A 72,089-nucleotide genomic window follows, 5' to 3' on the forward strand; every position below is an offset into this window, starting at 1 on the left:
AGGGCATGCTGGAGGGACAGATTCATAACCCAGAGGCTCCCTTCACTCTGGAATAAAATCCCAGTCCAGGTTAGGCAGGATCCCTCATCGACTCTCTTCAAGAGCAATCTTGATGAGTGGATGGGAGATCGTAGATTTACCCTAGGTATCACTTCTGTGTCACTGTTAGACAGAGGCACAGTATACTAACCTCGAAAAAGGGCATAGCAAAATTAATTTAAAATGGGTGGCGAAAGCCAAACACACTCTGTCTAGGCTTATAAATGCCCTAGGGCAGATAGCCTAGTATGAACCTATGAACCTATAGCTGTGGGCAATACTGTAAATGCATCATGTTGTAGAAAAAAGGAAGCTGACTTTCTTGGCTTTCAGATGCAAAAATAAATAAATAATATGCAGACAGGTCAAGTGACGCAAATATGACGTGGAGAGACTTTTGTGAAGTCTTCAGATATAGCAAGTACCAAAAAAGGGCATGAAATAACCATGGACTTTTTCATGACACAGACAGAAACCAGAAGAACAAGTCACAAGGACATTAAAAATAACATTGGTTGAAAAGAGTATATAAACAGAACAGTATGTTTCATTCAGGGGTGATATTTTAGACTGTGTGTGCCTTAGTCTATTCATCTGTCTAGTTGTGTTATAATAGAATTGAAATGGCTCTGACAGAATTAACTGTTTGGCAAGAATTTGTTCTGAGACAAATAAAGTATAACAGATACAGTAGTACGGAGTTTGTCTGGTCTACTTTTGGACATTTTCTTCAGTGGTGACATTTCTTCAGAGGCAGAATAAAGACCTCTGCTTGACATTTCTTCAGAAAAGAAAGAAATATATTTCTTCAGTGGCGAGCCTTGGCCAGTGACTGTGACCATATATCTGTTACCAGCAGTTAATATTACAGAGGGATCCCTGTCCTGCGTCGGGCCACCTACAATTCATCTGTAGAGAAACACCGTCCTTTTCCTGATTGACTTCAGCCTGATCACCTGCTTGTATTCTGCATAAATTACGGTACTTTCTTCACAGTTATAACATGGATGCAAGTACAGACAGTTAACTTTACAGTGCCCACATATTGTATATATAAATTTGCATGGTTTAAACCTTCTGTGTTAGACATGAAATGTAAATCTGAAATGTTTCATGTTCAGACATTAGATAACAATTGTGTTTGTAAATGTAAAAGTAACTTTCCTAACTTCTGTCTATTTTGTCACAGGAGTCTAGTTACTAGTATATAAGCCATACCATAAGATATATCCTATTCTGATAAACAATGTTTGATTCTAGCGTTGTTAGTTCTTCACATATACAACAGTTAAATGTACCTTCTGCAGTCACCTAAATCTCATACAGTAAAAGTGTATGTAATTATTGTCAGTCATGTAATAAACTACATAAAAATGTTATTTATGGTAAATATTGCAAATGCACAAACATAAAAAGTTCTAACATAGTACAGTGTGCTATCAATATTAACCTTTTAGAGAAAAGGTTTTCACAGCTTTTCAAAATTTCCCTAGAGACAGTAGTAGGGGACAGTAATGCCATTTAGAGAAACAGACTCAGCATAGCATTCAGACTTTACATAATGACATTTCTGGTTTAAAGTAACAATCAGATAGAGCCCAACAACATCTACTAAGGGCACAAACTACAGAAGTTAATCTGACAAAAAAGTTAGAAAAAGCTTATCAAGGTTTACATTGGGCAGGGTTCAGCAGAAATGAAAGTTATTTCTCCTGCTGATATATCTTAGTAGTCTTTGTTTATTACAGACTCTGCCTCAGTGGCAAGACAAAAAAAAAATTGTTTCAATATATTGGCATTTAAACAATGGCTGATGTACACTGTGTGGTCTATTTCAAATAATGCTTTAATTTTTTTTTTTTTTTTTGCATTTACACATGCCAGTTTGGGTCAGAAGGGGAAAGGGGAATCATCAACAGTGTTGGCAAACCCCTAAAACATGCACCAGTATGAGAGTTATGAGCCTTCATTCCCAAAATGATTTACAGGGAAAGTTTAGTATTGTCAAAATCAAAGCACATAAAAAAATATACAGAAAAGGCTACAGTAAATGCTTTGGCAAATGGCAAAGCAAAGCAAGCAGCTAAAACAGGCGAGTGTCTAGACTCATGTAACTGTTTTACAGGCAGTCTAAATAGCTTGACAGAAAAAACAAAATAATGTTGTGGTCAGGCAAGATGCTATGTTAACGCAATTCCGTCAGACAGTTAATGACATTCTGCAAAATGCATATGCAGCTTTAAAATCAGTTTCTGCCTGACAGACAGATACAGACTCAAAGATTAAGCCAGAGTGATGGACAGTTTAAAAAAGTATGCAGTCTTGCAGATGCACATAGCAAATGTACACAAACAGCTTGTAGACTACATGGTGAAAGGAAGGGGATGGAATACATGGTCTGATAAAAAAGTACGCAGTATTGCAGATACACACAGGAAATATGCAAAAACAGTTTGCAGACTACGTGGTGAAGGAAGGGGATGTACTACATGGTCTAATAAAAAACAAACAGGGGGAACACGAGCAGCTTTTGCTCCACCAGGGTTACAGACAGATACACAACCAAGTTCAGATGCTTTTTTAAAACCCAAAAATAGGGAAAGAAATCAAGATAAAGAAAATACATTAAGGGACAATCATTCACAGGAACAAACACAGAGGGATACATAAAAATAAAGTATACCCTATGAAATACCAGATCATGGCAGGCGATAGGCATTAAAGCAATAAATTAACAAAACGCAGGTTATCAGTTGGCAGCAAAGTACAGGGATCTTTTAAAGCAATGAAAGACAATGTTAGTATACAAAACTCAATGTTAATTATATTTTGGACATATTTTGGACATGCAAAATTTGTTTGCAAAGACATGTGACAAGTCAAATTGTTGGGTTTTTAGCCACATTCCTTACAGAGGGAAAACTGCCATTACATGCAGTCCCTGTAGAGGTTACACATACAGGTTTTATGTTAAAAAATCTTATGAAAGTAGAGTTGTAAAGCAATCAGCCATAAAAACATTTACAGTTAATGAAAATAGAAAAAGGGATACTCTGTTTTCATAAAAACTATGGTCATGTAAAAAAGCTTGAGTATAAAATAAAAAACAGCATGGGAATTAACACATAATACTTCTTTTAAAGATTTTAAAACAGCTGGACATAGGAAATGGTGTTATTTCAGAAACTGAATTTTTCACTGGTATAGTGCAACTAAGGCAATATGGAAAGTTAAGTCAGATATAATGGAGCAAATGTGTTATAAAACTGTCAAACAAGTAACTGTTGTTAACAATAAAGAAAGGCTATTAAGTACAGAGGATCACATTTTCCTGTAAATTGCTTTTCTTAAATATTATTTTCCCAAAGCAATAATAAAATTATGCAGTGCAAAAGAAATATGCTAGTTTCTAATACAAGGTTTTGCCTTGTAAAGCAAGGGTTAACTTGACAAGATTTTGAAATGCTTGTGTGTAACTGCAAGACTGACAACTTGCTTAAGTAAGCATAAAAACAGTTAAAAATAAATAAGTAGTAATGGCTATGTGTCTATGATAGGGTACTATAATAAGTAATAATGGCTATGTGTCTATGATAGGGTACTATAATAAGTAATAATGGCTATGTGTCTATGATAGGGTACTATAATAAGTAGTAATGGCTATGTGTCTATGATAGGGTACTATAATAAGTAATAATGGCTATGTGTCTATGATAGGGTACTATAATAAGTAGTAATGACTATGTGTCTATGATGGGGTACTATAATAAGTAGTAATGGCTATGTGTCTATGATAGGGTACTATAATAAGTAGTAATGGCTATGTGTCTATGATGGGGTACTATAATAAGTAGTAATGGCTATGTGTCTATGACAGGGTACTATAATAAGTAATAATGGCTATGTGTCTATGATGGGGTACTATAATAAGTAGTAATGGCTATGTGTCTATGACAGGGTACTATAATTTTCGCATTAATTGCTCTTATTGTCATTATCTGCTTAATCACAACAGTTTGCATGTGTGTTAAAATCTGTGTTAATAAAAGCATTAATCAAGTTACAACTGTTAACACCGGTACAGTGTATGAAGAAATAGAAATAAATGCAAGGGACTCGTATGTAGCAGTGGATAGAGAGATGCAAGGCACTGAAGATTGTATTGTTTTGTAAATTCTGATACAGTATATAAAAAAATAGCATTGAATGCAAGGGATTCGTATGTTGCAACAAACCAAGGGATTCAAAGTACTAGAGATTATATTCTGTTGTAAATTGTCTTACAATTTTCATGGGTCTTAAATAAAAAAGTGGGAATTAATAGATATTAAATTAAAATGCTTTTCCCCAATATACTGTGTGTACAGTGAAAGGAAATGTGCAAGGCCAAACAGCAGTTTTCAAAATAATATGCTTGCTTTGCAAGAACAGTTATGCTCAGTTTAGATATTAATATATAGCTGTGGGCAATACTGTAAATGCATCCTGTTATAGAAAAAAAAGGAAGTTGACTTTCTTGGCTTTCAGATGCAGAATTAAGTAAATAAAATGTAGACAGGTCAAGTGACACAAAGATGACATGGAGAGACTTTTGTGAAGTCTTCAGATACAGCAAGGACCAAAAAAGGGCCTGAAATAACCATGGACTTTTTCATGACACAGACAGAAACCAGAAGAACAAGTCACAAGGACATTAAAAATAACATTGGTTGAAAAGAGTATATAAACTGAACAGCATGTTTCATTCGGGGGTGGCATTTTAGACTAAGTGTGCCTTAGTCTATTCATCTGTCTAGCTGTGTTATAATAGAATTTAAATAGCTCTGACAGAATTAACTGTTTGGCAAGAATTTGTTCTGAGACAAATAAAGTATAACAAATACAGTAGTACGGAGTTTGTCTGGTCTACTTTTGGACATTTTCTTCAGTGGTGACATTTCTTCAAATTGTGTACCACATGATAAGCAAATCACAGTAGCTAGCATATTAGCCTTAAAACTCAATAACTCTTATGCAACTGTTTTCTGTTAAAAAAATTCAAAATATATGTATGTGCATTTGTTATATTACTAAGCATGTTATGGGACATTTAATTTACAGATTAAAAACACATTTTAATAAATTAAACTTTACAGTCCTTAAAATGGTTTTAACTCTGGGACAATTGAGATATCTCTCTGCTTTCATCAGTTATCTTATGTATCTGGGGCATTTAAAGAAGACTTTCTACACTGAACATCTGTTGCTCCTTTTGGGCAGTTCTTGTTGCACTTTAAATTTACTTCAAAAGTGAGCTTCATGGATCTCTCTCTCTGTCTCCAGCTCTTGACCGTTTCAGTTTTAGCAGCGTATTTCTTTGCAGTAGGACTCATTGTGATAACTCTGATTGCTCATAGTCTTGAAACTTAGACATACTTGTTCAAATCTCTGTGATTCTTTGTATACAGCTTTCTGTCTTCCCTACAGGCAATATAGGACCTTTGGCTTCTTTACCCATATCTCTCAACTTCTTAGCGCAAGAAACCTGGACAAAGCCTAAAATAATGGTTGGGAGAGGCAAAGGCCCAAAAACAGGAACTGATTTTTAAATATTGCTCTTATAAACTTACAAAGTTGCTAGAATAACAGAATTGTGATGGCATGTATTTTCTGATGGATATGATGACTGAAACTCAAATGTCTGTCGTCATTTAGTGACTTCAGTCCTCAGTGATTTGCCAGAAACAACACATATTTTATGAGGAACAGGCCAAAAATATGTGGCAAAAATGTGGACATTTGAAAGGTATGGCTTTACCAACTACTTCAGCTTTAGAGTGTGATTTTTTTTCCATGGCTTTTTATTATTGGCATAATGGTTAAGGTCTTTCCCTCTCATGCATAAGGTACAAAGTTCAATCCTGACCTTCGACCAATGCCTGTGTAGAGTATACATGTTCTCCCTGTGTTTCTCTGGGGTTTTCCCCACATCCCAAAAGCATGCCAGGTGTTTCTAGCTCAGTCTCACCCAAAACTGAATGGAGGCGTGAAAAACGGCACAGACTCCACTTGGTGCCTATGATGGAAGAGTTGTGCAAACCAACCACTTCAGGCATTAACTGTGGTTTGCAGTATCTTCTAGATAGGAGAACTTGGACAACAGACTAAGTACTTCATCAAGGCTAACCACTCAGCAGTGTAAAAATTGGCTCTAGGTGATTTGGTCACATTAGGTAATGTTGCCAAAAACGTAGCATGGGTGTTTACCAGTGATTAATGGGTTGAGGACCTGTCCTGCTCTGGCCTATGCCAGGGACCTATGCTACTGGTGGGAGGATTCTATGTGTCTCTACTGGCCAGTGTGTGCCAGCCATTAAAAAAAAAAACATCAGCCCTGGGTCAGTATGCTACTGGCCGGCGATTCTCCAGTTGCCCGCCCTGTGTTACCTGGGATAGCTCTGCTGAGTGAAAGCTGGACATAAAACCAGCCTATCTACCAAACATAAACTAAGGGTTGCTGCACTCAGTATAGGTTTACTGACAGGATGCAGCTTAAAGTGGATGACATGATAGTAAGAAGGAGGTTAGAAAATCCTGTGTAAACAGGAGACAAGATAAAGGGCAGCGCAACAAAGCCACTTGACTTGGGTTCCAGAGTCTACTAATCAAGGGGAGGACAAGCTAAAAATGGTGTGGGAATTGTGGTGAGGGAAAGTCTTTTGAAGCTAGTGAGGGATGTTCATCACAATTAGTGATAAACTCATGACATTCTTACTCCAGTGTAAAGATAAGGCAGCATTCATAATCTCAGTGTGTGCTCCATTGCAAGGTTGTGATAGTGAAGAAATGAGTGCAATCAGGCTGGTCCTACTAGATAAAGCAGGACAGTATGAGATGGTTGATAATGGGGTTCCTGAATGTGTATATTGTGACAGGACAGAACAGGATATGAGGACTGCCTTGGGCCACATGGGTGGGGCAACACAAATAAAGTAGGAGTGGCCATTCTAGACCTTTGTCTGGTAAATGGCTTGATGATGGCCAACACATGGCCAAGACATAGTTCAGCAGAGCCACAAGAATGGCCAACTTGCAGCTCTGGTAGACTTCTTCTTTGTAAGGAAAGGACATTGGAATAGAGTCAGAGATTGCTAAATCATCTTAAATGGAACAGTCACTCCACAACAGAAGCCATTGCAGTCATCCCAGAACATAAGCCACTGGTGTCCATAATGTGCTACAAATAGGGGTCAGCAAAGGTTCTAAGGTTAACAGAAACTATGCTGAACACCTAGAAGTTGACTGGACAAAGGACAACAGTTGAAAAAAACACTCAGGACTCTAGCACCACAGGAATAAGAGGAAACAGGTGGAGCTGAACAAGTATGACAGTGTGATGTACTCGTATCACTTAATCTGCATTCATCCATAACTTTTGATAAGGGTAGGTGTGTCTGCACTAACAAAACCAGAAATTATTCTGAATCTTATTAGAGTGTCATGCTGCTTGCTGAATTTACAGGCCTTGGCTGTATTCTTCAGCTTCATAACCTAATCTATGGTCTTTGTATGACTTCCCTTTGTAAAAAAAAAAAAAAAAAAAGTCTTAGAAATTACACGTTCTTTATGCTGTTTTAAATTTTTCTTCTTTAAGAAAACAACAGGGTTATTCACCAGTGATAAGCATGAATGCAACCTATTGGATCTTTTCAGTCATCCTTGCTAATCCACTTGAAATGATGAATGTTGACTTTCTGGATCCAAAGCTTCCAAATTTCTGCTAAATTTCTTTGCAAGTGCGTTCTAGGGGATTCAGTTGGAGCATATTTTTTTTTGCTGTAAATTATACATTATACATTAGTTCCAATCAGTTTGAAAGAAAATATATTTTGTCAGTTCTGCATAATTTCTTCTGTTCTGATACCATGTAGTATTTGGATGGCAGGTAAAAATATGAAATGTGCAGGATATCTGGTATAGCCTCACTGACCTGAACATCCTGGAAATCTCTAGATAAACCATGTACCACATGACATAATATCACATTAGCTAACTTAGACTAAAAGCTATGTACATCAGAAGGTTAATTTAAGTGAAAGGAAATCTAAGGTGGCTGGTGTGATAAACAGTATTCACATTAATTAGGAAGACTCTTGAAAGACTCAGGAAGAGCCTATAGGCTTCTGTTGCTTTGGACGTTAGGACAGTAAATTGCTAGACCCACATGGTGTATACCTGGGAACATTCTAAGACAAACCAATGAGTTAACCCTTGAGGTTTGGACATTTCCTTAAAGGACAGCTACACCCCAAACACAACATTTCCTTCCCCAGAATATACTTCTCTAGAGAATGATCCCCATAGTTCATATATTAGCTACAATTGACTTAACGGTTTTTCCCTCTCAATGGCATGTATATTGTAGTCAGTTTTCTTAGCATATTTCATGTTGGGGCTGAATGTTATCTAGTGATACGTTAAGAATCTGTTTACTCATTCTTGCATCATGTCAGCTGCCACATTAGAAAGTATTGTGTCTAAGTAAACACTGTAGCTGTTTACTACTTCACATTCGCTGAGGTCATAAAGCTGTTCGGTCTTAAAATTCACTAGTCTGTCATCTTGTGAGGTTATATAAGGATGCATTTTCCCTTTCCTGGGTTCATAAACCTTTTAAGCCTTTTTTAGTGTAAAGGTGAATAAACCTGATAGCCACTGACAGCAACTTCACTAATAAGCTGAGCTTTTCAAACCAGGAAGTACAACATTTTGGTCAACTTAGATGGAAGACAGGACCTGAAACTCACAAACTATCACTTTTAAAAAATACTATGTTATTGTATCATTATTTTTTTTTAAACGTTTTGGAAGAGCTTTTCTCAGATGGTGAAAAACATGTTGAATCCTGTATTTAAGTTGCTGCAAAAAAAGTAACTGGCATGTTTGCTGATGATTTTTAAGACTTGACAGTATTGGTCCCTACTGCCATTCTAAGTGAATGAGACTGTAATCTCTCACCACAGAGAAGTGTACTACATGTGACAACAATCTCCTGCATTCTCCTTATGTCTGGACTATGGGGTAGAGTTGCAAGACGGAAGCCTTTTCTTACACAGAAAAACAACAGGCCCAGCTAAAATTTGCAAAACAATATATTCAGTCTCCTAAAAGCATGTGAGAAAATGTGTTATGGTCTGATGAGACCAAGGTTGAACTTTTTGGCCACAATTCCAAAAGGTACGTTTGGTGCAAACACAACACTTCACATCACCAAAAGAACACCATCTCCAGGGTGAAGCAAGGTGGTGGCAGTATTATGCTTTGGGTTGCTTTTCTTCAGCTGGAACTGGGGCTTTAGTCAAGGTGGAGGGGAGTTATGAACTGTTCCAAGTACCAGTCATTTTTTGGCCCAAAACCTTCAGGCATCTGCTAGAAAGCTGAAGATGAAGAGGAATTTCACCTTTCAACAAGACAATGACCCCAAGCATACATCCAAATCAACAAAAGAATGGCTTCACCAGAAGAAACTTCAAGTTTTGGAATGGCCCAACCAGAGCCCAGACCTAAATCCAATAGAAACTCTGTGGGGTGACCTGAGAGGGCTGTGCACAAGAGATGCCCTCACAATCTGACAGATTTGGAGTGCTTTTGCAAGAAAGAGTGGGCAAATATTGCCAAGTCAAGATGTGCCATGCTGATAGACTCCTACCCAAGAAGACTGAATGCTGTAATTAAATCAAAAGGTGCTTCAACAAAGTATTAGTTTAAGGGTGTGAACACTTATGCAACCAGCTTATTGTACGTTTTTTATTTTTTAAATTTTTCCCCTAACAAATTTGATTTGTTTTTCAATTGAATTGTACAAGTTATAGGTCACATTAAAGATGGGAAAAGTTTTGAAATTATTTATTGTGGTTTCATTTTTTTATATCACAAAAAACCTGGCATTTTAACAGGGGTGTGTAAAGTTTTTATATCTACTGTGTGTGTTTATATATATATATATATATATATATATATATATATATATATATATATATATATATATATATATTTATAATATATATATATATATATATATATATATATTTATACATACATACACACACATACACACACACACACAAAACACACATATATATGTGTGTGTGTGTGTGTGTGTGTGTGTATACTCATTTTCTGCCTGTAGTTATCCTTTAAGGGCCAAAATTAGTAAGTTGTCTCAAACCACTTAGAAAAAGGTCAGGTATGTCATTGTGCGTGCTTGTGCCAGGGCTACTGCTTCAGGATGTGTTCTTATTTATTTGCATTTGTTTACCGGGATAGTCCACTGGGGCAAGGTGAGCCCATTTTCAGTGAAGTTCCGGGGAGAAAAGCTCCAGATAGAGTATAATATAGGACAGACATTATACATAGCTATAGAATCATAGAATCATATGGGACAAACATTATGCAATAATTATACATACACTATAAAGCATTACATTACATTTTCAACAGTAAGTACAAATTCAGTGGGGCCATATACAATGTAGGAATAAGAAACCAAACTCTGTATAGACCTCTTTGGAGATGTTAAAACCTTGTTCATTCATTGATGCCCCCTACATGAAGATAATTTACTTGGAATGTTGTTACAGAAGATTTGTATAAACAAACAAAAAATAAATAAATAAGCAGCTATTGCTTTTTCCTTTCCTATTCAAGATTTATACCAGGAAATTACCATTTACGGCCTGCCCTTTCTACAGGTAACAGACCAAGCAAGAACAGTATAGAAATAAGACAACAGTACCACAGGAAATATCAAGTCTGAGGGATGGGTTATCCAATCCCAACAGCAGAGGGGAGCCCAAAGAGACATATGCCCTGACAAATAGTATTCACTAACAACCAGGGCCATTATCTGTTTCAATACCCAATCTGCTTAGGAGGAAGGTTTGCACACATTAAGCAGCAGTTCTTATTTCTTCATATAAGACAGTTGAATAAAAGCATGTATGTCAAAAATTGCATGATTATTTGTTTCAGAGGCATTCATTTTACTCCAGTGGACCAGCTTCAATGCACCCTGCAAATTATAGACCACTGTTTTGAGTCCCAGCCAATTCATTGTGACCCTTTTGCAGAAGTCCTGTGTCCTAAAAAGAAGACATTTTAAACCCATTTTGGGCATTTTTAGATCTGAACAAGTCTGTAAAAGCTGAGATTCAAAATGTTGAATGCTTACACTGGAAGTCTTGTTTAAATTTTTGTTTGGAGATAAATACTTGATTGCTTTAGAAATGAAAGATTTATATTTACATATTCCCATCCAATGGCTCATAAACAGTGCCTTTAGGCTGAAGTGGGACAGTCCCATTACCAGTTTGCCTCTTTGACATCTAGACTTAGTACTGTCTCTTTGGTCTTCAGAAAATGCCTAATACTAGTGTTCACAGATACCACAGGATGAAGGAGTGTACAAAACTATACCTGTATGACCATCTAATCCAGACCACCTCAGTCAGAGAACTACAGATGGGTCTTCTGAAAACTTTGAACTGTTTTCAAACCTTGACCCTTCACCCTTTCATGGAAAAGAGGTCACTGTGAGCTGTCCTGGACATGAAGAATTGCAACATGTATTTCTCCAAGGCAAGATGCATCTGATGACAGACATATTTTGTCAGATCTAATAGCAAAGTTAAATCAAGTCATGGACTTTTGGCTCTGAGTTACATGACATGCTCCATACTCATGTTCTATATACGAAACTTCACATAAGAAAAATACAGTTTCAGCTAAAGAGTCTTCAGAACCACAGCTCCCAGCCATCGATACTGGCCTTTTCTGTAATGGCACCATCAGATTTAACTGAATCCATGTTCTATGCCCCGGCCATGTTGTTACTTGAAAAGTAACAATAAAGCAGTGGCATTGCACATAAACAGTTGGGCATCCATTCCTACTCCCTTTGCAGGCTAATAGGATGAGTCACAAATTAGTAATGAATTTCCTCTTGTAAAGCAAGCAGTATTTCTAGACAGCAGATCTGTGCAGACTCCTTGAGTATATAGACAGGGATACTTTCCTAAACATATCAAAGCAGTTGAGGTGGTCAAAGATGGACCTGTTGGTATTCTATTGGAATCACCAGTTTCCACAGTTATGTGGCAGATTATCTCAGGAGGAAACAGTGGTAGCCAGCCCCTTATCAGTGAAGTGAGAACTAGTCCTTTATTCCACCTTTCCACCAGTCACACTCATCCTAAAAGCAAAAAGAGTAAAAGCAGAGCTCATGCTGATAGCCCTCAGACAGCTGACCTAGAGTAGACTGGTTTACCCAGCAAAAATCTGGTGTTAGAAGAACAAAAAGTGGAACTGATAACCCAACAAGCTTGTGTCAGTGGTGGAGGTTCAGAAAGTTACATCTAATTGTCAAGTGCCTTAGTTTCAGAATTTTATGCTGATCCCAGTCACCTATTTCCAGAGGAGATACTGTCCTCCTTAAAGGAGGAGAAGCTCAATTGTACTTCTCTTAATGATCTACTCACTCTAGTGTTGGAAATCTTGTTAATTCAAGGTTATACTCACTTCCTAGGTGCTGCAGTACCCCTCATATCTATGCACACAGGGCTTGTACTTTTCTTATATTAAGCAGTATCTGATAGCTATCTCTACTTGCACCCCTTTGAAGTTCTCCCTGACATCAAATGCAACAGTGAAATGGTTTGTGAGGTGACTATTCACTTGATTTCCCTGTCCGTATGCCAAGAATCCTCTTGTGATCTAAACTTTGTCAGTGAGAAATGCATTGCATCTCTTTATGAGGCTGCCAAGACAGCTGATGTTCTGCATGCCTTAGAAAGACCTTTTCCTAGTGGCAGTCACTGCATTCAGGATGGTTCTATGCTGCAAGCATTTCTGCACAGGGCAAGATGCATCTGATGGCATACATATTTTGTCAGATCTCATAGTAAAGTTAAATCAAATCATGGACTTTTGGCTCTGAGTTACATGACATGCTCCATACTCATGTTCTATATACAAAACTCCACATAAGAAAAATACAGTTTCAGCTAAAGAGTCTTCAGAACCATAACTCCCAGCCCTCGATACTGGCCTTTTCTGTAATGGCACCATCAGATTTAACCTAATCCATCCTCTAAGCCCAGGCCAAGTTGTTACCTGGAAAGTAACAATAAAGCAGTGGCATTGCACATAAACAGTTGGGCATCCATTCTTACTCCCTTTGCAGGCTAACAGGATGATTCACAAATTAGTAATGAATTTCCTCTTGTAAAGCAAGCAGTATTTCTAGACAGCAGATCTGTGCAGACTCCTTGAGTATATGGACAGGGATACTTTCCTAAACATATCAAAGCAGTTGATATGCCTCTATGCCTAATGAGGACTTTTGAAATCAATTCCAGTCTCAAATAAATGTGTGTATTTTTCACTAAGTAGGAGACGAAGGACGAGAATATTGTGCATAGCATTAATGTACATTAGCAATTTAGATAATGTACCTTATTCTGACAGGCAGACCAGTTATTTTTATTCTTTGTCAAGGGAAGCTTCTTAACTACGCAGAATTTTTCCTGAAGGCTAGTCAGTTGCATTATGTTTTGCTATGACAAATATAATAAGACCTTTCAAGGGGAATTCAGAGTTCAGTCCACCAGGTCCGCTGTAACCAGTGCAGCCACTTCCTTGATCACGCACTTCTGAAGATACTACTAAGATGTAGTACAAACAAAGTATAAATATTTTCAAAGTGAACAAGTAAAAGGCATTAGACAAGAGATGCATTCACCAAAAGCTTCACTACAGACTGAAACAGAATCACATGCTATACAAATCGATGCCTAGTAGCTTTAGCACCTTTAATCATGCAACACCATCAGCATACTTCTGTAACATAAAAGCTTTAACAGAAATCCACTGGCAATGAACGACTCTGGTTTCACCAGGCTTTCTCAGTGGTATGAATGAAAAGATGCATGAGAACACTTAATACTTTAAATAAATTATTAGTACAGCCTCCTAATAAAGAAACAATATACACTATGTCTTGGAGGGCAGCCGCAGTGGTGCGGCGGTTAGCATTGCTGCCTCACAGCAAGAGGTTCTCCGGTTTGATCCTCGGCTGGGGTGCCTTCTGTGCAGAGTCTGAATGTCCTCCCTGTGGTCACGTGGGTTTCCTCCGGGTGCTCTGGTTTCCTCCCACATCCCAAAGACATGCTGTAGGTGGATTGGACACTCTAAATTGGCCCTAGGTGTGAGTGCATGTGTGTGTGCCTTCTGTGGAAGGTTGGGTGCCATGCTGGCAACTCAACACTGTAAAACTCCACTGCCAATCAGGAGCGGACAGCTGATGTGGTGACCCCTAACCAGGAAAAGCCGAAAGAAGAAGATACACTATGTCTTGGAGGTCACATTTTCTATGTAAGTGACCTCAAGCTGTTCAATTATCATCTGAAAAAGTAGTAGCACCAATAAGAATGAAAATCAGACACCGATTCATATAACATATAAACAAACATATCCTTTATATTAAAAGAAATTATATAAAGTGTGTGTGTGTGTGTGTGTCTTAAACTTAAAAAAGCTTAAATACTCACCCCCCCAACACACACACTATAGAAGTATGCTTATTTATATGCAGAACTAATACAATACCTCTGTCTGGTGGCAAACGGATATAAATGCACCTACTTCATATGAAGGAACCATTTTAAAAGTATGAAAGTAATAAATTAATAAATATTTGCATAATATCTAAACATTACCTCTCATTGTACATGCTCAACACCTAGCTAAGCTTATTATACAGTTTACAGTAGTCACAATAGTTTTATTAATTTTACTCCTACATTTTTATTGCTAAAGTGAACTACATATCTGTTCAATAGTTTTTCAATGCCTACCATCTCTAGCCCATATTTTCCCCTTATGCTTTTTTCTCTTACATTCTTCTCATTTCCTCATATTAACTTATATTTCTTTTATTTTTTACTTGAGTCAACCTATATTTTCCATCCTATTTGTCTGTTCTTCCCTTCTTTCCTCATTATAGTCACAACTACATGTACTCTTTTGTCTATTTTTTCTAATTCTCTTTTCAACTACTCACTTCTGTGCATTATGTTTATTTCTTTTCTATTTGTTTACCTGATAGGTGGGCTGGTCAGACTGACCCTTTTCAGCCACACAGTGAGCTTGGTATAAGGGTTAAGGTCTTCACCTCACAGAGGCAAGGTACAGAGTTTGGTTCTGACTATGGATTGTTAGTAAAATGGCCCTGCAGGACAGTTAGCCTAGTATATCAATGCATGTGCTGATTGACATTCTCAGTGCATGCAAAACTTAACATAAAATATATCAACCCCCCCCCAAGTTTAGGACTGGAGGTTAGCATAATGGTGAAGGTGTTTACCTTACAGACATTAGGTGCAAGGTTTGATAGTTACATGGGGTGACTGGCTAGGCTTAAAATGGCCCCCAGGGCAGTTAGACTAGTACTAATCTATGAATCTATGAACAAATTGGTTCGTTATGCAGGTAACATAAATACATAGGCAAGTGGCAGTAGAGATATTACACACTAACAAAGCAATTATTGCCACATCGTAAAATTCCAACATTGCATACGAGTCACATGAATTGTATATTTCAGTAGAACAATAACACTGTGAACATAAATAAATTATAGTAAAGGTAATTAGATTAGTGTGTATGTGTATATATATATATATATATATATATATATATATATATTACAGTAGAAATAGAATAATATGTATTTATTAAAAAAAAAAAAAATATATATATAGTTACATGTTAAAAGATCGAACGGTTGAAATATCGAACTGCATATGGTCGAGACCATATGCTCGATATTTCAAAAGATAGATCTTTTAACATGCCTAAAAAAAAAAAAAAGAAAAGAAATAAAGTAGAAGACTGTAATGCAGGAGGGCAAGCCCTCCAGCACCCCCCCATGTGGGGGGCTGCACCCCCCCCATACCCCCCACTTAAATATACCAACTCCGAGATCGCTCTACACTGAGAATACAGCATGGAACGGGAAGTTTTCCTATTCCCTGCTGTAGCGGGATCTCGGAGTTGGTATATTTAAGTAGGGGGGTGTGGGGGGTGCAGGGAGGCTTGCCCTCCTGCATTACAGTCTTCTACTTTATTTCTTTTTGTTTTTTTTTAGGCATGTTAAAAGATTGATCTTTTGAAATATTGAGCATATGGTCTCGACCATATGCAGTTCGATATTTCAACCGTTCGATCTTTTAACATGTAACTATATATATATATAGATATATATATATATATATATATATATATATATATGTATATATTCTTTTTTTTTTTTTTTAATAAATACATATTATTCTATTTCTACTGTAATATATATATATATGTTCGATCTTTTAATATGTAACTATATATATATATATATATATATATATATATATATATATATACATATATAAACAAATACAGTCTCATATATATATATATATATATATATATATATATATATATATATATATATGTATAAACATGTACAGTGTATACAGAGTTTTAGAGCTCAGTGCATAACACATAAACAGATATCCCAACTAAATGTAAATCCCTATGTAACTTACTTGGTAGCAAATTGGTTCACAAACAGAACCCAGCAAATTAGAGATGGTGGCTCTATCTACTCCAAAATACCTGTCACTAGCAGATTACCACAAGGTTCAGTCCTTTGGCTACTTTTCTTTGGTATTTACTTTTCAGTTGTCAAAGAAAATATTAAGGATTTATGGCTGACCAAGTTTGCAAAGGACTGTAAACATGATGCCATCATTAATTCCCCAGAGGATGTCAAAATTATCCAAGGGTTTCTTTTTCAAACAATTAGCTGATATCAAAACCGTGGACTAAAATTAAATGCCAAGAAATGTATAATAGTATCCTTTGGGAAGTGTGACTTCTCTTGTAAGTATCATATTGACAACACACGCCTGAATGTTTATGTCATAGTCAGGGACCTGGTATGTATGCTGATGATGAAGAACTGTCTTTTGATCATCACATATTCTGTCTCCTTTCCAAACTATTTTAAGCCTTGCCAGTTTCTCTTTTTGTGCTCAAAATAACCTATCCCACTTGGTTATAGATTAAACTTACCCACCCCATGGTCAATAATTAGGCTCCCTATTATGCTGTTGCAGATGCAGGTTGTCGAATGCGTCTTTGTTGAACTGTAAAATGCGTAAAGGCAAAATAGCGAAGCGGCTTTTCAGCAAATTCTTTCCCTGCGAAAGAATTCATCTGGCCACTTTCGCTACTTTGCCTTTTCGGCACTGTAGTGCGATCGATCTCAGAGTTGGTATATTTAAGTAGGGGGGTGCCCCCCACATTAACTAATGTTTTACAGTTTTTTTTTTGTTTGCTTCAGAACAGCGATTTTTTTCTCTTGGAAAAAAATCGCTGTTCTGAAGTTTCGACATTGTAATCTTTCGCTTACATGGGGTCGATTATGTGTCGTTCAATATCATAATATAGACCCAATAATTATGTATTTCCCTAATGATCATACCATAGATAATTTGAAGGGGCCCATGCATGGGATAAAGCATTTATGAGCTGTGTCTGTCCATTAGTAGTAGAGGGGACAGTCCTGGAGTATTTTTTTTTCTTATCGACAGATCTAGATCTATGCTTGAAAATGGACAGGGATGATCTTTGTTTTATATGGATGGGGAGTCTGTTCCACAGCAATGGTATCCTCTAAGAAATATACCTGTCTTTCCAAACCATTCTGTTGATGTTGCAGGAGAGGTTTAGATCCCTACACCGAGTATTTATGATACCATTTGACTTGCTGATGTGCAGTAAATTCATCAGTAATGGGTCAGAGGTTGCCTTGTATGCCAGACACAGGTCACCTCTTACCAGGCTGTAATATACCGAGTATAGTGACAGGGCTTTGAGTTGGTCCACATAGGACATGTTGTTTAGGCCTTCTGTCCTATTAGTAAGGTAACTATGGGCATTCCAGTCATTGTATGTGTCTGGACAGATACATGCCAAAGGGGACATTATGTTCAATGACTGACCTAATGAGGGCTGAGTAAAGGGGAACAATGACACCCCTTTATTCTAGATACAGCCCCTTTATGTAGAAGCTGTGCAATATAGAAAGACATTCTTACAACAATAGACATGTTGGTCAAAAGTTAGGTCAATGTCCACATAGGTTTCCAAATAATGAACAACTGGATCAACTCTTAGCAGCGTATTTTCAATGTGGTAGTTCCCTGAGGTAGATGGCTTCCCAAAGGATACAATAATGCATTTTCTGGTATTTAGTTTCAAACCATGATTTTGACACCAGTTATCTGTTTGAGACAAACCTTCCTGCAGGATGGCTAAGTCATTTGGGGACAAAATAACTGTTCCTAGCTTGCAGTCATCTGCAAACTAAGTCAGTCAGAGCCCTTTGGTATTGGCTTTTACTTCAGAAAAGTAGATGCCAAACAGGAGAGGTCACAGCACAGAACCCCGTGGGAATCTGCTGGTGACTGGTCTCTTTGTGGTGATAACTTCCCCTATTTTGATTACCTGCTTACTATCTGTAAGCCAGCCGGCAATTCATTGAGTGACATAGATGTTTATTCCCAGTTTATTTAGATTTTCTACTATGCCTGAGTGGGGGAATTGTGTCATAACCTTTGGCCAGGTCAAAGTATGCAGTGTGTACTGTTTTGCCTTCATCCATTGCTTTGGTGTCCTTTCCAAAAAAATCTACCAGGTTGAGTAAGCATGACCTGCCCTTGAAGAATCCAAACTGAGACAGGTCAAATGTTTGGAGGTTCCCTATGTCCTGATTGACTAATTCCATGATAAATCTTTCCATGTGGCTTTCCATATGAGGATGGTCAAACTTATGGATCTGTAATTGCCTGGGTCTGGGTGAGGTCTTCCCTTATCCAGGGGAATAACTGTAGCTGTTCTCCTTTCAGTTGGTACAAAACCTGTATGGAGGCTGAGATTGAACAATGTTGTTACTGATGTGGCTAAATCATGCTTCAGACTATTTAAGAAGAATCCATGGTATTGATAGGACCCACTGATGCAATATTTTTAGATTTTTGATAGCACTTTTAGGACTTGGTCTTGTGTGATAGTTGGAGATGAAACAATATCAGGTATATCTTGAGAGTCAGAGATGAGAGGGGTTAAAGTCACAGCTAAATTTATTGCCCAATAGGTTAGCTATATCTTCAGTCTCAGTGTAGGTGACGTTGTTCACAATCAGCATTCAGCACTGTGAAAAAAGTCCTTCATCACATGGTTTATATGTAACGGTATGGCATCCAGGTTCAAGGACGTACTCATTCTGCTGTACTCAGCTATCATTAGGCCAATTGTTAAATATAATACCCGATTATTTACCAAAATGGTAGAAAGATTTTTCTGACTCTGTGTGACCTGTGCATGTATGTCCACACAGCCACTGTGGAAACCCCATTCCTACAGAAACCAAAATTTGCCTATTGACTGGCATATTTGTATCTGGAATATTCCAACACCGTACGAAATATACTGAAGGTGTGTCCCAGATTGCTAGCTTTTGCATCCTGGCTTTCATGTGTCATGAGGTGCAGAACTACATAAGATTCCCATCAATGTCAGCAACCTGCTTTACAGCCATGGAACTGATCTATGAGATTAAAGAACATTTTTCATGCATTCTTGGAATCATCAGCTAACACCTGTTGCTATAAAGCTCTTTATGGAGATGGTGAACAGTGCTTCATCAACTGGAGAGAGACTCATTCAATCAAGTATCAAGCCATGTGTTCAACAGAAGACCATATGTTTCAATTATTATTTATTTTATTTGACCATGGTAGAGCACTAATCCAAATGGACCTTTTACAGACTGAGCCAGAGGGTACATTCTCAACAGGTAGTATCATAATTAAACAATAGAGGAAACATGAGAAAAGGACAAGTTTAGATCAAACCTTATCCCCTCTCCCCTCCTATATCTTTACAGCATATACCCGTATCTACACCACCACCATCCAGATCTTCCTAGAACAAGTCTACAAGGCACCATACAAGGCTAAGAGCACTACTTCTGTGGGATTGGATAACATATTGGGCTGCCTACTGGCCAGCCTGAAACAGGACATGTCTGACCCCCTACTGAGGCTTTTCAGTATCAGCCTCCAAATAGGCTTTGTGGTTGATTGAATGGAGGACAACAACAGTCATCCCCTTGCACAAAGTCAGGGTTTCAGTGCACCTTGGTAATTAGAGCTCCAAAACCCTGTCTAGCATCATCTGTAATGCTATGGAAAGGACAATTATGGAATTAATAAATATGGACCTAGGTAATCAAAAAATTGCCGACCCAAACCAGTTCAGATTCAAGGGCAGATCCTACCTACTTAACCTGGTTGACTTCTTTGAGGAGGTTACTGAAGCAATGGATGAGGGCAGAGCGGTACATATCATGTATCTAGACCTTGCAAAGGCATTTGAAACCATCCCACACTCAAGACTTTTACAAAATCTGTCCCAGTTAAATGTAAATCCTGATGTAACTCTTTAAATGCTAATGAGCTCACAACTAGAACCCAGGAAGTTAGGGTCGACTAAAGTGACATACTAACAGCTATGAAATATGACATGCAGGTCGATGCATCATACCAGGGCTTTCGTTATCAACAGCTGCAATAAGGCATCCCTACCTGCAGAACAATGTATGTTGTGTGGTTGTATGTCAGCTGACAGATGCATCAACAGCAGTGCTCTGCAATCATGACAAATGTATTAGTAAATGTACCAGTTACCTGCATGTCAGAACTACCAACATCATTGCCACCACCACAGGTCCTGGGGCTGGAGTGATATCCATCAAGCAATACCACAAAGTCCACAGTATCATTTAACAGTGGTGCCATTAAGCAATACCACAAAGTCCACAGTATCATTTAACAGTGAAAGGGTGGCCCACCTCTCGTCACATTTTCAGATGTCTCAGTCGCCTTCACATGGTTTCATGCCCAGTTGTATTAGTGGCACTGCAACAGCAATTATGTATTGTGGGGCCACTAACACTATTCATCATCCTGACAATATTGACCCATAGTTATTCACACTGGCGTCATTCCCACCCATGCCCCTATAGTGTCATTCCATGCTGCTGTTTGGCCTCTAGGAGTACCTCAGTCTCAGCAAATATGTAATTGTCATGTTGTACTTGATTTGCAACCCGTTTACTGTGAGACATACAGACCACAAATATTACTGGTGTCATATGGTTATATATAATGTGGAAGACAAGCAGCTAACACATACACACACATACAGAAATTTTCTGTGAAACTAGCATTTACTGCCCAGGAATTAAATCATAAAGCTGACCTCACCGGGCAAACAAACCATTATAGTGTTCTTGGCAACAATAAAAAATATTTTAGTTGCTGATTATTTACAGTATTTAAAGAAATAATGTTTGTCACTTGTTATCAGATGTGTCACTGCATGCAAGTTTGTTACCAGGAGTTCTGTTGGCACTCCATCTTCTCCAAGCTGGTCATCCTCAGAGTATGTGGGCTGCTCTCAGGGTTTGCTCTGTTTACACAGATGTCTTCGGACTCCTCCTGACCTTCTTCCAACAAGTGCTGACACTGGGCTTTCTAATTCCTCTTTAAATAAGTGTAGGTTGTCACAAGAAAGCCATTCCTTTACACAAGGTCTTCCCCTTAAAGGGGTAACACCCTGCAGTCTTATACAGCACTGTATTAAACTGCACACAAATGCCTCAGTTTTATTTACATTGCATTACAAGTTCATAGCAGATAAGCAGTCATTCATTGTATTAAACATTTTATAAATGACTCAGTGCAACCAATGCTCTTATTGTCATCTGTAAATACCCTTCACATGTGCAACCACCACAATATATTACAGATTATTCCCCCAGTATGAAAACATCAGTTTCAAATGCTACAGTAAGTCTGAAGGCCCTCTAAAGACTTCCTAGCTAAAATCTGGCTTTGTTCTTGCTCAAAACCAGGATAAACCTGGTCTGCTCATCTCCCATTTTATTTTCTACTACATGTGTATTTGTTTCCATTCATGCAGTGTGGCAGGAGTTTAATATTTCTGTATGCTGGAGGCTGACTGTTTCATTAGGGATAATGCTGCAATCTGTGTTTTGAACTATGCCCTTTCATTCATAGGAGGAAGTCTAGCAGAGTTGCATGCTAACCATTCTTGTATGTGATCTTGTGGCTGTCATGTCGAACCATTTGTTGGCCACCATTAAGCCATTTGTCAGACAGAAGTCTAGAATGGCCTCTGCTTACTTGTTCTTGCTGTGCTAGGCGTATGGACATTGGAAATCCTCATATCTTGTTCTAATATAATATGAGCATTCAGGGCACCCATTATCAAGAACAAACTAATTTTGTCCTGTTTTATTGAAGACATTCTACAACTGCTGTCCGAATGCCCCCTTTTCCTTACCATCTCAGTCCTGCTGGGGAGCATAGGTAGAAACCATGAATACTGTCCTATCTTTACACTGGATTCTGGTAGCCATGATTCTGGCACTGATTCTGATTACATCTTTCACTGTCTTCCGAAGACGCTGTCTCACCACAGTTTCCGCACCATTTCTGGTCTGTCCATTCCCCTGAGTAATAGTCTCAGGATCTTAGGCCAAAAGACTTTGCTGCATTGCTCTTCAGCTTTCTCTCCTGGATACACAGACTACCCAGTCACTTTCTTACCATGATGTTATCCACTTCCAAGCTGCATCTCACCAATGGACTGTAATAATCCTTAGTTCATTTTTGTCAGGTTGATTGGCTTTATATCCAGCTTTCACTCTAAAGACCTATCCCAGGTAACACAGTCTGGGAGATAGGACACTAGCTGGCAGGTAACTTACTGATTTCAGGGCTGCTATTCTTTATGGTCAACACACACTGGCCAGTAGGAGTATATAGACCCTTCCCACCTTTAGCATGGGTATCTTGAATAGGTTAGAGCAGGCTAGGTCCTCAGCCCACTCTGTGCTGGCAAATGTCCATACCTTTTTTCAGTGACATTAGTTAATATGACTAGATAACCTGCAGCCAGTTTTTACACCAGTGAGTGGGCAGGGTTAACATGGCATGTAGTCAGTGATCCTGTGGTCCATGTTCCCCTATCTAGAAGATACTGTGCACCAAAGTTGATGTCTAAAGCAGTTGGTCCACAGGACTCTTTCCCCAAGGTACCAACTAGAGTCTGAGCTACTTCCCACAGCTCTGTTTATTTTCAGTTTTTGGATCCTTGCAGTTGACTATCAGCTGTCACCAGCTCCTTTCCTCATTCACCAGGTCTACTACACCCACCTAAACCTCCCTTGGATCCTACTCAACCCACATCCATTGCCAATGGAGAGACCAATGACATTGGTGCATTATAATACTATCAGTCAGTGTTTTTCCCTTATTCTTTAGCTCATCCTCTGGACAGCCTTGTGCGGTGTCCTGTAGTCCTATAGCTGCCTTTTAAGAGGTGCATGATCACCTTTGCTCATGAGCAAACTCCTGACCAAGTGGCATAATGCTTGCAGTGCTGGGCTCCACAGACTCTTCAACTGCAAATTCACTAAGCCAGGCTGCCTCCCTCCACTCAGGCTGGGTGAGCTGATATTGATCACTCACTTCCATCTTCCCCTGCTTGGTCAATCTAGGACCCATGCTGCTAGTTGAATAGGGGCAGTCTGAGTTGCAGTCATAGCTTTTTCTGTCTATAACAAGGGGCCAGGTTAACAACTCCATTCAATTTTGGGTGCATTCTATCGACAGACCTCTCATTATCAACTGAGGAAGCTGTAACTGAATACACTGTCTTCAATTCTAGATTTGGAAACACCCATCATGTTTTTAACAGGTGGGGAGAACTGCACACAGACACAAGGAGAACACTCAAATTCTTCTTAGACAGTGATCAGAGGTCAAGATTGATTCCTAGATCTTGTGACTGTGAGATGACAATCTTAACCATCACCCTACCATGTCTTTACTCACTACATCATAAATATTAATTACGATGGGCAGTTCCCACTTTATTACTTTTGGAAACTGAGAAGTCAGGAACTGTTTACTTGGTTGATCCTCCTGGCTGAAAACAAGGCTGATTGAAAGTGTTATCTCCCATTCATTGTCTCCATGGTTCTTTAAAATGAAGAAAATCTTTTTCATCTATCATATCTGTAAGATAAGGGGCCACAACAACCGAGTATATTTACTTTATTTATTTACATTTGTTGACCTGGAAATGTCCATTTATAGTGGAGGCCCGAGGAGAAAAACTCCACTCTGTCTGAATTTCTAGTTCTGTAGTTAGATATATCTTTTTCTTCTCATGAATATAAATAACTTCTACATATGAGACAGAATGTTTTGACAATGTACTGCCCCTTTACCAAGGTAATGTTGCCATCCAAATCCAGCAACCCTTGTAACTCCTTCCATACCTCTCAACCTCTTACTACATGAAATCTGGACAAAGCCCAACAAAATGGTGGGGACAAAGGCCCAAAATAGGGACATATTGTAAATATTGCTCTTATAAATGTAGAAAGTTGCTTTAGTAACAGGGTTTGTTTTAACATATATTTTGTAAGGATTTGAAGTCTGAAACTCAAATGTATGTCATTATTTAGTGACTTCAATCCTCAGATCATCCCAGTGATTTTTCCAGAAAAACACAAACTTTATGAGGTACAGACCAAAAATATGAGCCATAAATCTGGACATTTTGTGAAAATCTGGACAGTTGAGAGGTAGGACTCCTTCCCATCTAATAAGATAGCATTTAATCAGTTTAGCGGTGGTGCAATAGTAAAAAGATGCTTCTAATAATCTAGCTGAAAATGTGTCATAGTCTGTGACTTTCTCACCATTTGCCTGATGTTATAGCAGTTTTTTTTTCTTTTACATCAAGTTTAACATTAAAGTTATACAGTTTGGCAGTACATCCCCTTTTTCCACATTTAAAACATAATACATGTCAGAGAATCCCCTTCTGTTTACTCTTAGCGTTACTAATATAATTTATCATATAATATTTTTTTATTTAATTTAAATTATCAGGTAATTTAGCTGACACATCTCTGTATAAGTCTTGATTAACTGTAATTCTTTCAGCCAACTTTACAAAGCTCTTAGCATCTTGGGGGTCTGAATGACAGACCCATTCTTTTATTAAACTGGTAAATCTTGCTTAAAATCTATCTATAACAATAATTTCAGTCATAGTCTGCTTACTGTTGCAGTCTTCTGGGTTTAACCACTATTTTACAACATGATTTAACTCTGATAACTTTGATCTTACTATCCAGAGGTGTAGCTAGCTATTCTGGCACCCAGCGGGATCCTCTGATCTGGCATATCCCTCAACTCTAAGATGAGCAAAAATAAGAAAGGTCCCCAGCCCTAGCTATTGTCTCCTTTTAAACTGCAGCAACTTTTTAGCGACATTTAAAACAAATAGCTGCTACAGTCTACACGTGGAGCACAAAAGTGTTTCTGTTCTGAAGTACTGGGACATGACTTTCTTAAGAAATGTTTTTTACTTTTATGCTATACCACACTGCTTGCTACAAATGTAAGCTATCACTTAGCGATCAAGTGATAGCTGTTATAAAATTTCCTGTTTATCGTCTGAGGAACATTTCCTGAATAAAACAACCTACTATCAACATGTGACCTTGCTACAGTTGAGCAAACTCTGGTCTTGTGTTTAGATTATGTAGTGCAAAATGTAGCATTTTCATTAATAAAGGGAATTAGTCATTATTGAAATGTAGCAGTACTTGAGTCTTTCACTGCTGTCCATGACTTCAGAGTCAGTTATAGATGGTGTTAAAACTAACATGTTATTCCAAGCTGTAGGAGCTCCTGGTGCCCCTGTCCCCTCTAATCCACTATCCAGAGGTTGCTAATGATTCCCAGAAGGTAGGTTGAATATTTTCCTCTGACTATTTTTTCATACTAAGCATTGTACCTACAAAATTCACTACTGTTTCAGTTGTGAAGTGAGACCTCTGTGGAATGTTTCAAGAGGTCCCTAAAACTTTGTTATGCTATATGGCCTATTTTATTAATACTTAACTTTGATCCACAGTTTATAATTGCACTGATACGCCTTATTATTTATAGATTAGGATTTTAGTCTGCTATTTTACTTTGTACCAAGCCTTAGTTTGGGCTTACTAATACATTTTGATTGGTTATTTTAATAATCCTATGGCAAAGTGCTGAAAAGGAGACTTCATCCAGTACTTGATGCAGACTCCATCTAGACTGTGGAACAGTGGCTCAGATCTTCATCCCTGCACAGATACTGGAGGCGTGATGGGAGCTTACCAGTACCAAGTAAATATTTTTCAGACTAGATGATGGCGTATAGCTGTACACACTGAATTGTCTTGTGGGAGGTACTACAATGTAATGAGGTTTCAGGGCTGCTACTGCATGGTGTTTGGCTCTGTATTTAAAGAATTACATTTTGTCCACATTTTTGGAACTACGTGGAATACCTTCAAAGTGGTTGTAGGACTCCACCAACCACATTCATTGCCTCCCCTCATATTTGTTATTTTCATTGGTAACAGAGGAAGGCACAGAGAAGGTCTGCAGAGTATTTGGTTTTGGAATGTAATGTTGCATACTTAATGTCTGCAGATGATGATGTTCTTTCAGCCTCAGGTGAGTATTATCTGCAGCATGCAATAGATTAATTCAAAGATGAGTGTAAAATTGCTGGAATACAAATCAACAGCTTCAGTTCAGAGGGTATAATTCCTGTAAAGGGGTATATATTGCTCTCTGTAAATGAGGGGCAGCAGCAACCTTAGGTGGAGCAGTTTAAGTTATCTTGGTGTCTTGTTCATGAGTGAAGACAGAGGGAACATGGAGAGTGACCAGTGTGTTGGTATGCTGAAATCAGTGCTGCAGACATTGTACCAGCCTGTGGCTGTGAAGCAAAAACTCAACTGTAGCCTGTAGAACAAAATTTCAGTTTACTGTCATCCTATGAGTCTATACTCAAGAGCTTTGAGTACTGGCTAAAAAATTTAGATTGATATGCAGCTGAAATTTGTTTTCTTTGCAAGGTAGGTTGTCTTGGACTTCATGACAGAATCCAGGTTCTGCAGTCCAGGAAGTTACAGAGTATGACCACTGCTCCTCAGGGATAATAGATGTAATATGTGATGTTATGGGCACCTGTCAGTCATGGGAGGTGCACCAATCACAGCCTACTGAGACAAGACCATGGAGCAGTACCAAGCCACATTGCAGGTTGTCTGGTGGTAATGTCTGGAGAACCCAGAGGATAAATATCCAGCTGACACTGGGGACAGGAAATTCTGATCTACCTTCCTCTGTTTGCTACCCTCATGATTCTAACCTGGACAAGTGATTTAGAAATGGTATAAATGACTGACTGATTGACAGACTGATTTATTGATCGTTGCACAATAATTTTATCAAAATGCAGAAACTCTGACATTCTGTCATACATAATGCATTTCTTATGTTTACTAATCTGATAGATAATCAGAAGTACTAAACTACACTGGTTTATAACATACATGCCTTAGTGGTGCATTAATTGTTTCCTTCTGAATACATTTAATGCATGATGAATGTGATGCAGTGCTATTATTTTTTAGCATCTTGGAAATAAAGTATATTTTAGATATTCTACTGCTGTGTTGTCTATCTAGGAAGTATGTGCATTGACTGCACAGTCCTTTGCTTTAACTGACCATTGTTAACTTAAGTATCTCAGCACAACAGAACAGAGCATGCGAGTAGGATTACTTTATTAACTCCCTTGCTGATATCAACAGTAGCACCACTGCCTTGCCTTATTTGTACTTGTACTACTACTTTAGATAACACTAGTGTCAGCATTTGGCACTCCTTGGCTGAAGGTTTATTGTTTTGGGTCTAAGCACAATCTGTATCAAGTGATAGCAAGCATAAGATTAACAAAAACACATTTCAGATTTGGGTCAAGGGTGCTAGAAATGCACAGAGTATTAATTGTTCAGACATCTGAAAAGGAGATGTGTTGTCTAAATGCTCAAGCTCATCTGAAAAATATATATTATGGGCACTATGCAAGCAATAATTACACAATAACACACACCCTGGATGGCATTATTGCACTTAGAGACTGGGCTGTCTGTAAAATTGTTCAATTTTATTTACTTATTTATATATTTTTTATTATTATATTATTTTTAATATATTTTGATGTAAAATAGTTCTTCTGCCTAATGTTTCAAAGTTGATGCAAATGGTGTTAGAGGAAGCATTTTACATCCAAAATGTATCATTTTTAAAAAAAATATCTAGATAGTTGCTTTATTTTTTTCATCCCTTACTGCTAAAATGTGTGGTTTCTTGACTGTCATTGGAGATTGAAGTCAATAAATAATGACATACATTTGACTTTCAGACTTTATTTCCTTCAGAAAATTCATGTTAACACGAATCTTGTTATTTAACTTACTTTGTAATTTTTATAAGTACATTTAACATTTGTTCCTATTTTTGATCCTTTGTTCCTCCTTTTTTTCAGGCTTTATCCAGATTTCTTGAGCTAAAAGGTCGAGTGGTACGCAAACCTCTTATCTGTGTCTGCTAGTAGTCCATCAATGTCAGTGTCTCTCACACAAACACACACACATGCACTTCAGAAAAATGTATACTAACACAAGTCCTATTACTGAAGCAACTTTGTGATTTTTTTAAGAGGATAATGTTCCTGTTTTGAGTTTTTGTTCCACCTTTATTTTAGGTGTTATCCAGTTAACTTGATCTAAGAGGTAAAATGTACATAAACCTCCTCAATGATGTTGCTGCCAGTGCTCGATTGCTCTCACTCTTCACTCTCTCTCATTCACACACACCTCGCTTTCATGCACACAAGCACACATTCACACACACAGAAACAAACACACACTTTTTTCTATTATACTTAGTTTTTACACTTGCTAAACAGCAAAAATGCTGCTTAGTGAGTGCAAAATAATGGCTCGCTTGATCTCGCTTTCACTTACACACACACACACACACACACACACACACACACACACACTTTTGTTTTGTAGTTTTCTTTTTTTTAATATATTTTGCACTCGCTAAACAACAGATGTGCTGCTCAGTGAGCATAAAATAAGGTAGTGAGGCAGAGGAATGGTGTTTCTGTAGTACCCTGACAAGATTAACCACAGGATGTGTTGTGTGATATTTTTTGGTAGCTGGAAGGCATAGTCTGGTAGCAAAGGGCTGAGCTGTAATGAGCAATGCTACAGTAAAACTCGAGCAGCCAGAAAAAATCAAAGAAATACAGTACAGTATGAACAATTAATTTTTTCATGTATTGCACTTTCTGTTTTCCCCCTGCAGAAGTATACCTTGTGTTTTTGGAGTTTTAAAAAGGAAGATACAAATAAATTCCCTCTCTCCCCCCATCCAGGGAACAAGTCAAACCAAACAACTCAAATCTCTCAAATGTCAGCACTTGCTCCATACTCAGTTTGGATCAGATTGCACATTCTCTCTCCAATCTCTCACACATACGCAGTCTCTTCAGCTTTCATACACGCATTCACTTACTCTTTCTCTCTGGAAACTGGATTTCATCAGTGGTCAGTACCATGCCCTTACTACACCTGGCGTTGCCACAAGAAGGTCTCCAATATATTGGAAAATGTCTAAGAAGTCTTGGAAGTCAAGTTTGTTGAGTGCAGGAAAACACTTCTTTTTAGAACCTCATTAACAGATTTAATTACTTTGATGCATGTTGGTTTTTGAGAACATAGTTCAAGGATCATAACTATGAAATTGCTTGAATGACAGATTTGTATTTCTGGTTTATTTCAATTTGTATTCTTTTATTGCAATATCAAGTTTGCATAAATTACTTTACCTGCCTTACAAAGTCATCTAAAGCAAAGTGAAATAATTTCTGTGTGATATATCATGTTAAAATGACAATAGTTCCACATTATTTCTAAGCACAAGATGTGCATGTATATGCTAGTTATGCCACGACAAAATATTGTTTTTGTAATACAACACTGTTTTAGCACCATATCATACTGTAACAGTACACTCTAAGTTCTTTACTTAAACAGCACAGCTGAACCAAACATAAGACTAACAGAATGCATTAAATATTCACTTGTCCTAGTATGAATTTGGATAGTTGCATAGTTCGTAGGTGTGTACTAAGCTAATGAATATTGAGACTTTTTTTAAGCCTAGCCATGCATCCCAAATGTTTGACAAGTTCTGGTACCCTTGGTAAGTGTAAGCAGGGGCCTGGGAGATGAACCATTTACAGGCTACATGTGTCCATTAGAGACATTGGTGCCAAACCAGGGATGAATTCCCTATTCCCCATCCAATTGTCTTAATTACACTTGAATTGGGTTAGGGAGGATCTCTGCTTCACATGAATGGGGAGCCTGTTACAGAGAAGGGGTAGTCTCTAGGATACATACCCATCTCTCCAGCAGGACCTATTTATACCACAGGCAAGGATTAAGTCCTTAGAATGGGTAATTCTGGTGCTGTTTGTTTTGTAGATATGCAGGAGGCCCAGCAGAGTGGGGTCCTACGACGTCTTGTTTGCCAAGCATAGATCTCCCCTCAATAGCCTGTAGGAGACAGAATACAAGGATAAGGCTCTGAGGTGGTCTGTACAGGACATGTTACAGATGCCCTGTATTCTTTTAGTGAGGAACCTCTGTAAACATTTCAATTGTTGGATGTGCCTGGCTAGATGCATGCTAGAAGGGAGCATTGTACTCAGTGTCAAGCCTGATGAATGCTGAATACATTGGAAAAATGATGGCCTTGGACCTAGATGTCATGCCTTTGTTTATAATTTACACAACAAAGAATGATTTCATGACCACTGTCAATACTTGATGGTCAAAGGCTAGATTAATGTATATGTGTGACCCTAAGTCCCTGACTACTCGGTCCACTCTTAGAAGTGTGTTTTATGAAAGTTACCTGGGGTGGATGACTTCCAAAAGGATACTATTATGCATTTCTTGGCATTTAGTTTTAGTCTATGGCTCTGACACCAATTTATTTGTTAATGTCAGCCCTTCCTGATGAACATTAGTGTTGAGAGGGGATTCTGTGACTTCCCCTCAATCATCAGTAAATTTGTTCAGCCAGAGGCCCTTGATGTTGGCCTTGACTTCAGAAAATTAGATCTCAAAAAGGAGCAGTCCTTGCCCCTGAGAGACTCTACTGGTGGCAGGCCTCTTTGTAGAGGTAGATTCCCCAATTCTATCTTCTACAGATTTTCTTTCTAGGCTCAGTCTTTTTGGCTGTGACTGATTCATTTCAGAGAAAGCAGAATTAGAGTTTGTATTAAACAAAAATGTGTAATTAACATGTTAGAAAGACCATAAAACAAAATTTAACAGTGGGCCAGATTCCAAAACAGTTGTTCTCAGTGTAAGTCTGCCCTGATTCTGGAAGACTTGCTCTTGGTGTAAGTGACTTTCTTCAGTGTAAGGCCTTTCTATAAACAGGTTTACACTGGGGCTAGACTCCAAAAGACATGCTGTCTGTCACTGAGAACAAATGTTTTGGAATTGGGCCAATATATTTATATCTGAGTAAAGTATTTACTATGATGAAATTAAATTATTTCTCTTAAAACACTGCAGTTCTTTTTTTTTCTTTTTCCCAAATATCTTTATTAAAATTTCACATATGACAAAGGCAATCTTACATTTATATAAATTAAAAACATACAAAATGATACCACTTTGGTTGCAAACAGTTTACATCACAGACACCACTGAAACAATTGTGGCTGCAAACATTATGCATCTCTTATAAACCATCCAGTCATTGTCAGTTAAGCATTATATGGCTCATTCAGATCCTGGCTCTTAGACTTCATTCCTGCTCTGCATTTATTGTTTCCACAATTCCCATTTTTACCTATGTAGTTTGCTCCTTCCCTTTTCTAAAGATACCAAAACCCAAGCAGAATAGTAGTTAAAATGCAGAAATAGGCAGCTAATCACAATGTCACTCTGAAAATCTGGCTGAATGATTCAAAGACAATAAAGACTCCCTTAAAAATAAAAAAAAAAAAGTTTAATTCTCACTTAGAATTTGGAATTAGCTCTTTCATCATGTTTAACAGGACTTCTTCAGATTCAATTAAAACAAGATGTCCAACTTCCTTTAATAGTTTCTAGAACTAGGACATGACATCATATTTCTCTAAAAACACTTCCTGTAGCAAAGAATAAAGTCAAAGATAAAATAAATTTACAACAATAAAAGCTTCCCTTACAAAAAAACATACGATAGGAATATTACAAAAATATAAAATAAACATATAAATGAATTATAAGAATTCACTTTCAAAAGAAACACTTTATATCCTAGCCTCTAATACTGGCTTTAGTGTAATAAAATCATTAAGTCCTGGGGGTTGCAAGCATTTAATTTTAACTGCCACAAAACTTCTTTTTCTTCTAATAATAACTTACAATTGCCACCCCTTGGGTTAATGTGTACCCTTTCCAAAATGGCAAATCTGAATGTATTACAGGTGTTGTTACTTTCCATGTGCCTATACAAAGCAGTCTTCCTGTTTTGTTTCCTAATTTCATAGTAGTGCTCAGAAATTCTGTTTTTTAGGAACCTGTCTGTTTTCCCGACATAAAATGCTGGACAGGTGGAGCACATAGCCAAATAAACTACACCCTTTGTACTACAGTTCCCATACTGAAAGATGACCTTAGTCTGATTCGTATTTTCTGGCTGTATTTCTCCTTTGAGATATATGTATTCATACTGATTACAACATCCACACTTCTTGGTCCCCTTGTCTCCTGCATAGTTTCCTTTATTCTTACTGTTCTCTAAGTTAGCTTTAATATTCCTACCTGTTTTATATACAAAAGTTGGGCTATTTCCGAGGAATTTATAAAGTTTGGTGAGACTCCTTAGTATATTCCAGTTCTTTGTTATCACATCTTTTACCATAGTAGAATAAGGGCAATATTTCAGAACCATAGCTCTACTAAAATTATTTTCAGATGTATTTTCCTCTACAGGGGTAAAATCCATTCCCAATAAGGGTTTGTACAAAGTTCCCCATTTAGACAAAGTGTATTCAGTGGTCTCTCTAATAAGTTTCTGGTTGTACCCCCTTTCCAAAAACATACTACCCACCATACCTAATTCTTTAACTACTTCAGAATAGTCAGATGTCATTCTTGCTGCCCTAATACATTGTCCTTTAAGTATGCTTTTTTCTGTGAATAGGGATGGCAGCTATTAAATGCCAAGTAAGAATTACTAAAGGTGGGTTTACAATGGATGTTGGATTTAAAACCTCTATCAGTGTGTGAAACATAACAATCTAAGTAGTCTAAACCTTCCAAATCATAAGTATGAGTGATCTTAAAATAGGAACATCTGTTAAGGTATATAACAATCTTCTCTATATCTTCAGTTTCTCCATCCCATAAAATAAAAACATCATCAAGGAAACATACGTACAGTTTGAGATTCTTTTTATAGGTACTGTTGAATACATGTTGGTGTTCCCATTCAGTTAAAACTAAATTTGCAAAGATGGGGGCACAAGAGGTCCCTATAGCAACTCCTTTTATTTGCTTAAAGTATTCACCATCATAAAAGATAAAATTATTTGCTAATACAATAGTCATGAATTCTAATATAGTCGATATCTTGTCATTGCCTAAATTGGAGTGCTTAACCATTGATTGGTGAAATAATTCCAAGCCCTCATCTTTGAGTATGAAATTAAATAAGTCCACCACACCAATGGTAACACATTCCAAAGTCCATGTTTCAATCTCTCTAAAAAATCCCATGAGTCTCTGAGTATGTGGGGGATATTGTCGTATATGTGTTTTAACCAATTATCCACCACTACACCAAAATGGATAGAAACTATAAAAGGAGGTTGGCCATCTTGTTTTAATTGAATCTAAAGAAGTCCTGTTAAACAGGGTGAAAGCACTAATTCCATATTCTAAGTGAGAATTAAACTGCATTTTCTAAAGATCCCAATTCCAATTGTTTTATCTCTGTTACTATATTCACTACTTCTAATAAAGTTAGTCTAGAGTTTGATTTCCATTTTCTAGTAATTGCTTTTTTTGGCAGCCACCATAATTAGACTCAGCAAGGCTTTACCATGTCTAGGCAATTCCGATTCTGTAGCATAACTCAAAAAAAAAAAATCATCTCCCCAGTCAGCTCAATCTGCTCACCCAGCATCACTGACAGAGCAGTTTGCAGGGAATCCTGAAAGTTTGCCAGCTCATTACACTCCCCAAAATATGTTCCCAGCTACCTCTTTCCTACCCATCACACCTCCAACATTTGCTATCCACCTGAGGAAAAATTCTTTGGAGTCTACTTGGGGTATAAAAATACCTACATAAACACTTCCAGGCAAAGATGCTAAATCTTCTAGACGTTGTTGCATATTTGGGAGATATACATATATCCCCCATTGTCTCTTTGTGAATTGCTTATCCAGTCTCTCTTCCCAATCCTTTCTAAGCTCCTCTGGTTGATTCTTATAATTATCATGCAATATTTTATAAGCTTTGCTAATTATTCCTTTTTTAATGGCAGTTTCTGTTCTAGATTCTATTAAAAACTCTACCATTGCTGGTCTTTCATTTAGGAGCCCCCCTATTTATTTCTCTTTGCATATACTCTGATATCAATCCTTGACAGGGAAGGCAGACTCTAATCTGCAATCCAAATAAGTTCTTGGTGTCTTCCCATTCTACTACCTTTCCTTCTGTAGTTATTTGCTCCCAATACCTTGGTTCCTTTGTCAGTTTTCTCCAATAAATTCCAACCCCCTCTTGCCTATTGTCTGTATCCCTAATTGCAATCATCCCTATTGGCAGAATCTCCTTTCTCCATTCCTGTTTTGGCTTAGTTCTTAGAACACTTTCTGCTACTTTATGACTATGTTATTCTGTATGATTATTGTTATTCTACTTAAAGGTCTGCATCCAAAATTCCAGTTTCTTTTTGTTTCTTGAACTTTCCTTCTGTTTTGTCATCATCTCTTTCCACTTTGAATTATAGTTTTCTTCTTGTGCTATGTATTGGAGCCTTAACTGTGTTCCTCTGAAACACCCCTGCAAATCGTGTAATCACAGTCTGCCTTGTTCTGTTGGAACAATAATCTTATCCCACTTGACTCTTGCCATCTTCCCCTCCCAGATAAATTCCTTCAGCTCTTTTTTAATTGCTATCCACAACTTCTCCTCTGGTTGATATAAATATGCCTGACCAGTGTATAAGACTAAAGGGACTGAAAGCATTTTAACTGCTTGTATCTTACTATATATATCCATGTAACAAAGCATCTAATTTCTTAGTTTTTGTATTATCTTTTGTTTAGTCTCTTCCTTCATATCCTTAGCTGCTACATAAGAATCATTTTAATCCATACTGCTAAATACTTCATTTTATCATGTCTCCATCAGTATGGATATTGCTGAACCAATTCTTGTGTGGGTACATAATTTGCTACTATTGCCTTTGTTAGTCTATTAATTTTGTATGCCAAAAAGATATGAAACTGTCTCAAAATATGTCACAACACTGTAATGTCCCTTTCTTGTTTTGTTAGTTATAAAATAATATCATCTGTGAATAGAAACAGCTTTTCTTGACTACCATAACAATTATATCCTTGGATTTCTTGGTCTCTTATTTTCCTTGCCATGGTTCTAAATATAATGCAAATAACAAAGGGGGAGAGGACACCCATGCCTGGTTCCTCTGTTGAAGCAGAAACTATCAGAGGGGACCCCACCCACTTTAATTTTTGCTTCCAGTCCCTCATATATCCTCCTAATCAAGCTCATAATTTTATCAGGGAATGCAAATGGTTCCATTGCCCTGCTCATAAAGTCCCAGTGTGCTCTGTCAAATGCTTTCTCTGCATCTAGAGCCACCACCAACAATGATATTTTCTTACATTCTGCTTCCATCTAGATCATAAGTGTTCTGTTAATGTCGTCAAATGTTTGCCTTCCTTCCACAAAACCACATTGATCTGTATCTATCAATTTTGGCATCACATTTGCCATTCGTTTAGCCATTATAAACATAAACACTGTATAATCATAGTTTAGTATTGAAATGGGCCTGTATAAAGTTGGATATGATTGATCTTTACCCCCCTTTAGGTATTACTGCTACCACTGCTTTCTTTGAGCATGTTGGTACTTCTCTTCCTCTTAAAATACTGTTAACCTTCCAGATCTTCATCAGTTTTTCTTTTCCCTCCTAGCTTCCAAACTTCCACAGGAATGCCATCAGTTCCTGGGGACTTTCTTGCTGATTGTTTATACTTCATTTTTATTTCATCTTCTCCTATACCTCTAACCTTGATATATTTAATTCTTCCATAAACATTTCCATTTTTACCTATTCTTGACTTCCATATTTCTCTGCTTTATACAAACTTTCATCGAATTTCCAAAATATTTCTAGTACCTCTAGAGGATTTCTGGTTATCTTCCTAGTTATAGGCTCTCTAAGCTTGGTGACAGCCTTTTCTTCTTTTTGTTGCCTGAGTCATTGAGCTAAAAGTTTTTATGTTCTAACGTTATTATCAAAAATCAGTGCTTAACAGCACTCTTTCTAAACTCATGCATATTATCAAGGTAATCCTGTATTTTCTGTTTAGCATTCTGCAGTTGTTCCTGTTCTTGTTCTGTGAGATTCCCCCTATTTTTGCAATATTTTAACATTTGTCAGTCCCTCCCTCTAAATAATTCTTGTTACTTCTTAACCATATCTCTCTTTTATTTCCACCCTATTGCTAAATTCCATTTTAATTTAATTTTATCCCACTCCCTAGTTATATTTTTAGAAAAAATGTCTATCTTCTCTAATAGTTCCTAAGTAATTTCCACTATCCATTCCTTAAATTCCTCTCTTTTCAACAGATACGTGGGAAAGTACCAGTGTCTTATTATTATTTCATTGTCCTGTGTTTTTTATTTTAGGTATTATTGGTGCATGATCTGAAATAGTTGTTGGGTGCATATTAAAACCTTCAATTAAATGCACATGTTCCCGCGAAATGTAAAGTCTGTCTAGCCTAGCCCAGTTTTTGTATCTTGGGGAATAATATGTAAATTTACTCTGAACTCCTAGTACTGAATTCACATCTTCCATGCCAAATATTTTCATAAATTTCTTTAAAAATCTACCCTCCTTTGTTATAATTTCCCTCCTGGGCCCCCAGACACATCTTCACTGTTGTAAATCAAATTCCAGTTCCCACCTATAGGTAATATTCCTTGCTGAAAGCTGATTATTTCTCCCATAATTTTCTTAAGCTCTATTATAACAGTTTTTGGTGGAATATAAATACATGCTAGTGTAATGCTCCTCCCTGTCTGTAGCCCATTAATACTATAAATCTACCATTATTGTCATTTTTTATCCTCTTCTATCACTATTGGAGCTTTTCTTGCAATTAATATATGTATTCTTCTCTTCCTTTGCCCCAGGTATTCTGCTGAATAACCATCCTGAAAATCTTTCTTTATCAAAGGATGTTGAAAGTAATAATGAAGGAGTAGATTATAATCTGAGCTGTACATTGGAAAATTCAGTAGATATGTACAGTATTAAGCAGATCATCACAAATAAATGGAAATTTTTGAAGAATTTCCAAGAGTTAGGTGCTTTTTACATGAGAGTCCTACTTTTGTCACAAAAAGAGGGAAAAGTCTTAAGGATTTTTTAGAAACCAAAAAATGTAATACTCCTATTACTTATAATGGGACGTCAAGATGTGAAGACTGCAATTATTGTAAGTTTTTGGTACTGGGGAATAAAAGTATAGTAAAAGCTTGGGACTTTACTATTAATATCAAGGGGAATTATTCATTGTGTATTTAGTATTATGTAATTTTTGTGATGGATTCTACATAGGAAGAACTATATGTAGCTTCCATCGCAGAATTTATGAGCACCTGAGGGTGGTTGAAAAACTGGATGTAACTATTGCCCTAGCAAGACATGTTGTTAACTGTCATAACAGAGTTAAAGTGGGGTTTAGTTTTACTGTTATTGACCAAGTTTTAAATGCAGACAAGAGATGGGATGCAGAAGTGGATTTAAACTGGAAAGAATATGCTTGGCAAGCAATGCTAAACACAGGTGCAGATCCAGGTATGAACGATATGGAAAACTTTAAAGCAGTGTTATATAAGAAAGGGTTAAAACACTGCTAATGTTTTGGGTCATGTGACTTGAGCAAACTATAAATGTGAATTTTGTATGTGTGACAACCAGGTCTGACGAAGTTCTTTGTGAATGAAAGCGCTTACAGGTTGTTTTTTGTTTTAATAAATATTGAGTGTTTTATTGTTATTCGAACTGCATATTGGATTTATTACATTTACAATTGGAACTGTGGAGATTTATTTGGATTTTGGACTTTTATGGCTTCTTTGAGTGGCAATTCACCCAAAATGTTTTCCCAACAACAGTTAAATTCTAGTTTTCTGGTGATTCCCTCTAGCTTCACTTTGCACGATACACAGAGCAATGCATTGCTGGACAATGGCAATGGAGTTATTGAAAAGGTTGGCTCTGGAAAATCTGCAAAATCTCTAAAAATAGTTAATTATGTGGACTCATTGGATTTGGGAGTGTTTCCCAAAAGAAAGGAGAATTCATCCAGCAGCAATAAATTGAACGGTAATGTTGCTTTGATTGATAAGTGGCTGGGGACTGTCTTGCAAATCCAGCCAATCCGTTTACTACAAAGAAACAAGCCCCTGAAATGAGCCAACCCGATAGTAGTACCAGCACCAACATCGTAAGTGAGTTTAATGTACTTGAAAATAGTTTCCTAAAAAATCAAGAGGTTACAGTGGGATATCTTGTTTTTTGTAGCCTGTTTGGAGGTGAAAAGAGTGCAGAGAGGACTTATGGTTAGTAATATGCCAGCTGGAGAATTTGTTTCTGAAGATCTGGTAAGTGCATGGAAAGTGCTGAATGAGAATGTAGGCCTGCAGTATGTACAGTTGCTGCTTGAAGATGCGAGGCATAAATTGGTCATTTGAAATGACAAAATAATTAATAGTTATGGTTCCCTGAAAAATAATGAGTCTCCTGTGAATTTTGAGTTAAAAATGGAATCTATTCAAACAAAATTAATCAAAGAGAATGAGATTCAACAGAAAAGGAAACTGAAGAAATTCATAAGAGATGAGGGGGGCTATCTAAATGAATTACAAATGAATCAGCATGCTTCAACAGTAATTAAAAGTAACTGTGCTAACATTTCAGAAGCTGATGAGGCTGCAGAAACCAGAGCAGCAAAAAGAACTAGGACAGAGGAAGTTCTACCAGCAGAGGGCGTAGCAGGTGAAGTTATGAATTGTTTGCAGGAAGGAACCAGTGAACAGGTTTTTCAGTGTGTGGTTGTTTACCAAGAAGGAGGAACAGGAACAAGGAGCTTAAGGATTCATTTGATTTTAAAGAAAGTGTGAAGAATGTTTCCCTGAGAGATAATACGTGGTTAGTAACTGCTGATGTATGTTCATTGTACACTGTAATTCCCAATGAAGAAGGAATTGAGAGGGTTACAGGAGTGCTGAGGGGTTGTCCTGATTTTAACGGTGAGGAGATTAGTCTGTTGGCTGAACTTTTAGATGTAATATTGTCTTACAATTTTTTTAGCTTTGACAGTAGATATTTTAAACAAAATAAAGGTGTGGCTATGGGGGCAGCCATGGCCCCGAGCTATGCCAATTTGTTCATGACTAGTTGAAAAAGAGAATTTATTTTTAATTCTACATTTGCTAGAAATATTTATTTTTACAAGCGCTTTATTGATGATTTGTTTTTTTATGGGAAGGTTCCGAGTCGGAATTGGTGAAATTCTGTGAATATTTAAATTCTGTTACAAGTTATTCAAAGTTTTCTTTTAATAATAGTAGAAGTAATGTGAATTACCTGGATCTGACTGTGTACAAGAAAGGGGGGAAAATCTTGGTTAAAATTTTTTAAAAAGATGTCCAGAGTAACAGCTGCTTGGAATATAGCAGTTTACACAGTGTGAACTTGAAAAATAATATTGTGTTTGGTCAGCTTGATAAAATAAATAGACTCACTGACAAAGAAGTATTTTTTGGAAGAATGTGAGATGTTAAGAAAAAAAAAATAATCAGGGGTTACCCTATTGGGGTAATAAGTGAAGCAATAGATAAAATTAAAGCCATGAGGAAGAAAGAGAAAATAAAAGATGTTGAAAGAAATAGTGAAGGAGTAGATTATAATCTGAGTTGTACATTGGAAAATTCAGTAGATATGTACAGTATTAAGCAGATCATCACAAATAATTGGAAATTTTTGAAAAATTTCCAAGAGTTAGGTGCTTTTTTATATGAGAGTCCTACTTTTGTCACAAAAAGAGGGAAAAGTCTTAAGGATTTTTTTTAGAAACCAAAAAATATAATACTCCTATTACGTATAATGGGAGGTCAAGATGTGAAGACTGCAATTATTGTACATTTTTGGTATTGGGGAATAAAATAGTAGTAAAGGCTCAGGACTTTACTATTAATATCAAGGGGAATTACAATTGCAAATCTAAATTCATTGTTCATAGTTTCATAGGTTCATAGGTTCATACTAGGCTATCTGCCCTAGGGCATTTATAAGCCTAGCCAGAGTGTGTATAGCTTTCGCCACCCATATTAAATTAATTTTGCTATGCCCTTTTTCAAGGTTAGTATACTGTGCCTCTGTCTAACAGTGACACAGAAGTGATACCCGGGGTAAACCTATGATCTCCTATCCACTCATCAAGATTCCTCTTGAAGAGAGTCAATGAGGGACTCTGCCTAACCTGGACTGGGATTTTATTCCAGAGTGAAGGGAGCCTCTGGGTTATGAATCTGTCCCTCCAGCATGTCCTATTTATTTCAGTGCTGAGGTTCAAGTCTCTCGAGCACGTAGCTTGATGGGATTTGGATTTTCTGAGGTGCAGCATGTCCATTAATTCCGGGTTGGACATGGCTTTATACATCAGGCACAGATCGCCTCTGAGCAGGCAGTATGCCACTGAGTAGAGCTGGAGTTTCTTTAACCGGGCAGCATACGGCATCTGTTTGAGCCCCTTGATCCTCATGGTGAGGTACTTTTGGGGTCTTTCCAGTTGCTGCAGGTGTCTGGTAAGGTACATCCCAAAGGGCATTGTACTCAATTATGGGCCTGATGAGGGATGAGTAAAGAGGCACGATGACCTCCCCTGATCTAGATGTGAATCCCTTCATGATTAGGTGGGCTATATAAAATGTTTTTCTAACCACTTTGGCCACGTGGTTGTCAAATGAGAGATTGCTATCAACTTGGGTCCCCAGGTCCCTAATTACTTCTTCTGTACTTAATGGATTACCACCTATGTGGTAATTTGTGGGCACTTTGTTTTTGCCAAAGGGGATGACTATACACTTTTTGGCGTTTAGCTTGAGGCCATGGCTCTGGCACCAGTTGTCTGTTTCTATGAGGCCCTTTTGAATTGTGTATTTAGTATTATGTAATTCTTGTGATGGATTCTACATAGGAAGAACTATACGTAGCTTTCATCACAGAATTTATGAGCACCTGAGGGCGGTTGAAAAACTGGATGTAACTAACGCCCTAGCAAGACATGTTGTTAACTGTCATAACAGAGTTAAAGTGGGTTTTAGTTTTACTGTTATTGACCAGGTTTTAAATGCAGACAAGAGATGGGATGCAGAAGTGGATTTAAACTGGAAAGAATATGCTTGGCAAGTGAGGCTAAACACAGGTGCAGATCCAGGTATGAATGATATGGAAAACTTTAAAGCAGTGTTATGTAAGAAAGGGTAAAAACATTGCTAATGTTTTGGGTCATGTGACTTTAGCAAACTATAAATGTGAATTTTGTATGTGTGACAACCAGGTCTGAAGAAGTTCTTTGTGAATGAAAGCGCTTAGCAGTTGTTTTTTGTTTTAATAAATATTGACCAGTATAGTGTTTTATTGTCATTCAAAATGTGTATTGGATTTATTACATTTACAATTGGAACTGTGGAGATTTATTTAAATCCACATGTTCAGTTCTTTCCAAGTGTGTCTCTTGTAGCATAACTATTTGTACTCTACTTTTTTAATGTAGTACACAACTCTTTCTTTTTTGTATTTATCTGTGAGACCATTAACATTTAAAGACATTACAGAAAGCATCATATGCTTGAAAAAAATATTATTCCCACCTTTTATGTATAACAGCTTTTTTGTTACATGCATCCACTGTTTGGCAAGTTTATCTTTTATATGATTGTTTCTTGTCATCTCCATTTGAGCCTATGTCACATCTTACAGAACTTTTTTTATTGAAAAAACTCTCAAACAAAAATACAAACACACCCCACTATCCCCCTAAAACCTATTAACATAATAGTAATAACACACAAAACTACTTACATCTTCAAATATTGAAGTTTTGCCCTCCTAATAGGAACAAATGTTCCAAACTGACAGCCACACACACAGATATGAGACAACCTAATAGAAAGGGTATGCATGCTAAGACACATGGTACAGTATGTGGTTCTATTAAGTGCTGTCTGGGTTTGTCTTATCTTTATAGCTCTTTCAGCTGGAAAAACACTTGAATGCTTTCAGAAAACATTTTCTCCAAGCCAATTCTCTTTATCACATTGTCAGCTAGAGACATAAAAACTAGACAGAAAACTGTTAAGCATATCTTTGTTTACTAGAAAAAAGCTTTGTAATATTCAATATTGTTTTCATTTACTTGCTTTCTCTTAAAATGTGCTATTAGATTAAGCTAATGGCCTTAACCCTGTCATTTCCCTATGTAAGAATGAGAAACAGCACCTTATTTTTTTTCTTTTCTCATGCTCTTTTAACCAGTTTTTACACTACAGTGCCTAATTTCCTAAAACTGAACAAGGAGAAAGAGAGAAGAAGGGAGAAAGAAAAAAATAAAGAAAAAACAGGAGCCCCTATTTACAACAGTATCCCCATTACACTTAAAAATAACTGAATAAACTTTACTTTTTAACATGCAAAGAAAACCATACACGATCAAAATAGTACTAAGAAAAATTTTGTTTTACTTAGTTAACATTTTCCCTCCTCTTCCCTTCTCCTGACTATTTTTCCAAACATTAATTACTTGAAGTAGGGCGTATGCTTTAGAGTCCAAAATCCAAAAATCCCAAAAAGTCCAATATTTCCAGATTTTCTTGTTCTGTTATGTTTTGCACGTATAATTATTGCTTGTAATCTGCCATTTGTCAGTTTCCACATTACTGATTTTATTCTGCAAATATTCATGACATGAAGTAGGTCGTATACTTTGGCATCCTCTAGAATTATTTATTTATTTATTTGCATTTTGGTTAATGGGATAGTCCACTGGGCCAATTAAGAGACCATTTTCAGTGGAGGCCCAGGTTGAAAAGCTCCACAGAGAACAAGTAAAACAAGCCAGAACAAATATAACAAAATAAAATTATACAGAGTTATTACTATAAATAAAATAGCAAAACATGAACAAAGTTTAACAAAGTCAAAGCAAGTCCAATATTTCCAGATTTTCTTGTTCTATTCCTATTCATTTCTATCTCCCAAACCCTGTCTCTACTTCATTTCCAACGTACTCTTTATTCTTCTAGTCAACTGTTGTGCTTTTTTCCCTCTTTCAAGCATTTTCCATTGAAGCACTGCAAAGGGTTTCACTGGCACAGTCTATCTGCATTTTGTATTACAAGAAGCAGAATCTCCTTTCATTTCACAGCTCACTTTTTGTTGGGCAAACTTTTGTATTTCTTCATTAGTATGCACTTCATCAAAAAATAATTGTTCCTCCAGGGAAAAATATTTTGAAGATAGCTATGTACACCACTTTGAATCTCACAACTGCTTCTCGACATTCCCTGAGTAATGAAATAAATTTACTTCTCTTCTGCTGGTGTACACTGAATAGTCATTCTCCACACTCTCCTTTCTCCCACTTTTAGTACTTTGTCCTTCTGCCATAGTTTTGTCAGAATCAACTGTTTCTGCTGCTAAGATTGTCTCTTTGCTATTAAAGGTCTAGGTTGTTTTCTCATATCTAGGTTTGTAGCATACACATGATATGCCCTTTCAATTAACAATTCCTGTTGTGGAATACCAGTCCAGTTGCTTATTTGTACTTTCATAACATTACTACAGTCTGTTTCTTCCAGCTTCTCTGGTACAGCAGTAAATCTAAGGTTTTCCTTACGTGCTCTGTCCTCTAATTCCATTCTTTTTGAAACATCTCTTCTCGTGCGGTGTCATATTCAGCCAGCCTTTTCTTCATTTTGACCTCTGAGTTTTGCAGTTTTATCATCTTATCTGAATATCTGTTTAAAGCTTCTTCCATTTTTCCAGCTTTTTATTGTTTGAGTTGATATACTCAACCAGTGTTTCTCTTATTTTAGTCAGGTCTTTGCACAGTTGCCTTATACTTTCCTCTGGGTTACTGGACATCATGTCTGGACCTTGCACTGATTTTTCCTGAATGACTGCAGTACTCTTCCTAGTCAGTGTTTTTTCTTCACTGACTTTCTGATTTTCCTTTTGGTCCTCTGTATTTCTTTTCTTCTGACATCCAGGCAGTGCACTTACTAGCCAGTTATTGAAATGTACCCAGAAAGCTAGGTCCATTGGCTTTTTCTGTTAAGTTTCTGTTTTCACACTGGAAGAGCTAGAATTAAGCTGTTACTCAGGGTGCAACCATCTTGGAAGTCTGTCTGAACCAGTGCTTTTGTTAATATTGTAAACTTTTGAAAAGTGTAATCAAGTTCTGTCTTATCATTAAGCATTACATTCAGTTCAGGAGCTCCACCATCCTCATCTTTTGAGGGAGAGAGATGGGCAGACTAGCAGTTAAAATGCAGAACAGGGAAAATGTATGTATTTGCTTAGTGATGTGCACTTTGCCAAGGAATATCATGGTCTTCACACATACCTTACTGTGTCCCTTATATACAGCAAATTGTATGGCTCTAGTCACAGAAGCTCTATGATAAATGACACTGTCTCACTGTCTGAGGAATGAATGATTTCCATTACTGTTAATGTTTATGAACACAGTACAGGCATGAATGAAGTTTTTTCAAACTCTTTACGTACATGACCATCACATGTTTGTACTTTGAAATCCTAATTCAGGCTCCATATTAGTAGATCATCTCCCATCCAGGTGATGTCATAAAACCAACCCCAGGATTCACAAATCCTCTGTGTAAGACTAAATTACTCTTACACGGAAACGCCAGTCTAAGAGTAAGATGGCAGCGCAACATGCATATTAATGAGGGTGCGCTGCCTCAACTCTAAGGCTAACACGGAGCGTGCACGAGTGCAGGGGGCGTGTCGGACTGCCGAGCAGTCCAAAAATCCATGCCCCTGCAAGTCTCTCAATTGTGAAATGTCAACTTACATGAGCGAGTCTGCTCAAATGTCTACATACCCAACACTACACTCACCCACATTCTAAACCCCTGTACAATTATAAAATGTAAAACGTTTACTTATTTTTTTTTTATTATTCCCAATATAGCTGCCCGTATTTGCGCAGGTTTGCCCATTGCTTAGCTACAGTTAGCAGTTTAGACATCAAAGAGGATAATAAGAAACGTATATGCAAATTGAGCAAAATAGCAATAGCGTAGTGGTAGAGCCTTTGCACAAAGAGGAGGCATTCCTGGTTCGAGTCCCACCATTCCCCTTTCTATTTTCTGTTGGAAATCTGTATATAAAAATAATTCCTGACATTTATCATTTAAATTTTAGTAAAAAGCATTGAAATGGCCTATGTAGTAGTGAACAAATTTTATATATATAAATATATATAAGAAGGTGAAATGGTTATGCATACTGATGAATGCATAAGTAACGTATCTTAAGCAATGTGAAGCACTGCTAAGCAAAGTTTACCAGTATTAAGCATATTTAAGTATAATTGCTCAAAGCTGAGCACTGCTTTAACTAGTGCAATAGCTTTGCATGTAGCTGCACACCCTGCTAACTAGCACAACGTTGGGCAACGTAGAGCAACATTGGGCAAAGTTGAGCAAAGTTGGCTAAACACAGCCACACCTCCTAGCCGGTCTGGCCAGTAGTAAAATAAAAAGCAATGACAGGCCTTGAACCCGGGATACTGTGCACCATAATCACAGTACTGAACCACTAAGCCATGACAGCTTTTCCTAAGCATGCACTTTCAACACACACATACATATCAATGGAAGTTTACCCATTGCTAAGCAGGTGTGCCTTCAGCTGAGTTTTTTCAAAACTGGCCAATCACAAATAAGTGCAGGAAATGATGCATATTTAAGCTCCATAGGTGGGAATACTTGCCATAACTGGTTGTAGCTCCCATCTGCAGGCAGCAATGGCCGGTGCTGGAGAGGGCTCTCGTTTTCGAGCGCAACATTGGGGCATTGAGGAGTCAAAGGTAATGGTTTGGCTCCTTGTCCATAATCATGAGGATAGACTCCTGCGGGGCTAGTACCAGGGCACCCAATACAAAGCGGAAGCCTGGGACCATCTAGCTCATGAACTCACCAGTGCCACAGGTGTCCCTCGGACTAGTGAGCAGGTCAGACACCACCACGCAGACCTGAAGAGACGCAAGGCGGGTCAACTGGACCAGTGGATCCAGGAGGCCTGTGAGATGGAAAATGCCCCACTACTGAGTAAGTAGCCATGGAATTAAGTATGTAAGAATTGTTATTCTAGTCTATACTATGGATATGTATGTCTCAATATCACTTCATTTACTTCACAGCTGCAGGTGTCCGTGCTGCGAATCAGCAAGCCTATGCAGACAGGCTGCTAAGGTTGCGCCACCAGGCAGGTTAGTAATTATTCAGCTTGTACTGTTATGTAAAATAAATGAGAGAGCCTGAAAAAAGTGTTTTAACACAATAAATAAAGGTATAATAATTCTCTAATAATTATTCTGCATGTACTGTTATATAAAATACATGTGAGAGTCTCTAGAAAAGTGTTATAAGTCTTTAATAAAGGTATAATTCCTGGAGTTTGTCTGTGTCATTTTCTTTGATATGTTGTTGTACTCTTGAATTATAGAAATAGTACTGTTGTATTAAGCGCTGTTAACACACAGTTGGTTAGGCCCATATAAAGTGGATGAAGGGAGTGCCAGTAGCTTTTAAGCATATTTACAGTCCTCAACTGTTGGTTCATGCCCAGCATGTACAGGTTAATCTGACACATGAGTAGCTTGGTATTGTGTTCCCCAGAAATATCATTGTGCTGGCAGAAATGTAGGGAGCTGTTAACATATAACTGATAATTTCACCTAAACATATCTAAGTAAGTATAGGAAAGTAGAGCTGTCAGTGTACCATCTCAGCAGTAGTGTGTCTGAGCAACTCACAAAATATGTAGCAGTAACATATGCATTGCAGACAGTTTGTATGTCAGATACAGCCCATGTATATAAAGATCTAGCAAGACCCATTTCCCAATTTAAGGGCAATTGGGTAGTGTAATAATACATGTAATAATACATGTAGGGGACATATAACTGCAGTTACTAGGAATGTAGTGTAAACTAGAAGGATATATAGGTTGTTAATGGAGCTATCATTTTCCACCCTACTGTATGTGCATAAAAAATGCAATTCCACGCCTCAATGGGTATGTCTAATCTCAAAACATTTGTTGGGGCATATGTCCTATTGGTTTATAAATATCTGCATTTATTTCGATGCATGTGCCCTGTTCAAATACCACAATATTGGTGTATAAACAATGCAAAACCAGCAAAAGACAGAATGAAACAACGAAAAAATCCACAACTTCCGAAACAAATTTATTCTCTCTCTCTGACGTCTCGGCCGTAGCCTTCAAGGAGTATAAACCTTACAAATACCAAAACTACATTTATACTACTACACAAAACAATTATACAATAAATCAATTAGTATAATATAAATTGGTTAAATTCATTACATCAAATCAATGCTCTCCAATTAAAGTCTTCATTAAGACCATGAGGATATAGTGTATTAAATTTCAAAATATATACAGCTTCTTTATATAATAAAATTTGTTTAATGTTAACATTAACACGACAGGAATGGTATATTTGCTCTAAAACAGTACCTTGTAACCCCTCATTTTTACTCTGGTGAAATTTTTTAAAATGCATAGCCACAGAACTTTCTTCCTTATTATTAATAATGTCCCTGGCATGTTCTAAAAGCCTAACTTTAAAAGCCCTTTTAGTCTCTCCAATATAAAATTCATCACAAGGGCATTTAAGTGCATATATCACCCCTTCAGAATTACAATTGAAAACATTACATGTATTAAAACATACATTATTAATATGAGAAAAATGGGGCACTACAAAACTACAAGCTTTGCATTTACCACATCTAAAAGTGACCTTCATGGATAGACTATGCTGTACACTAACTATAGGCACAGTAAACTTGCTTATAACTGCAAAAAACTTGCACAATATTGGTGGCCTGTTGCCATCAGTTAAACCTGCATGCTGTTGGAATGTCCACTGTTGTTCTATATATGCATGTGTCATGCTTGTTGTTCAACTGTTGGAACTCTGGTGTGTTGGGTTAATGGGAATACTTCTGCATGCTGTTATAACTAATTGGGAATGCTGTTGACTGTTACTAACCCATATTTTCATTAAATCCTCCTAAACATAGAACATATGGGAAGGCCGGTCCCAGCGGACCCACCTGTCCCACCTCAGCTGGCGATGGCACCTGGCACCAGCAGGTCCGGTGCCCAGCCTGAGACCTCCTCCTCCATTGGCCCTGTGCCACCTTCAGGTGGAAGCACTGCAGGGGATGGGGCTTGTCCCCCCCATGCAAGCATGGGTGGAGGAGGGCCACCTATCACCCTCTGAACAGTCCGGGCTGTGGTGCGTAGGGAGATTGAGCGTTCTATTGCTGATCCTCTACGCCAGCTTGAGGCATGAGTGGCACGACTCATTGGTGAGCCTGCCCCTCCTACTCATCCCCCAGCACAGCCACCCTCTGGGCTGTGAAGGTGCAGTGGTGACTGCCCATGGGTGGGGATCTCAGTTCCACTGTTGCCATCTGTGGGCTCATGGGCTTGCGATTTCCAAACATCCTTCCCCATCAATAGTGTTCACCCACCACATGTGTTATATTCTGCCCCGTATGCATCTTGTTTGTCTTGTCTGTTTACCTCCCCAACCTACCTCCCCAAATATACCTACATCCCCTACCCCACATTCCACTCTCACCTGAAAAAAAGAAAAAAGGGCAATCTGCTCCCAAAAAAAAAAATTACGACCCATACATAGCTGCCCATTTTGCACACATGTCAGCTGGACACATAAACGGATATTTAATTGGCAGTACAACATACCTTGTTGTCCTCCCCCCTCTCTCAGGGGTGGAAGGTTTCATATTTCCCTCCAAATTTATTGCATATGCATAGGTGTTGCTGTTAAAGAAATGGGCAGCTATGGACCTTTCCTACACCCATCCTGCACATCCCAAGCTGTTTTCCCTACTGTCTTTCCCTCTTTGTGCCCATTTTTCACCACTTTCCTATCTCCCCATTTTCTTTTCTTTCAAAGAAATGAGCATGGGGGTTAGCGGGAGTAAGCACTATTAAGCAGTAGTTAGCGGGTTTGTGCAAGTGTGCGCTTGCATGCGCTTAGCTACGAATTGCTAAGCATTGCGCAAACCAGTGCAAACCCACTTACAACTGCTTGAAAGTGCCTTAGTCACTCTGTATGTCAGGGCCCTTGTTCTGCTCAGCAGCAAAATAAAACACCTCTATCAGTCTCGAACCCCGGACCTTGGACATACTAGACTGCATGAAGTACCACTAAGCCACAGTAGACATACGACAAGTTGGTGCCAAAATAAATATATCCTGCATCAGAATGAGTGAATGTAAAGGAAAAATAGGAATGCCATAACACAAATCTTGTTCTGTGATCTTTACCAGCAATTGTTGTGGAACTGCATTACATGACTGTGAAAAGAGAACCAGCCATTCTAGCAGGAAATAATGTTACAGCAGCACTTTACAAACCCCACACAGTATCATAGCAGGACAAACACTGGCATATCTGATTAGGGCAGAGGCCATACTTCCCAACTGTGACTAATTTTCAGGGATGTCCCTGATTTTGAAACAAATTTTAGCTGTGTCCCTCTGAATCCCTCTGAAAAGTACTGACGTTAGGCAGAAAGGTGGGGAATTACACTTAATGAATAATGACAATAAGTAAGAGTTAGACACTGCTTGCACTTCAGAAAAGGTGTATTAATCCATATGCTCTGGTTCTCTCAAAGTCTCAACTTAATGTCTCTAATATTTTAAAGGTGTACCTCACTTTACCTACTTTTCCCTGGGTCTGTTCAAATATGTACCCAAGTGTTTCAGAGGCCTGGCAGAGGCAGAAACACACAGGCATATCAGCTTTTCTGCTGTTACACACTGTGCAAATAGCTTTGGAAGGAGTTCCAGAAGCATACCCTTATGTAGGAGTACAACACTGAAATACCAAAGGATATAGTTATGTACTGGTAGCAACCAACTGTGACAATGCCATTGTTCCAGTTCTGAAAAGACCGGTGTGATGCACAGACAAAGAATAAGAGGCTAACCTCTGGCTACCATCTGGATAGGTCCACAGCTGGGAGCTACGCAGACAGACTACTTGCCTTGATAAACTAACAGGTACACAGCAACCCTTTAAGTCCAGTAAGATAAAATTCACACAATAATACATAATGCTCTCTGTACTTCTGCACCCCTATCCAAATGTACAATATACCTGCGTGTTCAGGGTCTACCAAGGATGTAGGTAGGCATACTCAGTACTGAAATGTGTCCAGTTTTCTTGACCAGCCTGTGTTAATGTCAACACTAAAAAAGCACAAACTGTTCAGAAGTGAGTAAATTAATATTCACAGTATAGCAGTTCACAAACAGTTCATGTGCCAAAAGTATACATCTCAATAACTACTTTTGTATGGCAGTTAATTGTATAATTAGAAAAGAAAGTACATACTCCCATGTATCTTGTGTTAGCATTTGGAGGGGTGAGTACAATTCTACACTGACAAATGCATACTGGAAGCAGCAACATTCAGGTCTGAGTACAACATTCAAATCACTGGCTACACCCTGGCTTCAGATATAAGAACTATACCAACCTTCTGACTTAAGCAACGATGTCCATAGCAAACAAGCATGATCCCCATTTTGGAAAGCTGAAAGGGCTATGCCTACTTGAGTTAGCAATTTATAGCGCTGGGTTGTTATGACAGTGATTACTGCAATTACCACACAGCAGGCTGCATGCAATTAGCAAATGGTAGCCACCAATTAGTGCAGAGGCCATCACATGCACATGTGCAAATACCTATAAAAGCAGGTTGTAATTGCTGCCCACAAACTCAACCACTCTACTGCAGAGACTGAGAGAGAGAGAGAGAGAGAGACAGAGAGAGAGAGAGAGAGAGAGAGAGACAGTGAAAAGCAAAAGGAAAACGGAAAATAAATAATACCAATTCATACAAAGGAAAGGTATGTAACAGATATGTATTTACTGGCATGTAGTAGATGTTTTTGAAGAGTACTCTACATAATGTGAACCATTCATACATGGCAGCAGTACGTATGTATGCACAGATGTCCTGCTTAACTACTGCCATGGACAATTCAGTGTGTAGCTGTGTGCAGTGGGACATAACTGTGAAATATGTAGCTCAGCATTAAATGTCAAACATCTGATCCATGTTATCTGTGTTCTGTCTAGTAGTGTGGACAATGGCTGTTTGGGGGATTAGTGCAAACATTTATATAAACATGGTTGTGACAGAGTAACACATGCATGATAGTCATATTAAAGTTTAGCTTAGCATTGGCAACTGCTGTACCAGGCTAGTATGCTAATCTAGCATTTGTAGCTATATATACCCCCTCTAATGTTACTGTGTGTTCACATGTGACACCTGTTCATGTTGCAGCAAGGCCCAACAGTTTAGCTGTGAGGTCCAGGGTCTTACAACAGTGTGGACCTTGTGTGTGTATGGCACACACATACGGAGAGATATATATTGTCATATATATTAGCATCTGTATATGTGCATAGAGCAAGGGACATATTACAACTGTTTGTGAAGGGTGGACATATATATGTTGGTGAAGGTTGTTATGTGCATATTTGTATGTAGGGTTTAGTGTTTGACAAACAAGACAGCATACAGTGCTGGTATATGACATGTGGTGGTTAAACACTGTGTGTGTTTTGTTCAGTTTGCAATGTTGCAGCCAGTGAGGCCTGCTAAAGCTACCTGGGCTGAGAACACGTTCAATGTATTTCTCACAAGACTGTGTGATATTATTACATTACTGTATACCTCACATCCTTTGTATAATTGATATTCCCACCATGAAAGGTGGACTGTATATATGCCTATATGTATATGTATATGCACACCAATGGATGTGTATATGTATGTATGTATATATATATATATATATATATATGTGTGTGTGTGTATGTGTGTGTATAGAGAGAGAGAGTCATGTATAGTCATACACACCCACATTTACTTGTTGCAATAGATTCTATGTAAAGTTGACTGAGTGTGATGGTCAGTGTGTTGGTGAATGTGTCAAAGATGTGTATTTGTGGGATAGCTTAGTGGGAAACTATTTCTGTCATGGTATTATGTGTCCATGCTTTGATCCCAGCAAAAGCTGTGTATGCTGTTGCTAGGCAGATAAAGCACTATGGCATATAGGCTGATGTAGTCCCTTGGTGTTAACTGGGGTGTGTCATTGGAGGCTAAAGCACTACATGTATGCAAGCCAGCGGACACATGCTGGTGAGTGTGTTCTACATTTATTATTGTAAATAAAAAGTGCATGTCATAGTTAAGGTGTAGGCCATGTACACATGTAACACACCTACGCATAATGCATGATGTGCATGTTTGCTGTGAGACTACTCACACCTCAGTAATGTAATTAGCTGCCTCAAACACATGCAATACACGGAGCATCTCAAACAAATGTGGCTACACTGTAGTGACCATTGGATAGGCAGAGTCGATGCGCATGCACACAACATACACAACTATGTCATACACAGAACATGTTAACATGCTGCACATGAAGTATTCACAAACCCTCTGTAAAGTCACACTCCAGTATCCCAAATGTCATCCATACAGCACACATAATATACCTGAGGGGTAGAGGCCTATCAGGGGGCAGTGAAACACACTGCAACACACAACACATTCATGTTAGGCAGTGCTCCTTATTGGCCTCCTTACAAACCCATGTAACAACTGACTGTGAAATGGTGAATGTAGCCATGGTAGTGCAGTTCTGGTACAGCATGATAGGTGCTGGTTTGGGACACATTTGTAGCTTTGAGTGACCACATGATGCTTCATGATAATGGCTTATGGTACTACACCCCATCCATTTATTGTAACCACAGTACTACACATAGCTTTCATTTGGTATACACCTCAATGTTGTGTGTGCGCAAACATATTCACCTATAAACAATATGCATACCAATCACCATTTGCACAACCGACACATATATGTCTTGTAATGCTATTGAGTGGCTAGGTCATATGACACACATTGGGTATGTGTGATGTTTAAATATGCATTTGTGTTTTAGCATGCCATGTCATGGATGACACTGGCATGTCCACAACATGATCTACACTCACCATAACTACTGTACATTGGCTATGTGGACCAATGGTATTCCATCAGTTATACATGCACCACTGATCTTGTGTATACACATCATGCATGAGCTAAAACTGTGTCCACAATTATTTGTTAAAGACACAGAGGCTCTAATCAGAATTGGATATCTATGGGACATACAGATACACATCCAGCCATGGTATGTATACCTGTGAGTGATGGTGCACAGTACATTAAAGAGTTTTTAATACTTGCACAGCAATGTTGTGTCCATGTATATAGTGTGTTCCAGGGGGAGGCCAATCACCGAACAACAAAACACATGCATCAAAGCCATGTATACTGTTAGTAACAAGGACTGTCTACACTCGCATTGCATGCTGTTGAGCAACACATGTCCTGCATGCTGACATGTGTGATATGACTGTTTGGCTTGTGATACTGTACCCCACTATCAACTGCTATTGAGTATGTTCTGAGATTGCTGGTGGTGTTTGTGTGTGTGTGTGAGTCTGCTTTAGTGAGGAGTGTATTGGTGTGCATGTGTGCATGTGTTCATATGTGCATGCGTTCTGACATCATGCACAGGTCTTAAAGTGTGTTTCCTGTTTTACTCTCACAGGTGCTGAGGTTGGGCTGGTTCAGTGCAGCAGGGAACCTGATGTCACTGACACAAATAGTGATAATGAGGATAGGTGTGTTATGGCACAGGCATGTTTGTCAGGGTCCGTTGTTGGGCAACCAATTGACAGTACACAAGTCTCCACCCCATCCATGCACACAGTCATACTGCCTGTACATCCATCATCACCAATGCCCTTAGCAGAGGGACAGTGTACAGTCGGCAATGGCCAGGACAGTGTGGTATCTATGGCACATGCAACAGGACACAGCAGCCATAGCCAGATGTCTGGAATGGTACCACATAGGCAGATGTCCAGGGGTTCTCGTCAGAGCACTGCTGGCCATCATGACCCTGGCAGACGTGCCACGATTCTTACAACCACATGCATGTTCCAGGCTGTCATGGAGGCACAGGCATGTATGGAGCAGTACACCAGACAGGGACTAAGGGCACAGAGGGCTCATAATACCTCTGTAAATGACAGTATCTATGACCTAGCAGGTGTCATATGTAATTACAATGAGGTCATTGATAGACATTGGGGTGAGACATTAGATGTCCTCCACAATGTCATGTCCATGCATCAGGACAGTGCGGGACGGTTGAGATGTCAACATGGACGTATGCCAGCAATATCATCAACTGGCAGTCACCATGGACGTCCATCAAGTCATAGCCGCAGTGCCAGTACCAGCCCCAGCAATGTTGGGGGGGCTGTCCATAGACCGCCCTAAAAGACCACGTGCACATGGCTCTGGCCAGTCCCAGCAGGGACCTGGATCCAGTGGACATATGTCAACCTCTGAGGATAGTACCCTGGATTAGTACCTGATACTGTCTGTAGCACCCCTGCCAGGCACAGGTTCTGTATCCGTGGCTTGAGATGGTGATCTGTAAATCCTGCCAGGTACAGTCTGTAGCTGTCCCACAAATCCCCTTATATGGCAGCCACATGGTGGAACTGTGTGCATGCAGACAGACACACATAAACCAGACACCTAGGGCAAACACATACCCACACACATTACATCCACATTGGCCCATAACAGTACTCTTGGCCCAAACACACATCCACTCACACACACGTCAATTGTATGGCTCAATGTAGGCCTCTGGCAAACCAACAACACACCCTGTGCATATGATGAAACCTGTGCCACCTCCTGTCATCTGTAACATTGATGCAGGAACAGGCTAACATGGTGCTGATGCACAGGGTGACTTTATAACAGAATAGCAATGTTAGCATATTAGCAGTAAAGTGTAATGATATCCTTGAAGGTGTAGCTGAGCAGGCATGATGCATTAAAGCTATAAATATCAATGTAGTATTGTTTACACCAGTGTTTATTCCAATTGTGTATTGTCTGCCCATGTGCCACTTGGCTGATGTGTGTAGTTTTGTCACCATGTGTTACAGAGTGGACAGTAAGTGTGGGGTGTGTGCAGCACAGATTTGCAGGTGTACATTTGTGAACATGGTTGAGGTGCACTGTCTGTATGTATGTGCATATTGGACACATAGGCAGGGTGACATGCCCTGTATTAGACAGTGTTAACACTCCATAGTTTCTATTGGTGGCCAGTATGCATTGTACTACACACATTTTGGAACTTGAGTACATGTGTGTGTATGACACGGTTTGACACTGTGCTGTGGGTGATACTGTTGTTACTATCTGTCATTGGTTTGCATTCTGGTAGTATACATAACCTCAACAGCCTGACCATAAACAATTGTTAGATTATGTCTTGACAACTGACACACAGATGTAGGACACACAGTAACATTTGCAGCCTTCAAGTACTATTCTATGCCAGTAACCAGTGGTATTCACCTGCACTCAGTCGTGGGACCACTCCTGTTTGCCATATAGCTTTCTTAGGTACAAGCAAACACAGTAGGAGTATGTCTGGCCACATTTGGCAATGCATACTGTGGGCTATAATGCATTCTCCTGATGACACACACATCCTCCAAAAGGGTATCATACAGATACCTGGTGGGGAATGGCGTCAAAGGCCTTAGTGAGGTCCAGGTGGGCTGTGTGGACTACTTTCACCTCCATCTGTGTCCTTAGTAATTGTTTCAAAGATATCAACTAGGTTTAGGAGGCAGGATCTGCTTTTAACAAAGCCAAGTTGGGTAGAGTCCAGTGTCTGGAGGTTCCCAATGTCTCTGTTTATGGGTTCCATGATAATTTGCTCCATAGCTTTGCAGACCAGGCTGAGTAGGCCTATAGGGCAATAGTTTCCAGATTATGTTGTGGCACCACCTTTGTGGAGCTGGATGACTGTTGCTGTATGCCATTCTTTGGGTACATAGCCTGTGGTAAGGTTGAGTCTGGACAGTGAATGTAGGTGAGGGTGTAGTTCCTTTTGGGGCTGGCTGTTTTTACCTGCATGTCCATGAAGTCTGGGGCTCTGCATTCTTCTGGGATGGACACAGGCCCTTTTGGGGGTGATGGAGGGGAGTTTGCCCACATCCTGGTGGACAAGTTCAATGCAATGTCAGTTGGTTCAGTGTATTTATTGCCATTTTGCAGTAGCTGACAGCATATTTGAGAGTTGCCACCTAAATCTTTGGTATAGCTAGCAAAGGCTTTGTGGTTGTTATTCTTACATTCATTGGCAATTTGTCTTTAGAAACTGGCCTTGAATTATTTTATGAGTGATCATTGTTTCTTCCTAATAATGATCAGTAATGCCTTTCCTTTTGTGAATTTGCTCTATCATGTGTTCATTTCCTCCTTCTGTTGTATAGCTTATTTATGGGCAACGACCACCAGATTGGTTTCTTATTTTTGGAGGAGTGTGTCTTGGTTTTATTTGGGATGTCTCGATCCATGCATCCCTGTAGATGCTCATAGAATGCACTTGTAAATGATTCTGCAGATTGTATAGCATTATCCTATAGCAAGGGGGCTTTGGAACTTTCCACTTTGGTCTTGAGAAGTGTGCAGTTTGCTTTTGAAAATTTCTTCACAGTGGTTTCCTTGACTGGGGGGGGCAGGATGTGGATGTCCAGTGTGATTACTTTATGATCTGATATTACCAGTGAGGGGTTTATCTCTGCTGTGGAACACTGGCACCCCATGTTGGTGATGATCAGGCCCAGTATGTTGTCACCTCTAGTGGGTGTGTTGACCAGCTGTTCCAGGGCATTTGAGTTTTTAAACTCTAGGAAGCATTGGGCAAAGGACGTTGTACATGAGTAATTCTCCCAGTCAATGTTTGGGTAGCTGTAATACTGAGTGAGGTTCCTGAGACAAGGTAGGTGATCTGTAGCAGGCTACAATCCAATAAGCATCTTTGCCCAATGTTAGTTGCACATGCATGGTCTCCAAGGCCTCATGCTGTGCCACTAACCTGAAGGTGTGGGTATCCATAAGGTAAATGGATACACCCATTCCTTTTGTATTTCACTCTGGGTTTTGGGGCTGAAGATCAGAAGGATTGCGAGTGTTTTACGTGGAGCATGTCCAACAGCTCTGTGTTTGACATAGCTTTGTATGTTAGGCAGAGATCACCTCTGAGTGGGCGATATGCGAGAGAGTACAGCTGGAGCATTTTGAGATGGTCTGTGTATGGCATGTATTTCAGGCTGCTAATGCTCTTTGTGAGGTATTTCTGCAGGCTTTCCAGTTGTTGTAGGTGTCTTGTGAGGTACATAGCAAAAGGGGCGTTGTACTCTATTATGGATCTAGTGAGTGATGAGTAGAGGGGAACAATGTCCTCTTCTATTCTGCATGAGGCACCTTTTGTGATGAGGTGTGCCACGTAGAAGGATTTCCTGACTACTGTGGGGATGTGATTATCACAGGTGTGTCCACTGTCCACCTGTGACCCAAGGTGTCTTATCACACTTTCAGTGTTAAGTATACTACTGCCTATGTTGTAGTTCATGGCTACAGAGTTTTTACCAAAGGGGATGACAATGCACTTTTTGGCACTGCGCTTGAGGCCATGGCTTTGACACCAGGCATCCTGTCTCAGTGAGGCCCTTTTGTAGGATGTTCACATCTTTAGTAGTTTCAGTTATGGCTCCTAGTTTGCAGTCATCTGGAAACTTCATTAGCCACCGACCTTCCATGTTAAAGTTTACTTCAGGGAAGTAGATACCAGACAGGACAGGACCCAGGACTGAACCCTGTGGTACTGCACTTGTCACTGGTCCAAAGTCGTACTTGGAGTCTGCTACTTTCACAGTGTGTGTCCTGTCAGTGAGCCAGTTGGCAACCCATCTTGTGACATAGCGATTTATACCTAGTTTAGTGGGTTTATCTATAATTCCAGAGTGGGGGATGGTGTTGAAAGCTGTGGCAAGATCTACATAGGCTATGTGAACCACCTTACCCTTGTCTATGGTTCTGGTGACTACTTCAATGACATCTATCAGGTTTAGGAGACATGATCTGCCTTTTACAAACCCAACATGGTTGTGGTCCAGAGTTTGAAGATAGTTATATGATGATACATTCCATGGCCTTGCAGAGCAGGCTCATCAGGCTAATAGGGTGCTAGTTCCTGGTGTCCGTGGTGGCTCCCCCTTGTGTAGTGGGATAACCGTCACTGTGTGCCATTCAGCAGGCACAAAGCCTGAGGTGAGGCTATGACTGAACATGGTACGTAGGTATGGTGCCTGTTCGTTCTGTAGTTTGTGTAGAACACAGCCTGGGATGTTATCTGGTCCCATGGGTGCTGTGTTCCTGGCTTTGGAGAGTGTTTTTTACCTGTGCAGTCATGATGACAGCAACCTTGCAGTCTTCCATTATAGAGATGTGCTCTTTCATGGGTGAGAGGGGGTAAAGTTAATACTGATCCTATCTGCTAGGATGTTGGCAATATCATTTGGGTCTGTATATTTAGTGCCATTGAGTTTGGAAAGTGCTGTTTAACCATTGTATATGTGATTTCTGGGTTTTCACAATCTCCATGTATGATAATGGGCCCTTTTGTCAGTGAGAGGGGGGTAAATATGTATGAACTTGTCTGACAAGATGTTGGCAATGTCAGTCATGTACATGTATTCATTTACAGTTTGCACTGACTCAGAACATATATGAGTTTACATTGATATTTATAACATAGCAAAAGAAAGCTTCATGGTTCTCTATGGACTCTTTGACAATATTTTTGCCAGAACATGGCTTGGATAATGTTACGAGTGCTCATTGTTTATTGATGATACTGATCAGAGATGTATTGATCTTCTTTGAATTTTCACTTTCTTTGAACAACTTAAGTACTTGTAGTACATAGTTTAATTATGACAGGAGTTCAATATATTATATGGGTCTGTTTTCATATAACTGTGTGCACAAGGCAGGATTGGTGAATAGTGACAAGTTTCTGGGGTAAGAACTGCAACTGCCAGATCTGTGTGGCCCACTTCTGTAAGTGTGTGAGCATGCCCAGTATGACCTTTCAGTATGTTGTTGACTGACATTTGCTTTGTTTATTTGTGTGTGAGCATGCCCAGTATGACCTTTCAGTATGTTGCTGACTAAAATTTGCTAAATTTGTTTAAGTGTGTGAGCATGCCCAGTATGGACATATATACTATATGTGTGTGAAAAATCAAGTTGGTTTTTACTTCAGGGCTCACCTTTGTGTTGTACATCGACAAGAAGCACGCTGTGCCTGTAGGGCTTCCATGAGTCACTTTGCATAGACTTATCAACATTTCTGCATATGGGGGGGGGGGGGCAGCTATTATTTGTACATTTCTACCCAGGGGGCACACCTGATTGTTACTGTGGGTGTACATAGGATGAGGGGTTCACCTGACACATACACATTTGCTAGGCCTGCACTGCTATGTCAGGTACTCCATTTCAGTCTGTACTGTTGCCTATCGTACTGTCTTGAGGCATACTACTGTACTACAGATCTTAACTTTCAATTTCACGTATATTAGTTTGTGACTTCATAGCCTACCCAACCCACATCACACTGCCTGGCCTGCTGCTATCTGTCTGCATAGGCCTGGGGGGAAGTTACTCATATGCCTCTTCAGAGGGCATGATACAGAATTTGTTTGCATTAGTCTACAATTGTCCTGCTGTGTCTGTGCCAGTGAAATGCTCTCATGGCTTAGTGGTTCAGTACTGTGACTATAGTGCACAGTATCCTGAGTTCGAGCCCTGTCACTGCTTTTTATTTTCCTGCTGGGCAGACCTGACTGGTTAAGGAACAGTAAAGCAGGTGTGAGCGTGTTTACCCGACTTTGCCTGACTTTGCTCAACATTGCACAACGTTGCCCGACGTTGCACTAGTTTGAGCTGTGTGCAGCTCCACGCAATTGTGCTTAAATATGCTAAATAGTGGTAAAATGTGCTTAGCACTGCTTTATATCACTTAAAATAGGGTAACCATGCCTCAGGTGGTGCTGCAGAGCTGCCTATGTCGGATGCACATAGTACACTCCCTATACATGTTTGAAAACAGGTAGTGTCAAGTTAGGCATCCCTTTTATTGTATGTGCGAGTCAGAGAGAGGTGTCATTTCCAGGGTTCCTACTGAGTCAGTGTATGTGCTATGCATTGCCTCTTTGCCAAGGCCAGGGCATACTGGGTGCACCTCCTTCTGCCTAATGGAGCAGGCTCAGGTTGTTCCTCCTCCGAGTCACACTGTGCCTGTGCAGGTCTTGGCAATGGTGGGGGGCTGTTTGGCCCTGCCCCATGCTGTTCCTGCTGCAGCAGTTTTCACAGGATCATATTGTGTAGCATGGCACATACAATGACAATTTGGGTACATGTAGTTGGTGAGTACTGCAAGGCTCCACCAGATGTGTCCAGGCACCGAAACCGTGACTTGAGCATCCCAAACCCATCTCAATAATGTTTCTTGTTTGTGCGTGTGCCTCATTATGGAGTTCTTGTTCAGGTGTGTGTGCATTTCTGATGGGTGTATTCAGCCACGGCTACAGTGCATATCAAGCATCCCCCACTAGGTGACCATCAGGGATGTCCTCATTGGCAAATCTCTGGTACAGCTGCTTCAGATGCCAGATGTGGGAATCGTGATATCTTCCAGGGCAGCCAGCACACACATTCATTATTATGCCCTGGGCATCGCACATGACCTGCCAGTTGATGGAGGGGAAGCCCTTGCGGTTGATGTAGACCCTACCCCGCTCACCAGGTGGTGCTTTGATGTGTATGTGCATGCAATCTATTGCAACCAGTACCTCAGGGTATTCTGCTATTTGGTGAAAAAGACGCATATTGCTGGCCAATGCCTCACTGGAATTGGGGAAATATACGTGCTCACCAACATGTGCTGACATAGCATCCAGGAACTGGTGCAGTACCCTGGATGCTGATGCCTGTGAAACCCCCATCATATCACCAGTTGGTGTCTGGAAGGTACCTGTAGCTAGTATTCGTAGGCCAACACATACCTTGGTATCTATTGGGATGGGTTCCCCTCTGTTGGTTCTGTGTGTGAGGCGTGGCTGGCACAGCTCAACAATTTGCTGCAGGAGGTCTCTGTCCACTCTATAGTGCTCCACTATCTCCAGCTCATGTAGCCCCTGGTAGGTTACCCTGGGTCTGTACACTCTTCTCCGTCTCCTCACTGTGGGTTGCTCAGCAGCATTCACATCACCACCCTCAGCATCTTGCACATGTAGGTTTATGATAGCAATAGCAGCCCCTAACATTTTGTCTGACTTAAGATTTTTAAGTTTTCACTCTTTGTATGCTGCAGTGTTGCAGAGTTCTTGGGAAAAAAACAGGGTAGACTGCTGTTTGCAGAGTTTAAAGTGCTGGGCTGGGCTAGTCTACTGCCTGTGTAATTGGTTGATTCTGATATATTTCACCTGGTAGCTCTGCTAGTTCTCCTTGGTTAACATCCTACTACTTCTTTTCCTTCCTTTTTCCCTGTTTCCACAAGGGGCAGCGCTGCGCAAACAAGTGCACACGCGCGCACACGCTGTGTGCCTGTTTGCAAGAAATTTCAGATATATCCACGGCGTACACCTTTGGTTTTTTGTTTTCAGCTAGGACAACTATAGACACGCCTCTTGCAATCCTGAGCAACTCAGGGCAAACACAAGCCACTGTGCTCCAAACAGCTTACAGTCTTTCAGACATACCCCCTCATGATGTCACCTATCTTCTACTCTACTCCTCCCCTATTCCTACACTTACACTCTAGGGACATGGCTCACATGCCGGGGAAAATTGGGATTCACTATCCTTATCCTCATTTGCATAGGATTGCCTAGTAATGCTTGGTTACATCTCTCACACTGAGCTTCCTCCCCTTAGCAACCACTACTCAGTGGCCATGTTGTTTTCAGCCTGCCATTCACCTGCACGGCAGAACAAGCTTTTAGTGAAAATGCCCATTTGTGGCTATTTTTCACTTTTTTTCATTTTATTTAAAGAGCAACACGTTTGAGTACCGCTGCGCCATGCTTAAACATCGGCAATCGTGGAAAAAATGGATTTTAAGGATTTACAACATTTGCAAATGCCAATGGCCTTATATTTGGCCATTGACATGCTTCCTCAACTAGATGCATCCTTTATTTAGAGCTGTCATAGCTCCGTTTAGCTATTTGCAGAACAGTACTCCGTTACCAATGGAGTACATTTCTGCAAATAACACTACTCTTCCACGGACAGGTTAGTGTTTCCTGGATCACAAATTTACCTAATTTGCATAGCTTTCAGCAGCAAATGAGGCAATTTGCATACTATAACACTGTCCATGCAAGAGTAGCTTTAGAAGCTCTCATGCACGCCCCTGCCGGCTGTTGCTGGATCGCTCGGCAGACATATTGGCTGTCTGCTGTCTTACACTACTTTTAGACTCCGTGCAAGCCTTCATAAATCTGGCCCCAAGTCTTTTCACTGCAATTAGAACATGCCTTTTCACTTTTGATGGATTAACTTGGCAGGTAGCTCTCAAGGTTAGAGTCTGGATGTACAATGTAGTTGCAGGTTTGAATTTCTTGTTTGCCAATATTTGTTCAAAGATGGTAAAACCTGTATATAGCACTGAAACGTGTATGGTGATTATCTAACATTCTTCATGAATAAATTGTCTAGAAACTGTTCTGAGCAATGTATATCACTGTTATTTGGGGAATACATCATTCATAATTTCTCTTTTCTGTTTTCAGGTGATGAAGATTGGACCAGGAAATGAGCTTTGTGCATCAAGTGGATGCACAGGCTTGAGGAACAGTGAAGGGAGAGAGGTATTTTGATTTTTCTGTTTTAAAACATGAAATGCATCTGATCCTGTTTACAGGCCTGTATTTTTCACAATAACATGTATGTTGATTAGAATGCAGGAATACCCATCATCCATCAGTAAGGTAAGTGAGATTGTCAAACTACAGCTGTACTTAAAACTTTGATTTAAATCCAGAAATGTTGAACCATCAAGTAGGACTAAACCATTGTTTCAGCACACAGTTTTTGAATTGTACCCCTCAACCTGAATAACAGATTGGTTAGTATATCCGTGGCACATATTTTGAGATGGGTATTTTGCCTACAAGTCTTACTGATTTGACTGCTGCTTATAATGCATAGTTTGGTATCCTTTTATACATGTCTGTGTTTTTCAGTGACTGATCTGTTGTACATGGCCTGTCTATTCACTTATTAAATGCGTGTCTGCTGTATCAGTGTTTGCACTACAGTTTGCAGACTGTGTGGCATGCCCTTTAGTAGAACATTAGTAGTGCATCTGCTTACAAAACCTGGGGTGTTTTTGTTAAAACACAGTTGTAGCCTGGGTTTATTGCAATTGTGCAGACATACATTTCTTTGCAGCAGTTCATAATTAGCAAGCATTATCAGGATGTTTGCATTTTGCACATTACTCATTGGCACTAATTTTAGGTAGATAATTCATACAGTTGAACACATATAATACTGTTAGTACAACACATATTACATTGAAATATGTCACAAGCTATAATGATTCAATATATAATACATTTGTTACTGGTGTATTCATTATATTGATGTGTGTTTAGCCAATTATTATGCTGCCTGGTTCAGATGTTTGTCATATAGCTTGCCTGTTGTCCACAATGTTGTCATATCACTTTCTCTTCATTTTATCAGTGACACTTGGCGGCTGCATATATGAACCATTACATGCAGACAGTACAATCTCTAGATTTGAACATTCAGACATTTTTACAACACTAATGACCAGGGTGTGCATCTCTAAGCCTATAAAAGTTTTCACAAAAGAATACTGATATCCTGTTTATGAATAGGACATTGAGGGTGAGGCATTTTATAAAGTATCTTTGTCCATAATGGACGTGTGTCAGCCACTGTGTAACTTTTCATCATTTTCATAATAAGCTCTGCTATGCTCTACATGGGACTGTTCTGCATGACAGATATTTGCTTTCTTTTCTGTTGTGTTTTGCAATTAATTTTGACAGAACACAGGACCAGTGGATGTTCTCTCAGATGATGACGATGTGTGCACGCCAAACCACTGCCAGAGTCTTCCAATGATGATGGCGATGATGATGAGGAACCTGGACCTGACCCTGCCACAGCCATCATGCCTGCAGCTCAGAGGAGATAATGTCTTGAGCAAAACTGAGACATTTATCAGGAAGAAATCCGAGAGGTTATGACAGATGTGTTTCAAACATAGATGAGGGACATGATGGGGACACTTTTTCAGGATATGGCATGAGCTATACATGATTCGTTTAGAGAGTCTCAGCCCCATCAGCCTGATTCCTGTGGTCTGTAAGTATTGACTGTGTGCTCTGCTTGTGTTATCCTGCTAACATACTGATTGCCATATAATTTATTTTGCTGTATATGCACTCTTGTGCTTGCATGCCATGTATGCTTGTGTGTTATTGTCATGTGACATTTACTTCTGCTTCATTGTGTGTGTGTGTGTATATATATATATATATATATATATATATATATATATATATATATATGATCCCAGCATCAACACATTACACTTTCCTCCTACATTCAGCTGTCCATGTATTGTGGCAGTTAACCTGCAGCTAGTGCTACAAGATGTAGCCTGTAAACATATTTTACTGTGGCAAATGACAGATAGCATATATCCATAATTCATCACTACCACTGTGGTATGACTTGGAATTGTGTATTGCCATGTTATGTATGTGCAACAGAAGGACATGTCATTCCCCATGTGTTTTAAATGACAGTTGCAATGATGTCTCACTGGCATGATGTGGTGTCACGTGCCATGGATTGGCAATACTGACATCATGTGATATCATATACAGGTATAGCATGTCTATGTGCAGTCCTCCTTTTCTGAACAAATCAAACAGCAGTGTAGCAGTAATCTATACACATTGTTACTAATAATTTATTCTTTAACAGTACATTACACCATGTTTACATATCTTAAATTTCCACATCCACTAATTATACACATAATTTCACACCTTCCACAAATGGCTGTACAGACTGACTCATAGTACATGTGTGTGCACATAGTCAGATCCATACTGACACACAGTTGTATCTCTGACGTAGGTTCATAGATGTGTACTAGGCTAACGGCCCTGGAGCCTTTACAAGCCTAGCCCAAAAAAAATGCCCAGGCACAGTGCCACCCGATGTTAGTTCATGGTGCCCATATCCAGTAGGGCAACTGGAATGATTCCTCGAGTGAACCTTCTGTTACCCATCCACTCGTCAAGATTTCTCTTGAAGAGGGCCAGCGCGGTGCTCTGCTTTACATGAATGGGAAGCGTATTCCAGAGTATGGGCAGTCTTTGAGAGATTTACTTGTCCCTCCAGCATGTTCTGTTAATTGTGGTAATGAGATTGTGATCTCTGGAGCATGTGGCACAGGGGGATTGGGATTTCTCTAGGTGCAGCATTTCAAGTAGGGCTGGGTCGGACATGTTTTTTTTTAAGTCAAGAAGAAATCACCTCTAAGTAGATGATAAGAGGCTGAGAACAGCTGAAGTTTCTTGAGTCTGTCCATGTAGGACATGTGTTTAAGGCCTTGGATCCTTTTTGTAAAATACTTTTGTGGCCTCTCCAGCTGTTGTAGGTGTCTGGTCAGGTACATGCCAAATGGGGCGTTATATTCAGTGATTGGTCTAATGAGGGATGAGTAGAGAGCAATGATGACCTCTTTCTTCCTGGATGCGAAACCTTTGGTACTAAGATGTGCCACGTAGAAGGACTTTCTGATCACAGTGATAATGTGGTGGTCAAAGGTGAGGTGGCTGTTGACCTGGGTGCCCAGAACTCTTATGGCCCCTTCACTGTACAGTGGGTTCCCGTCAATGTGGTAATTCATGAGAACTGAGTTTTTTCCAAACGGGATGATAATGCATTTTTTGGCGTTAAGCTTCAGGCCATGATTCCGACACCAGTCATTGGTCTCAGAGAGATCCTTTTGTAGGATGTCTGCATCACTTGGGGAGTTGATAATGACTCCTAGCTTGCAGTCATCAGCAAACTTGGTTAGCCAAAGTCCTTCTGTGTTGGCCTGGACTTCTGAGAATTGGCTAAAATTTTGGTGTCATTCAAAGGGGATCCAGTGTCTGTCAGCCTGGGATGACATGCTCTACAAGCCACGTTGCTTCGCTAGGGATGGCTTGCACGTGTCACCACTGGGCTTTCGGATATTGGCAAAGGCTCTTGCCACCCCCATAGTGCCTTTTTTAGGCAAGGCTCAAAAGTCAAACCCACCCCCATAGACAGCACAAGGGACAAGAAACTAAGGGTAATGCTGCTTAACGCCAGAAGTCTTAACCTCAAGATGCACGCACTCGATGCTCTCCTCAGTATGGAGAACATCGATATCTGTGCAGTGACAGAAACCTGGTTCAAGGCTCCAGGGAGCACCCCGGCACTACCAGGCTATACCTCATATCATGCTTTTCGGCCCCAAAACCCGGACAAAACCACAAAAGGAGGGGGAGTTTCCATATTTATCAAGGATATCCACATCTCCAAGTTAGTGGCATTGCACGAAGTATCGGAGACCATCCATGTGCAACTAACAGTGGGCAAGACTGCTTTTCAGTTTATAGCATCCTACAGACCACCCTCTCAGTCAGGAATCCCACTCGGCTTTCCTGAAAGCATTGGAGAACATGAAGATCTCTCCGAACACCATTATATTGGGCGACTTCAACTACCCAAACACTGACTGGGAGCACTACTCAAGCCCCAGCACCTTAGCCCAAAGGTTCCTGGAAATTATAAACTCAAATGCTATGGAACAACTAGTCACCACTACCACAAGAGGGGACAACATACTAGACCTGATCATTACCAACATGGGGACTCTATGCTCCACACCAGAAATATATCCCTCATTGGTAAGATCAGACCATAAATTAATTTCACTGGATGTCCACATCCCGACCCCACTCCCAGCCCAGAAAACCACAGTGAAAAACTTCTCCAAGAACTTCTCACTTCTCAAAACTGAAGTGGAATCCTTCAAGGCCCCAGGGCCAGTGGAAACTACGGCCCAAACTGCAGAATCCTATATAAATGCATTCTACGGACATCTCCAGGAATGCATGGATCATGCTATCCCAAACAAAACCAAGACCCAATCATCCAAAGGCAGGCGTCCAGTCTGGTGGACCCCTGCCATAAATAAACTGTACAACAGAAGGAGGAAGCTACTACATGATAGAGCAAAATCCCTAATAGGGAAGGCATCTCTGATCAGTGCTAGCAAAAAGTTACGATCCCTCATAAAATCCTCCAAGGTCAGCTTCAAGAGAAAAATTGCACAGGACACCAAAGACAATCATAAGGCTTTTTTCAGTTATGTTAGGAACCTGGGATGCAACTCCCAGACTTGTTCTGAGTTGATTCTAAATTACAAAAAATACACTGAACCCACAGACGTCGCCAATATCCTGGCAGACAGGTTCAGTGCAAACCCCCCCCCCCAAAAGAGCAAGTATCTATCCCGGCAGAGGGCTGCCTCCCAAACATCTCTGATGCTCAGGTGAAGGCTGCCCTCTCCAAAGCAAAAAAACACTGCTTCCATGGGACCAGATGGCGTCCCAGGTTGTGTCCTACATGAACTCCAAGAGGAACTAATCCCTCAGATAAAACAGCTATACAATCTCAGCCTCACTACAGGATATGTGCCCACAGAATGGCATACAGCAACAGTGGTCCCACTCCACAAAGGTGGAGCCTCTACGGACCCTGGAAACTATCGCCCCATAAGCTTGACTAGCTTAGTCTGCAAGGCTATGGAGAGGATCATCATGGAGCTCATAAACAAAGACATTGGGGACCTACAGACACTAGATCCTACCCAGTTTGGCTTTGTCAAGGGCAGATCCTACCTTTTGAACCTGGTTGACTTCTTTGAAACAGTCACCAAAGCCATAGATGAAGGGAAGGTAGTCCACACAGCCTATCTGGACCTTGCAAAGGCATTTGACACAATACCCCACTCGGGCATCATAGATAAGCTATCCAGCTAAAATATAAACCCGTATGTCACAAGATGGGTCGCAAACTGGCTCAAAGACAGAACCCACAGAGTGAGAGTTGCTGGAGCCATGTCAGACTCGAAACCAGTCACAAGTGGCATCCCACAGGGTTCTGTCCTGGGACCACTCTTGTTCGGTATATACTTTTCCGAGGTACAGGCAAACGTGGGAGGACTATGGCTCACCAAGTTCGTAGATGACTGCAAAATGGGCGCCATAATCGACTCTCCAGCTGACACAAACATCCTTCAAAAAGGTCTCACAGAGACAGATAACTGGTGCCAGCGCCATGGTTTAAAGCTAAATGCCAAAAATGTATAGTCATACCCTTTGGCAAAAACAATGTGCCCACAAATTACCACATAGGTGGAAACCCATTAAGTACACAGAAAGTTATTAGGGACCTGGGGACCCAAGTTGATAGCAATCTCTCCTTTGAAAACCACATTGCCAAAGTGGTTAGAAAGACCTTCTACATAGCCCACCTCATCACGAAGGGTTTCACATCTAGATCAAGAGAGGTAATTGTGCCCTTTATTCATCCCTCATCAGGCCCATCATAGAATACAATGCCCCTTTTGGGATGTACCTTACCCGACACCTGCAGCAATTAGAAAGACCCCAAAAGTATCTCACCAAAAGGATCAAGGGTCTCAAACAGATGCCATATGCTGCTCGGTTAAAAAAACTCCAGCTCTACTCAGTTGCATACCGCCTACTTCGAGGCGATCTATGCCTGACATACAAAGCTATGTCAAATTCAGAATTAATGGACATGTTCCATCTCAGTAAATCTAAATCCCTTAGAGCCACACGCTCGAGGGACTTGAACCTCAGCACAGAAATAAATAGAACTTGCTGGAGGGACAGGTTCATAACCCAGAGGCTCCCTTCGCTCTAGAATAGAATTCCAGTTCATGTGAGGCAGAGCACCTCACTGAATCTCTTCAAGAAGAATCTCGATAGGTGGATGGGGGATCGTAGGTTTGTCCCAGGGATTACTCCCGTATCACTATTAGACAGAGGCACAGTAAACTAAACCTTAAAAAGGGCACAGTATACTCAAATCAAGGGGTGGCATAAGCCATACAGAATCGGGCTAGGCTTATAATTGCCCCAGGGCAGATAGCCTAGTATGAACCTATGAACCTATACCAAACAGGAGAGGGCCCAGGATCGAGCTCTGTGGGACTCCAATCATGACTGATCGACAGTTTGACTTAAAATCCACAACTTTCAATCTGTGGGTCCTGTCTGTGAGCAAATTTGCAACTCACCTAGTGATGTAAGGATTGATGCCTAGTTTGGTGAGTTTATCAATGATACATGAGTGGGGAACGGTATCAAAGGCCTTGGCCAGGTCAAGGTAGGCTATATGCACTATATGCCTTACCCTCATCCACAGCCTTGGTGACTGCCTCGAAGAAGTCAACCAGGTTCAGCAGGCAGAATCTCCCCTTGACAAAGCCAAACTTTGTGGGGTCAAGAGTTTGGAGAGTGCTTATATCTTTAAGCAGGTCGATGATGATGCCCTCCATAGCTTTGCATACCAGACTCATTAGGCTAATGGGGTAATAGTTCACAGGGTCTGTAGCTGCTCCCCCTTTATGGAGCGGAATGACTGTAGCAGTGCGCCATTCTTTAAGAACATGGCCCGAGGTAAGGATGTGACTGAACAGGGTGCACAGATGTGATGCCAGTTCATTTTGTAGCTCATGTAGGATGCAGCCTGGGATATTATCAGGTCCCATGGATGCTGTATTCTTGGCTTTGGACAATGCAGCTTTTACCTGTGCTGCAGAAATGGTGGGTACCACGCTTTTTTCTGGTACTGTGATAGGGCCCTTGGGCCCTTGGGTGGGGAGAGAGGGGTAAAGTTGGCACTGAATCTGTTGGCCAATATGTTGGCTCAGTTTAGGAGGTGCCATTGTGCAATAACTCAGACCAAATCTGGGTATTGCCTTTGAGGGTTTTGATATAGCTATAGAAGACTTTGTGGTTGTTTTTGGTGTCAGCTGCAATTCTTCCTTCATAGCTGGCTTTAGAGGATTTGATAAGGGATCTCAGCTTTTTGTGGAGACTGATAAGGGAGGTTTTCTGGTCTTGTGACTTCATTTTTTTTGCAACAGTTTCTTCCTTCTGTTGTAGAGTTTATTGATGGCTGCAGAGCTTCCTTTTTTTAGAGGAGAGCGTTTTAGTTCTATTTGGTATGGCAAGGTCCATGCATTTGTGTAAATGCTCGTACATTGCATTGGTATATGATTCGGCAGTCATGCAGCTATTTTCCAGTGGCATGGATGCCGAGAAGTTAGCCACTTCTGTTTTTAGGAGCCCAAAGTCAGCTTTAGAAAAGTTTTTCAGGGTGGCAACCTTAGTGGGGGGAGTAGGTGAGATGGAGATTTCCATGGTGATCAGTTTGTGGTCAGATTTAACCAGGGAGGAATTGATTATAGGTGTGGAGTAATGGTCACCCATGTTGGTTATAATCAGGTCAAGGATGTTGCTTCCTGTAGTTGGGGTCAGAATGAGCTGGTCCAGGGCATTGGAATATATAAATTCCAGAAAGCATTGGGCCTTTACATTGGTACTTGAATAGTGGGTGACTTCAACTACCCTTTCATCAACTGGGAAAAACTATTCTTTTCCCACTTGATGGAAGGATAGTTGAAGTCACCCAGTATGAGAGTATTGGGTTGGACCTTAACAGATTCCAGGGTGCTTAGGAAGTTGGAGTGAGAGTCCAGGGACATGTTTGGGGTTCTGTAGCAGGCTATGACTTGTATCTCCGTCTTACTCAGTGCTAGTTGTATTTGAAGTATCTTGGATGCATTATGCTGGGCTACCAGTCTAGAGGTGTGCATATCCTTTAAGAATATGAAACACCACCTCCCATATCCTGGGGCTGAAATGTATGGAATGAGTTGTAGCCTGGGAGTGCAGGTGTGCTTTCTGCCTCTTTAAACCAGGTCTCCATTACAGCACAGATGTCGACATTCTTCATTTTGAGGAGAGCTTCGAGTGAGTGCAT

The sequence above is a fragment of the Protopterus annectens genome, chromosome 8.part0 (genome assembly GCF_019279795.1).
Source record: "Protopterus annectens isolate FY-2018-M chromosome 8.part0, PAN1.0, whole genome shotgun sequence".
NCBI lineage: Eukaryota > Metazoa > Chordata > Ceratodontiformes > Protopteridae > Protopterus > Protopterus annectens.